The sequence below is a fragment of the Lissotriton helveticus genome, chromosome 2_2, assembly GCF_964261635.1.
Source record: "Lissotriton helveticus chromosome 2_2, aLisHel1.1, whole genome shotgun sequence".
Taxonomy (NCBI): Eukaryota; Metazoa; Chordata; class Amphibia; order Caudata; family Salamandridae; genus Lissotriton; species Lissotriton helveticus.
Genome location: NC_136060.1, coordinates 207179402 through 207251490, shown reverse-complemented (window position 1 = coordinate 207251490; position 72089 = coordinate 207179402).

Here is a 72089-nt window from a genome sequence, read left to right as displayed (position 1 = left end):
AAGGCTGAAACTTCTTTAATGATTGCGCCCAGTCAGACTGGAGGCAGGTACCTCAAGTAATAAACACAAGGAAAGTAATGAGGCAGTGTATATGTGCTCAGGAGGAGCGCAGGAGGAGCACAGAACATCAGATATTTCAAACATGCATTGGAATACCTATTGCCACTTCACGTTCATCATGTGTGTTTTAAAGTCTCTCTATTTATTATGAAGGCTATACAAAAAAAGGAAAAACATTGTGTATCAGGAACACAATGGTACGCAAGTGTATACATTTTTGTATTGTTATAAATGACTGGAAGATAATGATGGCTTGTTTTAAATGCTTTTTATTACATATATTTTATGTCTTTCAATGTACTTTTATGACTGTTTTGTTTAACCGCCGAATAAAGTTTTGAAACAAAGCAATAAAGGGCATGCACAAGTATATGTTTGTACCTTTTATTCAACTTTTAAATTTGATTGTGGTTGTGGCGGGTGACCTGGAGTTGCAGTAGGGGCCTTTTTTTGCATTGCATTCAATTTTTTAGGTTTTATATGCAAAGAGGTTGCACAGTTCAGTATTTCTTCTCCATGTTTGTAAAATTTGCACTATTCATTTATGTGGCCATTTTTCAAATTTTTGCCATGTGCCATCTAGCCAGTACTAGGCATTAGGTGTATCAAACAGCTGTTTCTGTGGTACATGGTATGTTAAGTATTTATCCAGAGGATCACGCACTCCACGTTTCTCAATATTAATCAGATGGTGTATTCAACTTGTAGCGTGCAGTATGGTTTCACTCTCTGATTCAAGAGTGTGTCATATGAGCAATTAAAAAGCGTTTCCTGCTGGGGGTTGTCCCCTCTTTCCACTGCTTGAAATCCTAACCAGTAGGACTGTTTGTAAAGTTTATGAATCTTAATCACAATTGAAGACTCAAATTTTCGGAATGCATTTTTTATTCATGGAATTACCAATAAAGTTGTTGTAGGTGGTTGTCATTCAAATCCATATTGAGTATTAAATACAAATTTTGAAACTCCAAGAGCTCGTTTATTAGCAAAAATAAAACCTTCCTATCCCAATGCATTTCAGGCCGGATTAGCCCTTCATCAGGGGTTCATAAATATGCAAAACTGTAAACAATAGCAAGCATCCTGGCTGTACCAACATAAATCATGTATGTACAATGCATGTATGTTTTGAATATGACAGTCACACCTCCTCTTCAAAAATATAAGTCCAACAAACTGTGTCCTAGTGCCCGGGGGATCCGGATAGTAAACTCCACAGATTGAAATCAATAATGCAGAAATTTCAGCCAACCATGTTCATATAGAGCACCAGTCAATCATGCTCCATTGTGTATGTTCTGTAAGTGACGGTCCAACATGTGTGACATGGTGAAGAAAGTTACACTTTCTCGTGTGACAGTGGGTCCTCAAACATACCTAGTGAACCTGATCCGCTTCACAGCATAGTAAACTCATGTGCAGCGATGTGAATATAACGGAACTCTTCAATCTTAAAAGATGCATCTTGTAGTGGTGATTACATTCAACAAGTATGTGACCCGCAGTGTACTCGCGAAACAGAATTTGTCCCAGTGCTAATAAAGAATAAGATTAAGTGGTCTGAATAAACTTACAAAGCTCTTTGGTCGGTGGGAGCGTGTGAAAACTTTCTCTCATCGGCGGTAGTCCGAGATGTTTCCCTGAAGCCTTAAACTACCCGGGTAAATTAGGTCAGTTAGTGAAAAGTGTGCTGATCGTAGCAGCCATATTAGAACGTCCATTATGTAATTTGAAACGTATAACTCGCAATCACCAAAGTCGATGAAACTGAAAAAAGTGTGATAATGTTTTAAACAGAAAAAAAACAATTTTCGGGGCCTTATTGGAATGTTCAATCTTGCAATTATATTTGTTGGTGCATGTACACATTATGTTGAATTGAATGGAGGCCATTTTTATTTTTTTATGGATTTCAAAAGTATATTTAGGTGTATAATTTTGATGCCTTGGAAAGATGTGTGTTAAAATGTTTTTATAGCTGACTTAATTTTATTTTTCGGCATTGCTGAATTAATGGTTGCCATTTTTTCTTTGTTTACCATGCAACCTTTGTTTGCTAGCCGAGTGGCCATTTTTGTGTCTGGCCAGTGTGTGTGTGTCTGTATCTATTTGCCATAGGCCACCATTTTGTCTTTGTTCTCCATGCTATGTGGCTGGCAGCCATGTTTGTGTAGTTAGTGTCTATAGGCTTGAATGTGTTCTTTGTTGTCCATGCCTCCTTGTTGCTTGAACATGTGGCCAGCACCCATCCTGCTTAGAATTCAGTGTGATTTTGTCGTAGGCCTGCATGTGTTCTTCATTGTTCATGCATTCTTGCTTCTTGTTGTTTGAACATATGGCTAAACAGCTATTTTGTGCAGCCAACCAATATACTTTTACCATAGACCTCCATGCGTTCTTTGTTGTCCATGCATTCTTGCTTCTTGCTGTGTGAACATGTGGCCTGAGGACATTATGTGTGGCCAGTCAGTGTGCTTTCCCATATGCCTGCTTGTGTTCTTTGTTGTCCATGCCTTCTTGCTTGTTGTTGACATTAGGCAGGCAGCCATTTTGTGTACCCCTTGCCAGCCGTGGGTCTCTTAAGCCATAGACGTGTACCAGCATTAATTTTTTAGGGATTAATTAATTTTCCCCAGAAGCATCTGCCTGCCATAGGCCCACAACAGCATTCATTTTCTTTTAAGACTGATTCTGTTATCCACTCCACCTTAAGCCTGCAATAGGCACATCCCAGCAGAATTTTTTTAAAAGTATTATTACATTTTCCCCTGCACTCCACTGCATGCCACATGAGTCTCCTAGGCCTTAGTGGCAGTTAAATACACTTTTAAATCTGTATGTTGTTATTGAAATATATGGTTTGGATTGGAACGAATACAATATTGTTAATTATTTGGGATAACCTCACTAAATCACATTATCTGTATGAATATTCTAACTGTAAAAATGCCATGTTTCACTGAATGTGTTTCTTGTTTGTTTGCCTTTAGGTGCACGAGAGACATCACCCAAAGTATTGGCAGACAGAAGGTCAGCACAAAGTGACACCATCGAAGTCCTCCTCTGCTTCTGCTTTTGCAGCTACGTGCCAACTGACAGACCTTAAAGATGGCCCCAAATAAAGGTATTTCTGTGAAGCAAGTAGCCGGTGGGGAGGAGAAAAAGAAGGAGATTGCAAGCACTGGTTTGTTGACCTCCACCTTTTTCAGAAAGTGTGTTGTGCCTAATGCACCCTCCTCCAGGCAGCAAAACGTTGGAAGCAGCACTTACGCATAAACGGCCCAACCTAACCTAAGTCCAAGCCCATGTCTCTCAGTGAGGAAGCCACTGGATTCATAATAATGAACAGAGAGTCTGAATTGCATTTGTCTAAGTTGCAAAATACCCAGTCATCAAATTGTGCAAAGCAGATAACAGGCTCCACATCCAGCAACAGTTCTCCCTGAAGCAGGAGCAGAATAGGAGGTTGAGCTTCTTTATGAGCAAGATGTAGCTCTTGAACCATTGATTCCATCATGTCCAGCTAGAAAAAGAAAGATTACTCCACCATCTTCTCCAAGCCCTCCTTATGACTTAGCTGAGTCCAAACCTGCCATGAGAGTCTAGGGAAAAGGAAAGTTCCTGAAAGCCCTAGAATTATGGAAAGTGACAGGTATGAAAATGAGCTAGTATTTGTCATATGGAAGGTAGCACAGAGGACACCAAGATGACCCCTCCTATTCAACCATCTCGGAGGTTAAAATAAAGTAAGTTAAAATAATAGTGGTAAATATAAAAACATAAACCAAATAAAAAGGCTGAAACTTCTTTAATGATTGCGCCCAGTCAGACTGGAGGCAGGTACCTCAAGTAATAAACACAAGGAAAGTAATGAGGCAGTGTATATGTGCTCAGGAGGAGCACAGAACATCAGATATTTCAAACATGCATTGGGATACCTATTGCCACTTCACGTTCATCATGTGTGTTTTAAAGTCTCTCTATTTATTATGAAGGCTATACAAAAAAAGGAAAAACATTGTGTATCAGGAACACAATGGTACGCAAGTGTATACATTTTTGTATTGTTATAAATGACTGGAAGATAATGATGGCTTGTTTTAAATGCTTTTTATTACATATATTTTATGTCTTTCAATGTACTTTTATGACTGTTTTGTTTAACCGCCGAATAAAGTTTTGAAACAAAGCAATAAAGGGCATGCACAAGTATATGTTTGTACCTTTTATTCAACTTTTAAATTTGATTGTGGTTGTGGCGGGTGACCTGGAGTTGCAGTAGGGGCCTTTTTTTGCATTGCATTATATTTTTTAGGTTTTATATGCAAAAAGGTTGCACAGTTCAGTATTTCTTCTCCATGTTTGTAAAATTTGCACTATTCATTTATGTGGCCATTTTGCTAATTTTTGCCATGTGCCATCTAGCCAGTACTAGGCATTAGGTGTATCAAACAGCTGTTTCTGTGGTACATGGTATGTTAAGTATTTATCCAGAGGATCACGCACTCCACGTTTCTCAATATTAATCAGATAGTGTATTCAACTTGTAGCGTGCAGTAGGGTTTCACTCTCTGATTCAAGAGTGTGGCATATCAGCAATTGAAAAGCGTTTCCTGCTGGGGGTTGTCCCCTCTTTCCACTGCTTGAAATCGTAACCAGTAGGATTGTTTGTAAAGTTTATGACTCTTAATCACAATTGAAGACTCAAATTTTCGGAATGCATTTTTTATTCATGGAATTACCAATAAAGTTGTTGTAGGTGGTTGTCATTCAAATCCATATTGAGTATTAAATACAAATTTTGAAACTCCAAGAGCTCGTTTATAAGCAAAAATAAAACCTTCCTATCCCAATGCATTTCAGGCCGGATTAGCCCTTCATCAGGGGTTCATAAATATGCAAAACCGTAAACAATAGCTAGCCTCCTGGCTGTACCAACATAAATCATGTATGTACAATACATGTATGTTTTTAATATGACAGTCGCACCTCCTCTTCAAAAATATAAGTCCAACAAACTGTGTCCTAGTGCCCGGGGGATCCGGATAGTAAACTCCACAGATTGAAATCAATAATGCAGAAATTTCAGCCAACCATGTTCATATAGAGCACCAGTCAATCATGCTCCATTGTGTATGTTCTGTAAGTGACGGTCCAGCATGTGTGACATGGTGAAGAAAGTTACACTTACTCGTGTGACAGTGGCTCCTCAAACATACCTAGTGAACCTGATCCGCTTCACAGCATAGTAAACTCATATGCAGCGATGTGAATATAACGGAACTCTTCAATCTTAAAAGATGCATCTTGTAGTGGTGATTACATTCAACAAGTATGTGACCCGCAGTGTACAGAATTTGTCCCAGTGCTAATAAAGAATAAGATTAAGTGGTCTGAATAAACTTACAAAGCTCTTTGGTCGGTGGGAGTGTGTGAAAACTTTCTCTCATCGGCGGTAGTCCGAGATGTTTTCCTGAAGCCTTAAACTACTCGGGTAAATTAGGTCAGTTAGTGAAAAGTGTGCTGATCGTAGTGGCCATATTAGAACGTCCATTATGTAATGTGAAATGTATAACTCGCAATCACCAAAGTCGATCAAACTGAAAAAATTGTGATAATGTTTTAAACAGAAAAAACCCAATTTTCGGGGCCATATTGGAATGTTCAATCTTGCAATTATATTTGTTGGTGCATGTACACATTATGTTGAATTGAATGGAGGCCATTTTTTATTTTTTTATGGATTTCAAAAGTATATTTAGGTGTATTATTTTGATGCCTTGGGAAGATGTGTGTTAAAATGTTTTTATAGCTGACTTAACTTTATTTTTCGGCATTGCTGAATTAATGGTTGCCTTTTTTTCTTTGTTTACCATGCAACCATTGTTTGCTAGCCGAGTGGCCATTTTTGTGTCTGGCCAGTGTGTGTGTGTCTGTATCTATTTGCCATAGGCCACCATTTTGTCTTTGTTCTCCATGCTATGTGGCTGGCAGCCATGTTTGTGTAGTTAGTGTCTATAGGCTTGAATGTGTTCTTTGTTGTCCATGCCTCCTTGTTGCTTGAACATGTGGCCAGCGCCCATTCTGCGTAGAATTCAGTGTGATTTTGTCTTAGGCCTGCATGTGTTCTTCATTGTTCATGCGTTCTTGCTTCTTGTTGTTTGAACATCTGGCTAAACAGCTATTTTGTGCAGCAAACCAATGTAGCTCTTGAACCATTGATTCCATCATGTCCAGCTAGAAAAAGAAAGATTACTCCACCATCTTCTCCAAGCCCTCCTTATGACTTAGCTGAGTCCAAACCTGCCATGAGAGTCTAGGGAAAAGGAAAGTTCCTGAAAGCCCTAGAATTATGGAAAGTGACAGGTATGAAAATGAGCTAGTAATTGTCATATGGAAGGCAGGACAGAGGACACCAAGATGACCCCTCCTATTCAACCATCTCGGAGGGATGTGGCACTGGTTCAACCAACACCAGCTTCCATAATTGCAAGGCCCCTTCTCAGGCCTGCATCTATTTCTACCTCAGTTAAAGTATGCACTGCAGTTTTTCAGGCATTGGCACTAAAAAACGTCTCCCTAGTTTGGGATTTTTTTTGATTAGCAAGCAGAAGCATTACATTACAAAATGTTTTATTTGCCATGTGCGTGTTTGTTGAGGTAAGCCAGGTTCACAATATGGTGCTGGAGGCCAAACGACCCATATAAAAAACAACACACAATGCAGTGGGAGGAGCTCCTGAAAAAGGTAGCTGCGGTTCGTGATAGAGATGAGAGACGGGAACCAGCTCCTTTAACAGTGATAGAAGGAGGTGATGAGGAAGAAGAAGATGAGAGCTTCACACAAAGCAGCTCTATCCACTGCAGTGTACCAGCATCACCTGCATCAGCAACTGCAAAATAAGCCAATAGTTAGATGCAGAGTCCAAAGTATACAGTGATTCTCCAAAGATGCACATTGTGACTACCACTGCCTGGTTCTCTCTGGAAGTCGTCTGTGTCAGTAGCACCACAAAAGAAGAAAATCTAAGCCACTATTACGGGCATGTTTAGGCAGGAGGGACCTACATTCTCAACCACCCAATGGCACATTTGTACAATGGGGTGCTTGCTAAATGTTAACGCTGGACCTCCTACCTTTTTCTTTTATGGAAGGAGTGGCATTTATTTAATTTTTGACAGCCATCTGCCAGAAATGGAAGGTTCCCAGTCAGACCTATTTTTCCAGAGTTGCTGTTCCAGTGTGCCGTCATGATGTGCTGCAATTGGTTGGCCAATCTATGCAGCTGTTCACACTGTCCTCCTGGTGACAGACAAGTTGACCAGTTGTCAAGCAATGGATTACATGTGTATCACTATATACTGGATCCCTTTTGTGGGGATTAGACAGCTGTTATCTACAGTTTCAGTGCTGAAGAAAGTTTTAAGGGCATTTGTTGGCATGCAACAGTACCCATAGAGAAATCCTATACAGCTGCAAACATCTTGGAAGACTTTAACGGCAAGGTGTTTGAATGGTTTCAAATCAGAGGTCCCAGATTCAGATTTTTCGTCACAGACAGTGGCAGGAATATAGTTAAGGCCATGATAGATGGTGGATAGTTCAGGGAACTATGTTTGACGTATCGCATCAACCTGGTTGTACCGGACTTTCTAAAAAAGAAGATATATTCAGCAACATACTGGCCACCTGCAGAAGATTCTGCACTCATTTCAGTTATTCTTGTAAAGCCCAGATGCTGCTAAGGATCATTTAATTGTTCTAATAGGGTACAGGGTAAAGCCCTCATACAGGAAGTGCCAACACATTGAAACTTGACCTACTATATGTTGAAACGTCTTATGTGGACTTCTTTGTTAAACCCATACTGCAAAAACAAAGATCATATTTAAAGGACACATCCCATGCCATAGCCACATTTGAGGGGCAGAGCTTCAACACGGTGACCCAGTTCTTCGTCACCCTGGATATAGAAGCTTTGTATATCAATATACCCCAAAATAGTACCATTGATGTAATTTCCACCATTTTAGATACTGAAGATTTAGCAGGTGGTAACAAAGACTTCATCTTGTCGTGCATCCAATTGATTTTGAAAATAAACTTTTTTCTTTTCAAAGATTAACTGTACCTGCAAACGAAGGGGACCAGCATGGGGGCCACATGTGCCCGCAGCCTGGCATGCCTATATGTTGGAAATTTTGAACAACAACATATCTTCAATGAGTTGGCTCCATTCTTTGAAAACATCACTAGCTGGCACCGCTATATTGATGATATTATATTCATTTGGAGCGGTGCCAGCAGTGAACTAGATGTTTTTCTTGAATGGTTGAATTTAGGGGATCCTAACCTAAGGTTCACTGGCCACTATAGTAATGAGAAAGTGGAATTTCATGATATCAATATTTAAAACGACGATGAGGTTTTGAAAGTAGAGCTTTATACTAAGCCTACCGATAAGAACTCATTGCCTTTATAAACTAGCAATCAACCCAAAGCACAAAAAAATAATATTCCATTCGGTGAATCCTCGAGGCTGCGAAGAAATTGCACTAACCTTAAAGACTTTTACCACCATGCGGAGAACACTAAGAATAAGCTCAAACCAAGAGGCTACCCTAATAAATTAATTAAACACACATGTAAAAGAGCACGAATTTTATGATAGAGATAGCCTTTTAGATCAAAGTAAAGAAAAGAGTAAGAACGCATTGGATAGAGTAGTGTTCGTTACCCAATACTCACATAAGCAACCAATTAAAGAACATTGTAAATAGGAATTGGAAGATTTTAAACTGTAACTCAGAAACCCACCTCAATAAACCCCTTTTTTCCTTTAGAAGGAACAAAACCATTAGAAACATTTTAGTCAATACGTACAAAAACCCTAGGGAAGCACAAACCACTGTAGCACGTACTGTAGCGAGAGGAAATCAAAGATGTGGGACTTGTTCCATTTGTCCCCACTGTATTGAAAGCAAAGACTTGACATTCTCTGGTAAACACCTTACGACCAAGACCCTCAATAATTGTCGTAGTAAAAATGTGGTCTACCTCCTTATATGTCTGTGTGATCTGGGATACGTGGGGGAGACAATTAGAGAACTGCGCTCACGAGTCCTAGAACACAAGTGGTTTATTTTGGAAAAATAAGGGTTAATAGACGAGGAGGTGACATTGATAATCTCAGAAAAATTAGAGAACAATGGTTCATGTGTTATTTAAATACAGTGAATAAGGGACTTAATTCTAAAGAAGACTGGCCTAAATGTATTTGAAGCTTAAACATGGTGAAACAGAGGCGTTAGTTTCAGAATCTTTTTTGAATATGGAGCCATGCTTAGTTAGTGATTTACAGCCAGATTCATGAAGCAAAAATCGGCTCGCAAAGGGCCAGATTCACAGAATCTGGCCCTTTGCGAGCGTTTTTTTTGCATTTGGGATTCATCATCCCAAATGCAAAAATCGCAAATTTTGAAATCGCTAAATTGCGAAGAATTGCATTTATGGAATCTCTATTTCAGATTCCTTAAATGCAATTCATGAACCATTTAAGAATTCGCAATTTTTGGCCGCTATTTACCGCGAAGTCTGACCTTGTGGTAAATAGCGAAAACTTAGAAAAATGCACTTTAGTGCATTCTTCTAAGTTGGATGTTACACACACATATGTCCTTTGGACATGTGTGTGCGCAACACCAGTGTAAATCACCATTTCAGGGGTGCTACAGGCTGTCCTTTGGACAACCTGGCACCCTTGAAATCGCTTCCTTATTTGCGATTCGCTAATTGCTAATCACAAATAAGGATTGACTCCCAAATCATTCCTATGGGACATGAATGGGGAGTCATTCCTTATTTGCGATTAGCAATTAGCGAATCGCAAATAAGGAAGCTGTAGAAATCGCTATAACTTTTGCGATTTCTACATGCATCCCGTTTTGCGAGTCTTTATTAGCGATTCCCTAATAATCGCTATTAAGGACTCGCAAAAGAGGAGCATGATGAATCTGGGGGTTAGTGTATTATTTAGGGGGTTTATATATCTTCTATCCTCCATCTGTTCTGATGGGGAATAAGGTCAATATCTCCACTGCTTACCCCAATTTTATGAATTCAGACTTTTAGTCTAGGGACTTTTAAACCTTTTCCCAAATGGGGGTAGAACAATTAGTAGGTAAACTACCGGTGATTGCGCGACCCGACATGCCACGCCACTAACTCATTTGAATACCGTAAGAAATCATCACGTGCGTTGCGTTACGTTTGTGTCACCATTGCGGCGCAGATAGTTTATTGGTGTATCCAGCTTTTCACCTCTGTTCCACCTTAGAATAACAACGAATCAGATAGCGCGCCAACAAGACGCTGTTCTATCTACTTTTTGGACTGTATGTGATTATGCCGTCTACAGCATCATGCGGACTAGATTGGAAACTGTTGTCAATCTCTTCCGCTTTAAGGTACACATTCAACCAATCAGGATTGGTATTCATTACATGACTGTTATTAGCATCCAGCCTTTCTGCCTCGTTTAGGGATTAGCTCGTTTACTTTGGAGCCAACCAATGCGAGTGGACTAGACACGAGTTATAAACTTCCAGGGAGGTTTCGACCTTTGCGATTCAATGTGGAACCCCAGAAGCGACATTACGCCAGGCACTATAAGGTAAATCCTAGAGAACCGCTGCACAGACGTGTGATATCTTTTTATTTAATAACGGGGATAATCGTTACTTAACAGTGCGTCTTTGCATGTCTCCCTGTTGTCTGCAGTAGCCTTCTCGGATTAGCGAGAATTATCGCGATCAACCGACTGCAGCCCATTTCCACAGGAACTCTGGCGGGATTAGGACTTTACCATTTATAGGTAAATTGGGAAATCCCCGCTTTATGTAATACGACAATATTAGAGTTTCTAAATAAATCTAACTCAGTGATGTCGTTCTATCCCTCCTCCACTGATCCATAAAAATACGAGTCCAGATTACGATGTCCTCAAATATAGGAAAGCGTTCTATTACTATAGATCACTAAAATTACTGTGAAGCAACTACATTTTTCCTATAAAGGTATGCTTTTATATCTAGTTTATTGGTTACTAAGAGTTTATACCGTGTCCATCATGGATTGAGTAGGAGTTTGTAATACGTAACTTTACAACTTTTTCAGCACACAAGGCTTTATCGCTTATTTGCCTGATAACCATCGCCTCACATATGCTACAACATATAGAACGTACTAGGAATTGCCCGTTTTGTACCACAGTCAAATCGATAGCAAGGGTAAGATTTCCAGATTTGTACATGGCTGAGGGTGAGCCCTAGCAGATAATAACTGCAAACTTGTGGCCAGCTTCGTTTGCATCGATAGCCATAACACCTAATCCCTATGAGGGACTGAATGGGACTAAAATTAACCATATAGCATAGTATTTGGGTCAAGAATGTAATTCGGTAACTGCATGAGACACCCCTATTATTAATGTAATTGGTAGGTGCTTGTGCCTTTCATTGTAAAAAGGAATAAGTAACTTATAAGCCTATGGACACCTACGCAAATTCAACAGTAGGCCCACATGGTATAGACTTTGGAAATGTATTAGATGTCCCTTCATTGAGAATCTTGCATTGTTTGGTTTATCATCATTGTAATGTACTAATGACGTATATGTTTATTGTAAGGTGAAAAAATCCTTTTGACCCCGCTTACATGACAGAAAAAGATGAAGTCTTGAAAAAGATGGTGTAATTTACTGTATCCATCGAAACATGTCGACGCACTTTTCATGTACAATTCAGGATTCCAGCATTTTTGTTAAAATACAGATTTTATCCTTGTATAAAACAAAATGAGATCATAGGAATTTGAACATACTAATTGTATTGAACAAATCCCATGTCTTACATGTTTCTGTCTGTTTTTGTGATTATGCGGGTCATAATCGATTATGTATTAGCCTACCTTTATTGCATTTTTGTGTAATGTTTTAATTGGTTTTTACTTTGTGTGGTATATTATACTGTATTTTTAATATTATACGTATAAACAGTTTCTTAATACTTGGTCTTTCATTAATTTCTTATAATTGTGTTGAATTGTGAAGTTAGATCAAGGGGATCGATCTTTCTTAGGTGTTTGAGAAGTACAGACTGATCACCGACTATGCCCTACAAAGAGGAGGATATGCAATTGAGAAAAGCATGACCATGGGGAAAGAACAAATGGGGACTAGTCAAGTACCTGACACTAATGCTACTTCCTTTTGAGGTGCTCACATGGGACGTCAGCAAGGAGGACAGTAAAATGAGCCAAGTAATTCCTTTGTTGTATCTGTGTCAGGACCAGTTAACAAGTATTTGCAATGTAATAGGTCTTGCATTCACTCTAATTTGAGCTTTTGGTCTTGTAAATGACAATGCCTTTTTTTTATGTTTTGGGTTTTAAAACATAAATAAAAGGCATCCTCATTAACAATACTTATAGCTTAAACTCTCGCAAATGGGAGACCTATTGGATTGCAATGAAGGGCCTTCTAGACCGCTTGTTAGATTGTACATATCAGAGGAACAGACTGGTTTGCGACGTCTTAAAAATAGTGATAAATGGGGGGCGTGGCTAGCAGCCAAACATGGCGGCCGCATAGAGTGAGAGCTCCCGAGGGCACTGCAGCCTTCCAGCATATCCGTCACATTTATCCGCTACCAAGCACGCCTGAAGCGGCGGCGTTCGAGTCCGGGACCCAAGCGGTGTCACCGGTTCAATTTTCAAAGAAATCGAAGCACCGGAGCCTGAGTTACATCGTGTGGCGAGTTGGGGCCCTACACTCGGTGAAGAGGCACCGGCTTTGCGTGCCATCCGGACCCCGGCGGAAGTGCAGCGGAGCCGGCCAAGGGAAGTGAACGCACCCCGGTACCTGCCGGAAAACTCCGAACAAGCCTGAAACTCCTGGCGGCGTCCTCCGGTGGCAAACGGGCTGCTACGACCGCCAAGCGGGAACTGAGCAGCGCAGAGGTCAGTGTAACCCCAGCCTGGGCCGCGCGGAACGGGGACAACATCCTACAACCCCCCCCCCCCCACGAGAGCTTAACTGGCGGCACAACACTGCGGGGGGCAATATCAGACACCGCGCGGGAGTGGGGGAGCAACAGGCCCGAATACCACATCAGAACTAAAGCCAGTAAGTCGGTGCCCCAGGGGGACGACGCCCTACCGGACGTAAACGCGGGAACCCCCCAGGCCCGCACCCTACTGGACGCCGCCAGCAGCGCAGACACAGCGGCAGTGACCTAACACGCGGCGGCCTGTCCAGTACACGAGAGAGGGCAGCAGCCCGGACCCGACACCTATACTGGCCGCTGTGATAGAGAGAGACGGAGCAGTACGGACAAACGAGGGGGGGATCACAGAGACCGCTCCATCGCTGTGGAAGAATACCGGGGGCAACGGCACGAAAAGCACCGGCAGCTCATCGACTCCCACGCTAACGACCAGTGAAACCTACACGGACAGCGGGGGGACACTCTGGCCACCTCCCCCCCGACCTACTACTATCTGGCTGATACCTACTACCAGAGTCTTCAGTCGACTCGCAGGTCACGTTCGCCTGGGACATATCACTGGCCCTCACAGACCCAAACACCATGGCGGGCAAAGGCCTCAGGAGCGGATCCACGCAAGCCAAACTGGATAAATTCGCCTATGGACACCAGGGACATCAGCAAACTACGGGGCGACCCTCCACAGGACATGCCCAGGAAGCAGAAAAGACGACGAAAATAACGCTAGAAGACATCATGAGAACACTCTCAGAAGTGAAAACTACAGTGGGCGCCATCTCCTCAGAAGTATCCCTGCTGCGAGCGGACTTTCACAAAATGGCGGAGAGGGTGTCGCAGGTGGAAGTGGTCACAAAATCACTCGTGGAAGACACCTCGGAGCTCCAGTTGGCCATGGAAAGGATGCAAAAAGTCACCAAGCTCCTGCACGACAAGTTGGACGACCAGGAAGGGCGTTCGCGCCGCAACAACGTACGTATCCTTGGGCTTCCAGAGACGGAAGGGAGAAGGGGGCCATGGACCTCTATATAGAAGACCTCATCAAGAACAAACTCCAGCCCAAAGGCCTATCTCACTTCTTTTCGGTGGAGAGAGCGCACAAGACGGGGGCGGCTCCGAGACCGGTGCTAGCCCGGCTCTTTAACTTCAGAGACAGGGATGCAATTTTACAGGCGGCAAGGAATTCACCACCAGTACGGATTCAAAATGCAACCTTAGCGTTTTTCCCAGACTACACGGCAGAAGTGGCCAGGCGACGCAAGTCCTTCACGGAGGTTAAGAAAGCATTACGCGACAGGGAACTGCCGTACTCCATGATGTTCCCTGCTAAACTGCGGGTAGAGGCCGAGGGGAAGACCTGGTTTTTTGACACGCCGGAGGTGGCTCAAGAATGGCTGGAGGGCTGGAGACCAGCGGGGCAGCGGCACCGCTCACAGCGAGACCGACCGCGACACCGTACTGAACAGACACCACCCAGTCAGTCCTCCCAACTACCACGCCAGGGAGGCGAGAAAGAAATAGAATCGGACCTTGAGACAGATCCGCTAGACTCTGGACAATTGGCTCCGGTGTAACACTTAACTGTATTGTTTTTGAGATTGTGTGGGCCGCGGGACCGTGGCTCGGACGTGGCTGAGTAGGGTGGGCGCAGGCGGTGCCCAGAGGGGACTCACCAACCCTACAAGCAAGTAAGATGAATAGGGGAGGGCTAAAGCACTCTGCACAGTTGGGGATGCGGGCGGGTGTTTGTCCGTGGAGCAGGGTAGCAGGGAGGGGGGAGGGGATTGAAGTTTATATGTTGGAATGCTTAATCTTGTTTGTAGTCATCGTTCACCACATACATTGTACTATCACCCTGACATCTGCATGTCTCCTACACAGCACGACACAAGTCGACGCATGGGTTAAGCCACAGCACACGTTGTGTGCAAGACTCCCTCATCAGCCTAATGGCCGGGCCACTTAATCACACGCCCGCCGAGGGCTCCTCCGTGGCCGGGAGGATTCCCCCACTACGCATACTGACATGGAATGTCCGGGGCCTGGGTGACAAAATCAAGAGAGGCTTGGTACTCCAGGCCATAAAGCGACAGAACCCAGATGTGGTCCTCCTACAGGAAACCCACCTCACGGGATCCACCTGCAAAGCCCTAGACAGACGTGGATATACAATGGCGGTCCACGCTGACTTCACTACTGGCTCCAGGGGAACAGGCATACTGGTGAGAAGATCTTCCCCCTTTATGGTATCCCGCCATGTGGCGGATGACCAGGGTCGCTTTGCCGCGATCCATGGGCAGTGGGAGGGCCGGACCCTAAACGTGATTTCAGTATATATTCCCCCAGCCCTACACTCGGTGGCCCTACCAGCACTGGGCAAATTCCTTCTTGATCTCCCCGATGGCGACACGATTGTTGGGGGGGACTTCAACGCAGTCATGGATCCACTTAGGGACACCTATCCCTCCAGAACCCGACCGCGAGGCACTGCACCACTGTCGGACTTTGCGGAAGCCCTAGGCCTTGTAGACCTCGGACGACACTTGCACGCTGAGACCACCCAATACACTTACTACTCGGCGGTACATAATAGCTTATCTCGCATAGACTACTTTATGACACTGGGGTTGGGACTAGATATGGTAGAAAAGGTGGACACACTGCCCAGGGGGGTCTCAGATCACTCTCCGATTGTCCTATCGCTGACCACCGGAGGGAAACGGAATGCTCGACTCTACCCAATCTACCCCAATTTCTTAAAAATCCCCAAGATTCGAAAGAAACTCAAACTGGCGACGTCACTGTATTTTGCTGAAAACACAGACACAGTAGAGTCGCCCTCCACCTTATGGGAGGCGTACAAAACTGTCCTCAGGGGGGCGGCCATTGCAGCGATTACGGGACACAAACGGGACTCACGGAAGGAACTCACAGACCTGGAACTTGCACTTGACACGGCCAATAACGCCCATATGACAGACCCCTCCCCGTCCGCGACACACACCCTCATGCTCCGACAGCAACAATACCTAGCCCACCTCACAACGACAGAGAAAGGGTACATCGCAAACACTAGACATAGAATTTACGATGTGGGCGACAAAGCGGGTCGTATGCTAGCATGGCTAGATAGGAGAGGGAAGGGAGCGAGAGGTATTCATAGGCTCATCACAGAGGATGGGCGGACACTGGTACACCCGGAAGAAATAGTTGGCGAATTAGCACGACACTATCAGGCAATCTACACACCGGAACGGAGGGTCACACGACAAATGGCGATGGCAACACTCGCGGACATCACCATCCCCAGCATTGCACAAGAAGATAGTGACACCCTAGAACTAGACCCGACGGGGGAGGAAATCCAGCTGGCGATCCAGGCGTTACAGTCAGGTAAAGCACTAGGCCCTAATGGGATACCGGTAGAATGGTACAAGACCATGGCTACAGACCTCAGTGCCCCATTACTGGCCATGTATTTAGAGAGTAGGGACAGACTAGAGCTGCCGCTGGATCAACGCACGGCCACGGTTGTAGCTATACCCAAGCCGGGAAACCCCCCGACGGCGTGCACCTCATACCGCCCGATATCGTTGTTGAACATTGAGGCCAAAATACTGGCTAAACTTCTAGCTACCCGCTTGCTGCCCCATCTCAATACCCTAATCCACCCTGATCAGTCGGGCTTTATGCCCCACCGGAGCACTGCGATGAATCTCAGAAGAGTTCACGGAGTGTTGGCCCGCACACACCTCCTCACGGAACAGGCGGTGATCCTCTCTCTCGACGCCAAAATGGCGTTCGACCTAGTAGAGTGGGAATACCTCTTTGTGGTACTGGAACGCATGGGTTTTGGGCCGAAATACATATCGTGGATACGGCTGCTTTGTACGAAACCCGTTGCACAAGTGGTGGCCAATGGCCACACGTCGCCGAGATTCCCACTGGGCAGGGGGACCAGACAGGGCTGCCCCCTGTCCCCCCTGCTCTTCGCGCTGGTGCTTGAACCCCTGGCCATCCAGATCAGATCAACACCCCTGTTCGCCGGCATCAAATGGGAGGAGGGGTGGGAGGACAAAGTCTCGCTATACGCGGACGATATGCTCATCTACATGACCGCACCCGAGACCGGCATCCCAGCCCTACTAGACCTATGTGACACGCATGGGCGCACATCGGGCTACACTCTCAACTGGTCGAAATCCACCATATACACATTAAAAGGCCCGGCGCCGAGACTGCAGGGGAACTGTCCTATGCTTACGACGTCGGCCTCTTTCAAATACTTAGGTATTATCATCGCGAGCGGGGAAGCAGACTTTTTTGTGAACAACCTAAAGCCACCCATAGATCGCCTGCGAGCAGATGTTAAGCACTGGGCGGCCCTCCCCCTGACCCTGCTGGGCAGGGCGGCATTGTACAAGATGATGACCCTCCCAAGACTCCTCTACGTCCTGGAGAATACTCCACACCTGGTACCTCAGCGTTACTTCCAACAGATTGTTGCGCTGGTCACGGTCCTGCTTTGGAACACAGGCCCGGCGCGCATAGCGTATGACAAGCTGGTAAAGAGCTGGTACGAGGGGGGCATAGCGCTCCCCAACATTCAGCTATATTACTGGGCGGCCCAACTCAAGATTATAAACTATTGGATCCACGCCCCGAAAGACGACCCGGCCTATCGGGCGGATTGGGAACAACTGGGGACGGACTGTATGCTGTCCGTGCTCTACAACAAATCACAACTGAAGGCCCTTATTGGTCCGACCAAACACACGGTGGCGCTGTGGCACGTGGCACAGGCCCGGCTGGGGTGGGCAGGCCGAATCACTAAAATGACGCCCTTGTGGGACACGAAAGCACTGGGGAACCTGAGAGGCTGCAAGGGGTTTGAGCGGTGGGACTCAATAGGCATCTCTACAGTAGGAGACCTCTGGGACATTGACTCAGTAATACCATTTCCACAACTGCAACAGCAATACAACCTCGGACCCACAGAAACGTTTCGGTATGTCCAGATTAGGCATGCATTACTGCAGACTATCCCTACCGGCACCTCACTACCGGACTCTTCCCCTTTGGAAGATAGACTGCTAACAGATTTCATGCTCCAAAGCGCCACCTCCCTTACATACAAAAAGCTGATCAACAATCTCAAAGACCCGACGCTAAAGCTTAAAGGAAAGTGGGAAGAGGAACTAGGTGAGACAGACGAATTTGAATGGAATGAGGCCCTGGCCTCCCCGAAGGAGGTGGGAATCTCTAGTAAGCTCAGATTGGTCCAACTTAAAATCCTACACCGCATCTATTACACCAGGACACTGCTGCACAGAATACAGAGAGCGATACACCCCTTCTGTTTGCGAGGCTGCGGGGAGGAAGGGACACTGTTCCACACACTATGGGAATGCCCACAAATACGCGAATTCTGGAGACAGGTGCTCCGATCCATCTCCCAGGCCCTTAAACTTTCCATTTTACCTGAACCACGTAAGTGCCTTCTAAACATCTGGGACCCCAACGATCTGGGTAGGTATGAGCTGATTTGGGCATCACTGGCAATGACAGTGGCTAAGCGGGATATAGCACAGAAATGGGGGGCGCCAGAAGTACCCACCGCCAGTAGATGGGCTAAAAACATGGACATCCTAATGGTGACAGAGAGAGCGGTTTACGTGCTTCGAGCAGCGCCCCGGAAATGGAACAAAGTCTGGGCGGCGTGGAACATGTACAGAGGGGACATTTGTGAGCCATTACCAGAAGGAGAGGAATCAGACTCAGAGGGGGAGGAAGAGTAACTGAACGGTTGCGGGGCGATGGCCTCGGGAACATGACAATGTTACATGGGCGGCAATAACCTGGCCTTATACTGCAGTACGAATAGGGGCACAGGCTACTACGAGCTGTGGGAGACACAAAAGGGTTACGATGACACATGTTTGGGGGGGTAAGTTGGGAAGTTTGCTACTAATGTTCTAAATGAAAAGAGATGTAGCCATCACTGATGTTGGAGGGAGGGGGTACCAAGGGACTGCACTTTACGTAAAGTATCCTACAGTTGATGCGTATTCAAGACCCGTGAAGCAGCAGACCACTTTGTCCTAAGTTACGAAAATGTAGTTCGTTAATTACTGCAATGATAACTTGTACGAAATGTAACGATTACCGAATGGATGTATGCAACTGATTAACCACTATTCCTTCCTAACAATAAAGTTTTAAAAAAAAAAAAAAAAAAAAAAATAGTGATAAATAGTGTTGTGAAGAAGATGTTGAAGTGTTGTAAATTACGCAGACACAAAGTGTGAAGTGAGAGTTACATATGATCCGAGCTATAAACAATAACAAAGCACAGCATCACCTTTCACTGTATGAATACACTGTTGTGGCTCAGGAGAAAAAGCAAGGGGCAATTTCCTGCCCTCTCTGTGATTTGAGTGTGCAGTGTGGCATTGCGTTTTGTCATTGCTATCTTTGGCCTAATAAAAACACTCCAGCTGCAGTGGGGCCCTGGCTTCATCTCCTACTGCAGGGTGGACTGTGCTTTATGGCATGCATGAAGAGAGGGAGGGATGGCCTCATCTGCATCTCCTGCCTCGTACAGTACCCCTGCTATTACTAGTGAGCGAGAAGCGCTGAGTTGGTGGTATTGGTATTGGTGGTGTGGTAATGCTATTGTTAGTGGCATTGGTGGTATTGGTGGTGGTGGCTTTGGTGGTGGTGGTGGTGTCATTAGTGGTGGTGGCATTGGTGGTATTGGTGGTGGGTGTATTGGTGGTGGTAGTATTGGTATAGGTGGTGGTGGTGGTGGTATTGGTGGTGGTGTGGTGGTAGTATTGGCATTAGTGGTATTGGTGGTGGTGGTATTGGCTTTGGTGGAGGCATTGGTATTGGTATGGTGGTAAGGTGTTGGTAGTGGTATTGTTATTGGTGGTATTTGTGGTGGTGGTATGGTGGTATTGGTGGTGGTGGCATTGGTGGTGAGGTAGTGGTGGAATTGGTTGTATTTGTGGTGGTGGTATTGGTGGTGGGTTTGGTGGTGGTATTGCTGTTGGTGGTTGTATTGGTGGTTGTGGTGGTATTGGTATTGCCAGTGGTATTGGTATTGGTGGTGGTATTGGTATTGGTGGTGGTGGTGGTATTGGTATTTGTGGTGTTGGTATTGGTGGTATTAGTGGTGTTGGTATTGGTGGTGATGGTGGTATTGGTGGTGGTGGAATTGGTAGTGGTATTGGTGGTGGTATTTGTGGTGGTATTGGTATTGGCAGTGGTATTGGTGGTGGTGGTATTGGGATTGGTGGTGGTGGTGTTGGTATTGGTGGAATTGACGGTGGTATTTGTGGTGTATTGGTGGTGGTATTGGTATTGGCAGTGGTATTGGTGGTATTGCTGGTGATATTGGTGGCAGTGGTATTGGTATTGGTGGTATTGCTGGTGGTTTTATTGGTGGTGGTGGTATTGGTGGTGGTGGTATTTGTGGTGATGGAGGAGGCATTGGTCATGGTATGGGTGGTACTGGTGCTGGTATTGGTGGTGGTAGTGATAGTATTGGTGGTGGTATTGATGGTGGTATTGGTGGCAGTGGTGGTATTGGTGGTGGTATTGGCGGTGGTGGTATTGATGGTTTTAGTAATAATATTGGTGGCATTGGTGGTATATGTGGTGATAGTATTGGTGATGGTGGTACTGGTAGTGGTTCTATTGGTATTGGTGGAAGTGGGATTGTTCTTGGCAGTGTTGGTATTGTTGGTGGTGGTATTGGTGTTGATGGTGGTATTAGTGGTAGTAGTATTGGTGGTATTAGTATTAGTGGTACTTGTATTTGTGGTGGTTGTTTTGGTGGTGGTGGTATTGGTAGTGGTGCTATAGGTGGTGGTATTGGGGTGACATTGGTATTGGTGTTGGTGGTATTGGTGGTGGTATTGGTGGTAGTGGTGGTGGTTTTGGTATTGGTGGTGCTACTTGTGGTATTCATATTTGTGATAGTAATATTGGTGGTATTGGTGGTGGTGTTGGTATTGGTGGTGGGGTGCTATTGGTGGTGTTGGCATTGGTGGTGGTATGAGGGATGGTGGTAGTATTGGTGGTGGTATTGGTGGTGGTAGTATTGGCGGTGGTGATGGTATTGGTGGTGTTGGTATTGGTGGTGGTATAGGTGATGGTGGTAGTCTTGGTGGTGGTATTGGTGGTGGTAGTATTGGCGGTGGTGGTGGTATTAATATTGGTGGTGGTGGTATTATTGGTATGGGTGGTGATGATATTGGTATTGGTGGTGGTGGAATTGTTTTTTGTGGTAGTGGTATTGGTGTTGATGGTATTGGTGGTATTGGTAGTGGTATTGGTGGTGTTTTCGTGGGTCTGGTGGTGGTATTAGTGGTGGTGGTATTGGTGGTGGTAGTATTAGTGGTAGTCATGTTGGTATTGGTGGCTGAGGTATTGTGGTATTGGTGGTGGTGGTGCTATTGGTGGGATTGATGGTGGTGGTGGGATTGTTGGTGGTGGTATTAGTGGTGGTATTGGTGGTGGTGGTATTGGTGTTGGTGGTGGTGGTGGTATTGGTGGTAGTATTGTTGGTGGTTGTTTTGGTGGTGGTAGTATTGGCAATGTTATTGGTATTGGCCGTGATTATGGTATTGGTGTTGTTGGTATCGGTGGTGGTGGTGTATTAGTGGCCTTATTGGTGGTGGTGGTATTGGTGGTGGTGATGGTATTGGTGGTGATGCTGGTATTGGTGGTGGTGGTATTGGGGGTGGTGGTATTGGTATTGTGGTGGTGGTATTGGTGGTATTATTATTGGTGGTGTTGGTTTTGTTGGTGGTGGTGATATCGGTGGTTTTGATGGTAGTTGTATTGGCGTCGGTGATGGTGGTATTAATGGTGTTGGAATTAGAGGTGGTGGTATTGTTATTGGTGGTGGTGGTATTGGTATTTGTGGTGGTGATATTGGTGGTGGTATTGGTGGAATTGGTGGTGGTGGTATTGGTGGTGGTATTAGTAGTGGTGGTGGTATTGGTGGCGGTGGTGGTATTGGTATTGGTGGTAGTGATATTGGTATTGGTAGTATTGGTATTGGTGGTCGTAGTATTGGTGGTATTGGTTGTGGTGGTATTGGCAATTGGAATTGGTGGTGGTGGTATAGTGAAATTGCCAGCGTTATTGGTGGTGGTGTTGGTGGTGGTGATGGCATTGGTGGTGGCGGTATTGGTGGTGGTATTGGTGGTAATATTGGTTGTATCGGTGGTGGTGGTGGTTTTGGTGGTATTGGTGGTGGTATTGATGGTTATGGTGGTATTGGTGGTGGCGGTATTGGTATTGGTGGTGTTGGTATTGGTATTGATGGTGTTGGCATTGGTGGTGGTGGTATTGGGATTGGTATTGGTGGTGGTATTGGTATTGGTGGTCATATTGGTGGTGGTGTATTGGTGGTGGTATTGGTGGTGGTGGTGTTATTGGTGATCGTATTGGTGGTGGTAATGGTATTGGTGGTGTCACTGGTTGTGGTTTTGGTATTGATGGCGGTTTTGGTGGCAGTATTGGTGGTGTTGGTCGTAGTATTGGTGGTAGTGGTATTGATGGTGGGTTGATATTGGTGGTGGTGGTATTGGTGGTGGTGGTGGTATTGGTGGTATTGGGATTGATGGCGGTGGTATTGGTGAGGAGGTGGTATTGGTGGTGGTGTTGGAATTGTTGTTGGTGGTATTGGTGGTGGGGGATATTGGTGGTGGTATTGGTGTTGGTGGTATTGGCATTGGTGTTGTAGGTATTGGCGGTGGTGGTATTGGTGGTGGTATTTTTGTTGGTATTGTTAGTGTGGTGGTGGTATTGGTGGTATTGGTGTTGGTTGTATTGGTGTTGGTGGTGGTGGTGGTATTGGTGGTTATGGTGGTATAGGTGGTGGCAGTATTGATATTGGTGGTGTTGGTATTGGTATTGATGGTGGTGGCATTGGTGGTGGTGGTATTGGGATTAGTATTGGTGGTGGTATTGGTGGTCATATTGGTGGTGGTGTATTGGTGGTGTTATTGGTGGTGGTGGTGTTACTGGTGGTGTTATTGGCGGTGGTGGTGGTGGTAATGGTGGTGTCACTGGTGGTGGTGGTGGTATTGATAGCGGTATTGGTGGCAGTATTGGTGGTGTTTGTGGTGGTGTTGGAATTGTTGTTGGTTGTGGTGGTATCAGTGGTGGTATTGGTGGTGGGGGGATATTGGTGGTGGTACTGGTGGTGGTGGTATTGGTACTGGTGGTTTAGGTATTGGTGGTGGTGGTGCTATTTTTGTTGGCATTGTTGGTGTGGTGGTGGTATTGGTGTTGGTCGTATTGGTGTTGGTGGTCGTGGTATTGGTGGTATTAGTATTAGTGGTGTTTTTATTTGTAGTGGTGGTATTGGTGGTGGTGGAATTGGTAATGGTAGTGGTGGTATTCATGGTGGTGTTTTGGCATTGGTGGCAGTGGCATTGGTGGTATTGTTGGTGATGGTATTGGCGGTGATGGTGGTATTGGTGGCAGTGGTATTGGTCGTGATGGTATAGTGGTGGATTTGCCGGTGGTTTTGTTGGTGGTGGTATTGGTGGTGATATTGGTGGTGGTGATGGTATTGGTGGTGGTGGTATTGGTGGTATTATTGGTTTTAATGGTGGTGGTGGTACTGGTATTGGTATTGACGGTGGTATTGGTGGTGGTGGTATTGGTTGTGGTATTGGTTGTGGTTTTGGTAATGGTGGTATTTGTGGTGGTAGTATTGGTGATGGTGTTATTGGTATTGGTGGTATTGGTGGTTATGGTGGTATTGGTATTAGTGGTGTTGGTATAGGTATTGATGGTGGTTTTATTGGTGATGGTGGTATTGGTGGTGGTGTTGGTATTGGCGGTGGTATTGGCGGTGGTATTGATGGCGGTGGTATTGGTGGTGGTGGTGTTATTGGTGTTGGTTGTGGTATTTGTGGTGGTGGTATTTATAGTGGTGATGATGGTATTGGTGGTGGTATTGGTGATGGAAGTGGTGGTATTGTTGGTGATATTGGTGGGGGTATTGGTCATGGTGGTGGTGGTGGTGGTGGTCGTGGTACTGGTGGTGGTGGTGTTGTTTTTGTTAATCAAACAGGCTTTTGAAAACTACCCATCAGGTGGCTTAGTGCAGATGACATCTAACACAGATATGCTATTGTCAGCTTCAGCCCATTAGCACACAATTATGTGCTACCTGAAATACACATTACTTAATTTGCTAATCATTTCTAAATACATTTTACTTTGGGGGTTGAAACAGACACGAGATCATGCCGGGTTAAAGTGATTGAAAGTGGGGGTGCTTGTGTTATGGGGGCATCCATGCTGCTTAAAAAATCCACAAGGGGTTTCAGCTGAAGCAGCATATCCAGCCTGCAGTAAGAGAAACTCAATAAAGTAAATAGTGCTTATAGACTAAATAACAGGTCCTGTGTAACAACTGAAGTAAAGGGGCCAGTAACAATGAGAGGTTACACATGAAGACGAGGCCGTACTAAGGAAGGACTAACAGGCCTATTAACAAATCCGAAGGCAGCATTTACGACAGACAATGACACAAGCAATGAAAAATATGGGTGGAGAGTGGGCACAGCTTTTATCCCATACTCGACTACAGCAGTCTCGCAGAGCCAGCAGCCATGTGCGCTGACGCTTGGCTCGACCTAAAAAAGGTGTCACAGAGGTTCGCCAGTGTGGAAAAAAAAGCATATGATTTGGTTCCCAGCCTAATCCTTTGCTTGGCTGTTAATACAAGGCTGTAAAGAGAAATTGTGTCCTGCAAAGCGTACACATGTGCTCCAATACTTGATCCACGGTACAAAAAATACTGCATACTTTTATTTCTTTTTCAGAATGATTGGATTGTTGATCAAGTGAAAGACCTGGAAAAACATAGACTGGAAGCTAGAAGCCAGGGCAGAAGCTCTTGCATGCAGCCTCCAACCTCCAGAGAGGGCAGTGCTTATGTCTCACAGGAGCCAACACCAGCACCAAAGCCTGCAACTACAGCCCTACAATAAGGTTTAGGAAGATTGAGAGAGGTAGCTGCCATTTCTTCATAGATACGGGTAAGAGAATTAAGAAGTGATCTAGTTAGGAATTTATACTGAAATTATTTTTTTCAGGAATAGATAAATAAGGTTTTTGTGTATATAGTAGTGTAGGAAGCTGGCTCTGAATATACTATATGAGGTATATTGTGCACAGAGTCCAGTAAAACCCCAAAGGTAGGCAGAGGTAAAAGTTGTTACCACCTTACTCTCTATCTTTGGTAGTTTGGGTGATCAGGAAGGCTTTATCAGAGGGTATTGTTAAGCATTTGTTGTACCCACTCAATCAGCAAATTATGTCACACACTTAAAGACTGAACTCAGACCAATTTTGTTTGTATAAAAATATTATTAAGTTGGTTTATTGCTAGAACCAAGCCAAGCCTGGCACAGGTAAGTGAGTGAAATAAATGCTTTGCAAAATCGGAAGCTGTGTTTTACAATTGAATGCAGGTTCAAATGCAGTTGATTGAAATACAGGTAAGTTAAAATGGCAAAATGACTTTCCAGTTACTTTTCAGAATACTTTTTAAGTTACTTTTTCTACTCAATGTAATATGCCTAGCTATCACACTGGGAAATTTCCTAGAGAAAAGGTAAGTAAAATCAGTTTTGCACAGTTGTAGTTTTTCAGGTTTTCATACAAATCATCTTCTCACTTAGAACATTTTTGAAGGGAAAACAGTCAATGTATTCCTATGGAGAGAAATTAAGTTATCGGTTAACAGGTAAGTACTCGGTCTTTGATGTTGAGTTTCCGGGGTTAGAACAAGGGTTCCCCCAGGGACAAGGATGCACTCTCATAGCACCCTCTACAGGCACTAGAGTGGCCGGGTGCAGAGTGCTAAGGCTCAATGTTATCCAAAGGGGCTGGGGGGGTTCCGGTTGGTGGTTGCTCATGAGCAGGCCACAGGGTTGTGGGAGCAAAGCTCCTGGAGTTAGGCTCAGGGCAAAGGGGGATCTGAGTTAGCACCCAAAGTACACCCGCAGTGGCGGCTGGGTGCAGGGTGCTGTTATGGCATCGGGCGCCCTGTTGGTTTCAATGGGGATTCTCTGGTATTGACAAATACTGCAGGCTCAGGGACGAAGATCTTCTGGAGGTGACCACCAGTTGTAGAGGTGAGTTGCATTGTATGGGGAGGCTGGGACACTGTTGGTTGGGCCACCCAAGGCCGTGGTACTTCGTTGTAGGGGTGTCTTTAGGTGTCGGGTTTTCTTATCAGCTTTGGTCATGGGGATCCTCCAGAAAGAGACTGCAGGCATCGGGGGAGAGGGTCGAGGCAGGTCAGAGATCACCAGAGCTCAGGTCAGGATCGCTGGGTTGACCTCCTTGCTGTGTTGGGCCACTCAAACTCGAGCCGTCGGTATCGGGTATATAATGGTACAGACTTGAGAATTCCTCCCAAGCCAGAGTCTGTGGGTGAGCAAATCCGGTGCTCACGGGAGACACAGTCTTTTTGTGGAAGGCAGGGCAGGTCCTTGGGGTTCTTGAGGTTGCTAGCTGCAAGGGGCAAGTCAGTGGGCATCCTCCTCTTCTTAGCTTCAGCACAGCTCTTCAGTTCTTCTTCTTTTCTTCTTCGTCGGTTCTTTTCTGATGCTAGATTTAGGGGCATTGCAGGTAAGTAAGGTTTGGGACCAACCCTTTATTAAGCCACCCTCCAGTCTTAGGGGGACATATACCTCACTCTGTTTGGCTCGGTCACCCCATATGCCAGATGGTGGGGAATGAAAGTTGTGCTTCACCTCACCTCCCCCACCTAAGGGGTGGGGTTGGCAAAGGTGGGCACACCTCCCATCCTCTCTTGGTTTTCCTGTTAATTTTCCCACCCAAAGTGGGGATCAGAATGGGAGGGAGCTGGTTGCTGGAAGCAACAAAAGGCATGGGGAAGCTCACAAAAGCGGCAAGCCTTTGTAGCTTCCCCTTCGTGGGCCCTGCCTATCCTGGGAAAAGATGCTTGGCACCTCGTCCCAGGATGTGCATTGTTTCAGACCCCCGAGAGCAGCAGGCTCATGGGTCCAGAAACATTGTCTGGTGGTGGCAGCTGGTAAGCAGCCACTCAGCCTGGACACTAGTTTTAGGTCATTTTTCAGGAGGCACCTCTAAGATGCCCTCTGTGTGCATTTTTCATTAAACCCCACACTGGCATCAGTGTGGGTTTAATGTGCTGAGAGCTTTGATTCCAAACTTGGAAGTTTTCAGTAAAGCCACTATGGTATTCTGGAGTTCGTAATGACAAACTCCCAGCCCCATATATTCCTAATGACATACCTGCACTTACAATGTCTAATAATTGTAGGGGCAGGGGTACAGGGCTCATGAACCTGTGCCCTCACCACTAGTATAGTGCACCCAGCCATAGGGGTGGCTGATATATGCCAGGGGAGTGGGGTTTAGGCATGGCACACAGCAATGAGCGTCATATCGACTCTTCACTTTGTTCTGCGCCAAAACACTCTGCCTGCAAAGGCAGTGTATGTGTGTGTAAAGGTACAGGGCCTCTTAGGGTGGCACAATAAGTGCTGCGACCCTTAGAGGCCTTCCCTGGCCACAGTGGCCTTGGTACCCCATTTACAAGGAGCTGACCTGTGGCCAGAGAGGGCCAATTGGGTTTTGCTTTCAATGCAGTTTTTGGGAAAGAACATAGGCCCCGGATACTTGTTTGGCAGGAGCCCGGGGCACACTTAGTCAAAGAACATCAGCAGTTTATCAAAAAGTGGTGGCAACCATGCAGAAGGTTGGCACTTTCGTTACATGTAGATCATAGGCATACCCCTAGTGGTCAACCGTAACAGAGGGTAGTAGGTAAAGATAATATTAACTAACTAGTATACCCTTTGATAAGTGACGTGGTACTGTACAAGAGGCAAACCTTCATCAAGCACTCTGGTATCTCTGTACACCTGACTGCAGGAAGATGACATAAATATACATAGAAAAGAAATATATGGCAAGGGACTTTATGTAGGAAAAGTCTGGGGGGAAATTCAATGTATAGCATGTGACTATTTCAGAGGACAGTTTTTTGCAAATCAAAAAATACAAAGTGCTATGCTAAAAAGTAGTACAGAGAATGAAGACAGATGGTGAGTGATATTCGTTAGAAAGAAAAAAAAGTTTTTTCATAAAGGAAATCCATACTCTCCAACCACAACAGGCTTACCCCTCTTTCCAAGCAAATACCCTCAAATGTCTTGCCATGTTACATACTTTTCCCAGCTTATGTTCCTGATTCCCACCGTCTCCACCTACATCAACACAGTTTCACCCATAAAAGAAAGTCCATTTAAATAGAGGATCAGAGGGGATCCATACGGGCATAAAGGCAGGCCACTTCCTGGACCAGTTTCTGCTGCCACTCCAAAGCTGCACCAGCTCATGTAGGATGTCGCAAAGGAGGTGGTCTGTCATCTATGTTGATGATGAGGAGGGGAGAGTGTTGTTTTGATGGGCAGCAGTGGTCCCTAGCTGCTGGATGCGCTGGCATTGGTGTGGCCAAGACAGAGGTGGATCAAGCTGGTGGGAGGAACTGAAGGCACGTGCATCCTCAGAATTCAAGGCCACCAGCCAGCAGTATTTGGCGACGATGTGCTACATCCTCTGGTTTCACATGTGGGTGGCTATCTACTGCCAAGATGGGTGATCTCAAGTTACAACAGTAGCTATATCAAGAAAGAAAAAAAATGAAAAGCACAAATTGTAACGCTCAGAGCAAACACTTGTTTAGAGCGGCACAGTAGTATAAGATTACTGATTCTTTACGCCCATTGGAATTTTTTATGTTATTAGTCACAGGGCCAGGTTTTCCCTACACATGTATGATTTATCAATATCATTGACAGAAATGAATCAAGCATCAATATTACCACAATCAAAAAGTGAATTTAATTTAAAGGATTTCATAGTGAAACTAACAGACACTTTGAGTGTAGTAACCTCTCATTAATGAGTAAGGCGTGTATGCTGCACAATTAATATTATATGTTAGAAATTGTGATCTGGCTGGTAGATGTACGCACCCTCTCCAAGCAAGATCCACAATCCAAGTCAGGATAATCCAGAACACACCATACATTAACCCATGCTCACCCTCTGGTAGCTTGGCGCAGAGCAGTATGGCTTAACCTATGAGACAATGTGTAAAGTATTTGTGCAATACTTCAAACAGAAACACAGTAAAAACACCACAAAAAGAATCCACAGCAAGTTCATGAAATAGATTGTATTGGTATGACCAAAACTAGACCAAAATGATAAAAATTATACCAGGAGTTATGAATTTTTAAAGAATATATGAAAGTGTAGTGTTTAAAAGCTTGAAGCATGATTTACAAAAACAATGGAACCCAATTTGCGGTCAGGGATCTTGAGTGCAGAGTATTTTACAGGAACACCAATCCCTAGAAAGCAAATAATTTTTAGACTATTAGTGCCTGAGAGAGATGCCTGTTAAAGTCGAGTACCTGTATAGAGGTCAAGGCCATGGCTCAACATCGATGGAAGAGAATTCCTTTATGCGGTCTGGTGCAAAGCGGTTGTGGTCATAGAAGGGATCTGCATTGCTGGTACGAACAGTGCTCACACGAAAAATTAAAATTGATAGCGCCTTAGGGTGAAATGGGTTGTTACAATCAAGGAGTTGAAGAATGTTCTGAGGTCCGGATGAGGGAGCCCGGAGCTCTGGCCAATGGAGCTACCTCTTGGTTGATGTGAGTGGCCTTTTGGGAGGGTTGTGGTGTTCAACCGCTGTGAATTGCCTTAATACAGGCCCCGACTTTAACAGGCCTCTTTCTCGGGTACTAATTGTCTCATCCTGAAGATGATCCCAGTACTATGTTAAAGGGATTGAAACATCATCGGTTTCTCTCACTCTGATACCTCCCTATACTTCTCATTATTATGTACTAGGGTGCTGTGATCTATATTTTTGCTAGTTTAACTGATGTATTGTTTTTTGTCCATGCTTTTTGTAAAGTGTGAATTCTCCCCCTTTAAAATGTTGTACATGTTCCCACTTGCATGTTGTTCTTTAAACTCCTTACATTACATGATTATGTCCAGTTGGACAGCTAAATATAGACATAATTGTATTTCTATATAGACATTTTTATACAAATTATTTCCTTGTTAGGGGCCGCTGTTCCTGTAAAATAAAAGTTTAAAGTGCCATTCGGGGCTATGTGTGTGCTAGAACGGGGGTAAATCCAAAAGTTCAGTCAAACCGTGATAGAGCACAGGTTGGATATGAATGTATGATATCACAACGCATAAATTTAAAACGCATGCCGTTACAACTCGGTGTTTACACCATAACATCCCTTATAACGCATTCATTTACATTGCATGCCATTACAACAAACATTTCAAAACTACATTTACAACGCATTCCATCACATTATACCTTTACAATGCATACCATTACAACGCATACCATTTCCTTGCAATTACGGTAAGTGTTGGATAGTGTAAGGGTAAAAATTACTATTCTAACTCCAGGGAATACAACAGTAAGGTAAGTGTTGGATAGTGTAGGGGTAAAAACTACTAATCTAACTCCAGGGGGTGCAACAGTAGGGTAAGTGTTGGATAGTGTAGGGGTAAAAATTACTATTCTAACTCCATGTGTTGCAACAGTAGGGTAAGTGTTGGATAATGTAGGGGTACTATGCGTTGTAATAGTATGCATTGTAATGATATGCGATATAATGCCTGCGTTGCAGTGTCATGCGTTTTAGTGTCATGCGTTGTAGTGACAGGCAATGTAATGTTTGTTGCGATGTAATGACTGCATTGTAAATGTAGTGCGATGTGATGCCTGCATTGTAAAGGTTGTTTCCCATTGGATACAGGGAACAGCCTTGGCCTGCTGCAAAGTACCTTTGTGCTTCATCCTCGAAGCGCTGGGCTGAAGGCAATGCATCCGCGCTGAGCCTTGCAAAGTAAGAGATGAGTTGGAAACTAGAGATGATGTGCCACTCATTGGGCCATATGATGTCTGCGGCCCACGTAGCAGCCGCAGCAATGCGTCAGCATCGAGGGTAATGAGCAAAGTTCCAATTAGCACAATGCTGCCGATGCTTGGATTCTGTCAGTTGCAGAACTTCATACCTACTTCCATGGGCCCAGGACTGGATTGGCGCCACTTGGCAGGGAAAGACTTGAAGCAAGCAAAGTCCAGGTTTTATTTCAAGTTAATCAGAGAATTTGATGTCTCTGAGATTTAGAACCGGGAGCAAGCCAACATGGCCTTTGAGTCCAGTTCTTTTTAGCAGGGCAGCAGGGCAGCACAGCAGCAGGGCAGCACAGCAGAAACACAGTTCTTCAATAGCAGCAGTCCAGTAGAGTGGCAGTTCTTGTAGCAGCACAGCAGTCGATCCTCCTGGCAAAGTTATTGACAGGTCCAGTAGTGTACTGAGGTGGTAGGGTCGGAAGTCTAGTTCTTATACCGAGTGGTGCCTTTGAAGTGCGGGTGACTTTAAAGTAGGGCTTTGAAGTGAACAGAGATCTCCCTCACAGCCTCAGCTTCCGACGCACGCTAGGGGTTGTACAGCCCTTTGTGTGGAGAGTGGACACAGCCTATTTGTTTGTACAGGTAGCTCCTCCCTCCCATCAGGATAACCCATCAGCATGTGGAAAGCCATTCAGTCACACATAAGCTCCTTCTGTGTGTGGCTGTCTAGATGGGAATGCACAAAGTGCAGCTGTCACCCACCCTCAGACATGTAATAGAGACAGACTGCAGGCACACATGGCTAAGAGCCGAAATATGCCATATTTCTATAAGTGCCATTTTTAAAAGGGTAAAGATAAATTTGACTTTACCAGTAAGGAGAATTTATCATTACCGTTCCAGTGATATGAAACATGGCAGGCCTACTACTCCTCAATAAGGATTTACTGATCATAAAGTTTAACAAGGATTTCCAGATTTTAACCTATAAGAGGGGTAGGCCTCACAGTAGTGAAAAATGAATTAAGGTGTTTTTCACTACCAGGACAATCAAAATCTAAAAGTAACTGTCATACATTTTTATGAAACAGTCCTTTGGACTACCTATGGCCTACCTTAGAGGTGACATACAAGTAAGCCTGCAAAAAAACTCTGCCGCGCTACAAGGAGTTCTACAAGCAGCGGAGTGCATTAAATAAATGCAGTTCACAGTGATTTTCACCACCCGGTGTATGTCCGCACTGTGCAATCATCACAAACAGCACCGTGCACAGCACAAGCAAGCGCTGCTTTCTTTCTGCTGCCCAAGCAGCAGCTTTTTCAATGCGAACACTGGGTTTCTCAATGCGAGCGGTTGCAAGCATATATGCGACCACTCACAATGAGGAATCTGTTCACCCGCGTTGAGAAATTTCTCTGGGACGTTGATTTTCCACGCGCGCTGCTGCCAACTTGACTTTGTCAATCGCGGACAAAGGAAAATCTCACAGAGAGGTGGATTTTCCTCGCTTGTGCTCGCCAACTTGAAGTTGACAAACTTGAGCAAGGAAAAAAACTCGGTGAGATCCACGGAGTGCAGAAAACTCTGCAAACCCTGTAAGCAGGGCGGAGTTCTCTGCCCAGGCTTGCATACATGTATTAAAAGGGGAGTTTGGGCTTTTCTATGGGTTTTAAATACCAGGTCGATATGGTGGTATAATCTGTACATACAGACTTTGCAGTAGCAGGTCTGAAACATTCTTAAAGTGATGGACGGGATGCTGAGCAATGCAAAGTCACAAAGATCCATCGTTCTTTTGCTCACCACGCCATCCAAGTTTGGACCCACCCATATCAAAATCAGTCTTGACTCTGTGCCTCATGGGAACAATCCAACCCGAACTTGCATGCCATTTCTTTTCCTTGACCGGTAACAAGCATCCTGGGACCGGTTTTGGGGCATCACCCCCTCATCAGCCAGGCTAGCTTGAATCTAGTGGTGCCATGAGCATGGGAACCACGGGTCAAGACTGATTTCCCTATGGCTGTGTTCAAACAGGAATGGCATTGGGAACAAAGAAACAATATATTTAGGCCCAGATCTCTGTACTGGGGTGAATGTATGACATTGTTCTGCATATGGTCCATCATTTGTTTTTTTTGCAAACCCACCAGTAGCATTTTATTTAGAGGCCTGGGCACATATTGTAGTGTAGTTCCTATATTCCCATTAGGCTCTGTGCATTGGAATAATATAAACTATGGATTTGACATAGGACTGAGATCAGTATGTCTCTAACAAGTATATTAAACTTAATTGTGTGTGCCAACTTACTCAGAGGTCACTAGAAACTTTCTTGAAGAAGGGATTCGTTTCTGACAACCGCATAACCATGACAACTTTGTTTCCCTAGGACTGGAAAAAATATCTTCAGAGTCGTGGAAACAATAGATAACTATTTTACTCAGTCAATCGTGCATGCTTCGTTTCTACAGAGTTGCACAGAAATAGAGAGACGGGCGTTTCAGTAAAAGGGAATTATTGAACAGTCTTCTTTCTCATGCAAGAGAGGTGAACTGCTACAATCGTTAGAATGCAAAGTATAATGCGTACAGCGAGAACAGTAATATAAAATAATACTGTAATACTGCTTTGTCTGTTGCTATGACATGTTAAAATATATACATAAATAACACAGGCTAAAATACTCAACTGGTGCTTCTAAAATACGCCTACCCCAATGTACCTAACCTAGGTCTAGTACCAGGGAAGAAATAGGTGCTGCTTAGCATAAGCTTTAGTTCTGCCAAGAATTGCCGAAGGTTTCTCTAGGTTGTAGTGTAGTTCCTATATTCCCAATAGGCTCTGCGCATTGGAATAATATATCCTGTAGATTAGACGTAGGACTGAGGTCGACTAGATCTCTACCGAATATACTAAACTTAATTGTGTGTGCCAGCTAGCTCAGAGGTCACTAGAAACTTTCTCGAATTCACAAGAAGGGATTAGTCTCTGACAACCGCATAAACATGACAACTTTGTTTCCCCAAGATAAAACGTCTCTTCAGAGTAAAGGAAACAATAGATAGATATTTCACTCAGTCAATCGTGCATGCTTTGTTTCAGAGAAATAGATAGACGGGCGTTTTCAATAAAAAGATTTATTGAACAGTCTTCTTTCTCAAGCATAAGAAATGAACTGCTACAATCGTAACACAGTTTGTAAAATATAATGCGTACAGTATAAATAGTAGAATAAAATAATACTGTAAGAGCATTGTATGGTTCCTAAACCATATAAAAATACATACATAAATTACAGAAGCTAAAAGCACTCAACCTGTGCTTCTAAAATACTCCTACCCCGGTCTATCTAACCTAAGCTTATTACAAGGGAAGAAGTAAGTGAGGTGTAGCATATATGTAGTATTATTTTTGCCAAGAATCGGTCCAAGATTTCTCTAAGGGTCTAATCAGCTCCGTACCTTAGTTTAGAATGAAGAAGGCTGGTCTCGGGACTCGATTTACCAGCAACCCGCAAGGGTAGCTTGGAAACACTGGAGCTGGATTTCTCGGCAGGAGAAAAGACAGCGTCTCTCTCAGTGTGCCTGCTGGAGGGTCGGCTTCCTTCGGAACTTGCTGTAGCAGGCTGTGTCGGGCAAGTAGATGGTCGAACTGATCCAAACCACCGTGTCTATCCTTGGGCAAGTGTGGGCATATTTATACCCTGACGGTGCCTGGTTTGACGTATGGTTGGACATAATAACGTCATCAAAGAGTCTCAGTTCTTTGAAAACTCCATGAGTTCTTGGATAAATCAGTGCTCAGGCAAGGGGAAGTCCCTGACTGCTGAAGGCAGGTTTTTCCAAGAAATCGTTGTGAAATTTCGGAACTAGTGGAAGTAGCCCTGCCGTGTTTGACATGAGCTATGCCTAAATATGATTATGATTTCTATGCCTATATTAGGATATAGTGATTTATACCTATATGAGGGCATGAATCGGGAAAGTTACAATAGAGTCCTAAAATAATACATAACACCCACTCCACGCTATTATGTTTATCTAAGAGTAAATACTAAAACATATAATCTAGAGCATGTGTTTACAACCCCCAAAAATATCATATAAAATGCATCTGAAACGGTTGCACACGAGAAAATGAGCATTTTGTATAGTACACATTTAAAGCAAATTACTTCATTGTAAGCATATGAAACGATATCAGCAATGCTAACTGAATGAATCACAAAAATTACATTTATGAAATGGCTCTTAGTTACAGAAGAAAAAAGGTCAAGACCTACCCATGGCAGAAAATACATATTTTATGCTAATATTGTTTCTTTAGGAAGTGTTCAAGGAATTTTTGTTCTCTAAGAATAGTTCTACTTTACGCAGATTGCTTAGTGCCAAAGTTCAGTCTGTTTTGGAAACAAACCAAATCAAATTGTAGTGAAGTAGAGTTCCAAGCATGGAAGATCTTATCTTGAAAAAGTGAAGGTCGAATTTCAGAGTTCGAAAGAACGGTGTGGGCTTAATTTCAAAAGTTATTCTCGGTGTCAGGAGAAAACATTAAGTCATCAAGGCTGGCAAAGAAACCATCTACCACAGTAGATGAAGGTTCGACTACTTCATTAAAAAGGTCAATTGTGCAAAGATAGGAAGCATCGCCGTCAGCGTCAGTCGCGTTAGCAATGTTCATATCAGATGGTACCTGTGTGCCTGTTGATCCGCGTATCTCACCTCCAGCTGGATTTGCTGGTGAGATCTCAATGAATGCCGTCATCAGGATTGGTAGCTGTTGGGGGCAGCACAACATGTTAGCCGTTACCGGACCCAGTAATGCGTCAGCATCCGTTGGCGCAACTGATGGTAGTGTTAGACAGACATTTAACATGCATTCCTCTCCACAAAGCAGGCGTCGTCAAACAGGTAAGATGCAATCTTTCCAGATTGGTCTGAATGATAGGAACCATGTGGTATTCAGATCTCTCAAACGAGCCAAGCCAAGGATCTGTGTTATTCTGTCACAGTACCTTATTGCCTGTAGCGCATGTTCCATGCCGGCTTAGGTATCGTTGGTGGCCGGATTTGCCATAATGGAGCAGTAGGAATAAAAATAAGATCCCTGCTACGAGTCCCAAAATGAGAGGCAGGCCGCCGAACACAGAGTGGACGAAGTTAGGAAAAATGCCCAGGACTGCTTCAAAGGGTGCTAACAGTCCCGAAAAAACTCTTAAATACATGTGCAATACCGCTGGTGTCAGACATGTTAAAGATACGACCGAATATTTATGCGAAATGGACTGGGCAGTTTGTTGATAATGATGCATGTTTCTCTGCAGAGGACCTTGCAACTTGCAGATCATACGTTTCTCTGGACGAGGTCAGTGGCACAGTTTTTTGCAAAAGAATGGCTTTCATTCTGCTTAAAGTCTCAATTCGTATAGAAGAGATGTTCAGTGAAGGCCATAGCGGCGTCTCCCCGTCTGTATTACTTTTTGGAAACAATACTTGCATATACCAAGTGACCCTGGCTGACACAGTAATGAGATAGCTTATTCCTGGCACCATGCCACAACAGCTGTGATCATTGAGCATAACATAGCTGCCATTGGAAAGCTGCCTGAAAATTGGATCTATCACCGCAGTGGGCAAACCCTGCAGGTGGCAAGAAAGGTTATTGGAAGAACCTTCGCAGACTCCGTGTAAATTAATACCCTGACACAATAGTGTACCGCTTAGTGAGTTTACACAATTTTTACCACTAAGAAATACTTCCTTTCCCCCACTCCAACATTTGTGTGTGTATGGTAAATCCCAGGTTGACTTAATGTATTCTTTACCCAACCTTTCATACAGGCCTGCTGGTATATGTTTTAAGCAATACTGAAACTGAAAAGTCGTCACTGGTATCGTGATGGAGCCATGTATTATCCATTCGACTGATGGTTTCTCAGAAACGGTCAATGGTAATCTCTCCAGTTCTTCTATGCTCAGCACCGTATAGTCTTCTCCCCTTTGTTCTAACGAGATTTGTTTATCTGTTAAATACAGTAAACAGTGACATAGTGTTGATTAAACGCCAGGGCACAGAGCCAGAACAAAGGTTTTGCAACGTCCAGCCTAATAGTATTATAGAGCGTAATTGAGACTGGCCATGTTGTATCATTAGCAAGTTCTGTTCCATTATGTCTATGGCAGAAGATACAATGCTGTCCAAAGAATAAATTCTGGACGACAGATTTGTTAACCCATTGTCAACTATAGAGAGTGATTTCTCTAGATTAATACGCTCAATTTCTCGTATTCTTTCAGCTGTTTCCATTTGCGTGACTTTCCAAGCTTCATTGCAGGAAGCGTATATACCGACAAATATGAAACGTTTATGACGTGGATTACGAGGATCTAGTAAGAATTCTCGTAAATCAGCGCCTTCTTTAAGCGAAGATAAGTGTTGTTTTATGTCTGGAAGTGTGGATTTCTGTAGCCACTCAAGGCATATTTTTCCTACACTATAAGTTGGTATTATACCTGGATGTTGTCTTTGGATATATCTTAGATCTGTCCGAGTTACTGTGAACCCTTGTGTCTTGTTCAGGAATGTATCTTGACAGTTATTTGTGTATGTGGGCCAGATTAACCATTTTTTCCATTCAAGATTTGTTCTGTTCTGTTGTAAAATATAATTTACGTCTACCTCCTCACTTGAAGTCAAATTACAATCAGGTGTGGGTTTAGGTATGAACGGTTTGTTTAAATCTTTTATCTTAGCCAGGCCAAGACAAGATGTCTGTTGAACAGTGTCATTTAAGAACACCATTTGTTCTGGGATGATGCAGGCTCTGAACAATGCTTCTAAACCTAGTACCTGCCAGTCTTTTGCGCCCCAAACAGTTCTTGTCTCAATGTTGTCTTTCCAAAAGTCAAAGCCTAAGGTGGACAATTGAGCATAAAAGGTAGCAGAATAAATGTGTTTAGTATTTGTCAACATACTGTTCATGCCTGTCTTATTCACATTTTTAAAGTAAAAACTTTCTGGGTTTGTAACATTAAAACCTGTGATATATGGAAATGTTCTAAGAAACGTTTTAGAAGTACCTTTTGGAGGTGTCGGACAATGTTCCCATTGAATATAAGTTAAAACAATTCTAGGGTTTGCAGATTTATGCAAGTAATGATGGCCAAAATGATTAAAACAATACATTTCTTCAAAATTTGATGAACCTTCTAAGTATTCATGTTTTGTAAACTTTGCTTACATTTCTAAGTCTGCCATCATGTTATTAACAGTCTCAAAGTCCCAATCATCAGAAAATGTGCTAGGTGAGACGAAATCACTCAAGGAAACCTTAAATTGATGAGGAATCTTTAGCGGCTCAACTGGGCCATAAATGTCGTAATCAGTTGTATCCCATGCTATTCCACCAAGTAGTGGGACCGCTGTGATGTTCACTGATGACAGGTCTCGTTGTTCACGATGAGATGATTTGTGTGGCTTCAGGAGCAAGTTGATGTTCTTACTTGCTGTGTCCATTTTAATGTGCTTTCCATCTATCAGCTTTCCCAAACGTAACACAAGAATGAGCCATAGCAGGAGATAAAGTAGACCTAACACAATCCAAAGTTCAACCCATGGTGAAACCAGATATGTATTTGTAAGCTCTTGACTAAGTACCTTTACTTTTTCCTTGAACGAATTGTTTGCTGGTGTAGTTTCAGGTTCACTGGGATCTTCAGAAAAGTTATCGTAGTTGATAAAATAGCCAGAGGCAGTTCTGTCAATTGTTTGTATCGCACTTAGATTTTTCTAAATCGCTGGAGTTGCTTGTTCCCTTGACTTGTTTGTATAGTCAGATGCTACATCATTGTAGACGGGAGTTTCTTGATGAACTGTTATTTGATTTCAAGATGTACAAGTTCCATGGCTTTGTTGCATAGTCCTTCTTTTCTCACTGCAGGTTTATCAAAGGTGATAAGTCTTTCAGTTTGAACCTCTTGAATAGTAGCAAGATTTGGTCATCTGCTACATCTTGGGAGTCCACTGGGCCTACTACTTATTATCGGCCACATAGTGTGGTTTTACCAGGTCAATTGACTCAGACCGGTTCTTCTTTTTCCAGCAAGGGGCGGCAGTAGTACTGTTTTTGATCCGTGGCTTGCTAGTACAGGTACTGGTTTTCTGTAAGAAGGCCCAATTTCCTTCTTGTCCGCTATTTAATGTTTGGAATCCAGACAGGTCTTGCTGGGATAGCTGGTTTTTCTTCAGTGGTCGTTTGTTTTTCACTAGTATTGCTTAGACTTCTTTTTTCATTTAAGTCCTGTAAAACAGCCAAACGATCTTTGATATCAAAGGGTTTTTGTTCCACCACTGAAGTGTGACGATCAAGATCTTCGACCAACATTCTGGTACCAAAAAGGATTCCATATGGAGTGATTCCACCCAGAGAATTTCTTGGCAGGTTATTAAGAAGTTGGACATTTATTAGATGTTTGACCCACCCATCACCCAAACCTAATACCCTTGCTGTTATAGATTGCTTTATGTCACGTTTTTTTCTCTCCACAACCGATTTTCCCTCAGGATGGAATTGACTCGAAAATCTCAATGCAACGCCCAAGCTGGCCATGGCTTCCTTGTAAGTCCTAGAGCTAAACGCTGGACCCTGGCCAGAATGTAGCGTGTCGATTGCGTATATGCCGATAAAGACTCGCAAATCTTTTATAACAGTTCGAGTGTCAGCTGAGTGCTGGGGCCACATCCAAATGAATCTCGAGCATGAATCCACTGCGACCATGATATATTTATAGTTACCATCCCTTTGTAAGGGACCACAGTGGTCCAGGTAAACACACGCTAGTGGTTTATCTGAAATCAGAAGGAGGGTCTGCGTCGGGCGTTTCACTGTTAAAACGTTCATTTTCTGGCAGATTTCACATTCCAAAACATAGTTTCTGGATTGTTTCCTCATGCACGGCCACCAGTATTGTTGTTTTAATAATGAAACTGTGGCATAAACACCTGCGTGTACAGAGGCAAGCCCTTCGTGTGCTACTAAGATTAGTCCTAACCTGTGTTCCATGTTCGGGATTACTCTATCCCCCACTCCAGGGATTCGAGCGGTCGAAACATGTTGACTCTGGCAGTGGTAGGAGGGAAGCCTTGAGGTTCCTAATTATCTCCTGAAGGCATTTCCCATCCTCTGTTCTCTTATTTTTTAATCCTGGTAGAGGTGCCAAGTAAAGTCTAATAAAGTTTGTTTTCTGGTTGGCACCTTTAATCAGTTTTAAATCACTCCTCATACTGCACAATTACTTTGTCGCACTTTTCGGTTTGGAAACACTTGGTGTTTGCACTATTCTCACTTCATTGGATGTGTTGAGTGTTGTGTCTGTTCAGTTTTGTTTGACTATATGTTGTGTTAAGAGAAATTTATTATTTTTCCCCCTCCCTTATGCTCCGTCCCGTGTGGGGTACACCAGGGCGTATTGAAAGCAGGCCCAATGATGAAGCATGTCACATACCTCGGTGTGTGAGTGAGGGCAGTTTTTTCAAATAGAGTGATTTGCCCTATTGGGGCAGGCTCTACCTTTCACCGTATTAGTATATATGGTGTTATTATTTATTTACTCTTCCCACCCCTCTTGTGTGTACACTATAGGTTTCTGGGGGTTTGGGGTGGCGGAGTATAAACTGTTCTTAACCCTCGCCCCTCCTTTGTGATTGTAGTTTGTAAGAGCGGCAGCCTAGCCGCAGGGGTATCAGTTTTGTTCCCTTCTTTTCTTGTCCTACTGGACAGACATCCCAGCACCTACTTATCTTAGAACCACTTTTCACAGTACACTAACCTACCCTACTGGCATTCAGAGTAGACTAGTACACCCTACGTATATCCGGGGCGATCCAGAGTAAAGAAAAGTAAAGTCCACATTTGTAAAGCGCACAATCACCCGTAAGGGTCTCTAGGCGCTGGGGGCCGTCGGGAAGATTAAGCGAGCTATTGCCCAGAGTCACATGGTGCTGGGCTACCCTGCCGCCGGAGCCGGGGATCGAACCGTGGTCCCCAGATTCCAGCGTCAGTCGCCCTGGCCGCGGCGCCACACCTCTCCCCTATGATTTTGCTTGTCTGAAAATCCGGTAGTACCAGTATACTTAAGTGGGGGCACCATTTGGCCCCAATGAAAAAGGTTTTGTAATGGCACTGATCCCCGGCCTCTCTTTTGGGGACGATATAGTCACCGATATTCTAGCAGGACCCTCTCTACTGGGCAATAGCACAGTCACTGCAGTGCTAGCTCAAGGTGAGGGATGGGACACCTTATTGGAACTAAAGAAAAATCAGGTTAAAACTATTCTACACGGTGCGATACTCACTGAATACTTGCGGGTAAATGCTACCCCTAGGGGCTTACTTGTGACCAATGAGCCTCTAATTTTCCTGGATGACGAGGAATTCAGACGGGACTGGGCTCTGGTGTCATGGAAATGCACCAGAGACTGGCTCGTATTAATCATCCGGACTGCCAAGAGATTGGCGGATGCTTTGCTAATTAAAATTCAGACGACTGAAAGGGGTTTACAAACTGATATTGTCATGGCAACATTCGACCACAAATTAGATCAGATCAATACTTAACTTGCGGAGTATAGGGATCATTTGATACATTCAAAGATCTCTAAATTACAAAAAGACTTGAAGAATTTCTCAAGGGAGAAGGCTTACCCTTACACATCAGATGAGTATGCGAAACAAAAAATGGCGGAAGGGAATAAGACCAACCAACAAGGCCGACCTCGCCAGTATACCACCAGCAGTTCCAGTGAAGGGAGTGAAAATGAGTCCTACCCCAAGAGAAGAGGACGAGGACGTGGAAACTGGAGGGGTCCAAGACCACAATTCTTCCAACAACCTTTTCAACAATTTCCCACCTAAGCATTTAATTGGCCTATGATGGGCTTTCCCCCAACAGGACAATATCCAAATCAGGGATTTGGTAATCCACGGTTCCAGAACCCTGATTTTCAGAATGCGCAGTTCCAAAACTTCCAGGGACCTTTTTTAGGGGGAGGCCGCGGAAGGGGTCGAGGCAAGCAGAAGACACCCGCGAGAGTCAACTGGTCAGACCAGGATCCGGAGATTACCCAACGCATCACCAGGAGTATGGCACAGGGAACCACACCGAGTACCAGCAGCGACAATCACTAGTGGTCAATTTGTCTTCCCATCTGTTGACAGATCTCCAAGAACAGATCCTGAATAAGGGTCTGGGCTTTGTTCCTACGAACTATCCTGATCTATTTAAATTGCGACAGGATTTGGCTATCTTCTTCCGAAATGTGAGATTGAAAGTGTTCTTTGAACATCAAGACCTCTCGAGAGACATAGGGGCGATACACCCTTTCGTCCTAAATCATCCTTCACACCACAATTGGCAGTTCTCCCGCCACAGATTGCGGCTTTTGAGGCAGCTGTGATCCACGACTTGGAAGCAGCGAATTTGGCAAACTCTGGACATTTCTCCAACCTTTCAAATCAGGAAAAGGAATCTCTGAAGACTCTGGCATCTAACACAAATATTATTCTGAAGCCTGCAGACAACGGCGGGGCCACCGTAATTATGGATACCGAGGACTATCGCGTAGAATGCTTGCGCCTGCTGGCAGACCCACGAACATACCATAAATTAAGACAGGACCCCACAGAGGAGATCACCACGGAGATTGGTATCATGGTGGAGGAGGCTAAGGTATATGACTGGATCACCCAACAAGAAGCGGAGTTCCTTGTACAAAAATCACCAAGGACTCCGTACTTCTACATTTTGCCCAAAATCCATAAAGCAGTGCGACCCCCCTCGCAGGAGACCTATTGTCTCCGGGATGGGGTCCCTGCTAGAACCCCTTTCGAAGTTCTGTGATTTCTACCTGAAACCTATGGTTCAAAAGCTACCCACTTATTTGAGGGATACCCTAGATGTACTTAACTTATTGAAGGAAATACCGTTCAACCCTGAGGAGGAATTCCTAATAGGGCTTGACATCGAAGCCCTATATACGAACATTCCACAGCGGGAAACCCTCAGGGTATTGGAAACATTACTTTTTGAACGTGAGTGGCCTTATGAAACACCTCAGACCTTCATCCTACATTTGGTCGAAATTGCCTTAACCAGGAACTTCTTCGAATTTGAGGGGTCCATTTACCTTCAAACCCATGGTACCTCAATGGGGAGCGTTTTCGCCCCCAGCCTGGCAGGGCTATATGTAGGCGCTTTTGAACAAATGACCATCTTGGATACCAACGGACCGTGGTTTAACAACCTGCGACTATGGCGTCGTTACATCGATGATGTTTTAATAATCTGGAGGGGAGATAAACCATCAGTAGATCGCTTCTTGGAATGGCTCAATGCCCAAAATGCTTTCTTACATTTTACCTCCACCATCACCAAAACACAATTACCTTTCCTGGATTTGGTGATTGTACCCTCCAATGGGACCTTAAAGACAAAGGTGTTTCACAAATCTACGGACAAGAATTCCTTACTGGAATTTGGGAGCTTCCACCCCCGCTCCCTGCGGGAGAATTTACCCGTGGGACAATTCTTCCGGATCCGGAGAAATTGTTCAGAAACAGAAGATTTCCAAGCTGAATCAGAGGTACTGACAAATAAACTCCAACAAAGAGGGTACCCACTCAGAATAATCAAAAAGGCCAAGAAAAGGGCCCTCAATACGAACCGAGAGGTATTACTTGTGAAAACTGTGAAACCAGAAATGAATAGACCAGTTTTCGTGTCAACCTTCAATACGGCCTCACACCATATTAAACGCTTGGTGATGCACAACTGGAAAATCCTGAACACCGGTGGAATGAACCTTCCATCACCTCTTTTTTCATTCAGACGGAGCCAAAATCTAAAAGATTTACTGGTACACACCAGACCCAGGGATCTGGGGAGAGTGAGGGAGACCAACACACTACCAGGTCTACCGAAATTGATTGGCCACACGAGGTGTGGTTCATGTAGCGTTTGCCATCTCACACATAATTCCAAAACCATTGATCTAGGCCTTCGCACCCCCTGGGAACAGCGAACTCATACCAACTGTAATTCCCAGGGGGTAATATACTTGATCACATGCCCTTGTCATTTAATGTACGTGGGGATGACAAGTAGGAAGGTACGTGTGAGAATCACTGAACATCGCAGTACCATCAGATGCGGGAAGACCAATACCCGACTCACAGCCCACTTCCAGGAAAAAGGACATGGCATAGATGATCTGGAGTGGACTGTTATAGAAAAAATTCAATTAGGGAGATATCAAGCAGACGATCAGAATCAATTGCTCCGGAGGGAGCAAAGATGGGTATACCGACTGAAGAGCCACCTGGTAGGACTGAATGATGACATCCCCTGGCAGGCGCTGAGTAGGCAATAGCTCCGTATTCAGAGATGAAGCTATTGATGCCCCAACACACTAATTAGCCAGTTCCAGCATCAGGGTTTGGCCTTAGAACTATATGGGCCTAGATACTATACAAAATCCACATAGGTCTCTTAGAATACACTTAAGCACTCATTATAACTGATTCCAGCATCTACTTTGAGACCGATGTTGAGCCATGAATGAAGGAGAGGGCTGTCTTATCCTACCTATATGGTGGGAGATTGGCTTTTTTACTGTGTGTATTTTCCCTTGTTGGTACTCCAATATAGGCTTACCCGTGCGTGGAAGATCTGAGGCATGGGACTTAACTGAGGGGGGATTCTTGATTTATCATGACACGTTTCCCCACTTTACTCTTTTGTCTCAGAGAGGAATATGGGACTAAAGGTGCGCCTAACTATCCGTGCACACATCAATTATTAACGAAGGTAAACTGCCAGAGGGGATTTCAACCTCTAACATTAGTTATTCTCCCGATCACATTTTTTGACCCCTTCTAATTTTCCAACAGCGTTTTTGTAGTTTTCTAAACATCTCTTCCCCTTTATTGAATTTACTTGATTGGGGAATATCAGTGAATAACATCGAAATATTCTAAATAATCACGCCACATCATTAAAGAACGTTATATGTTTCATAGTAGTCTCGAACCCTGCTAATGGTGTGATATGGGTACTTCAAACTACACTTCCCAGAGTCCTGGGGATACACGCGGGAGACGCGATGACGTCCTCAGATAGGGTCACGTGGGACGCGAGTGCCTCTCACAACATCAAGAAACAGGGTGCACCATGGCGTACTCCATCTACGCGGTGCCACGGGTCGTGCTAGAATCAGCCAGGACAAGCCTTCGGAACGGTATTGTGGGGGCCTTGCTGTTACGAAGGGGTGAACGCTTCTGGCATAAGCGGTTTTTTCACTTGTTGACGGGGGCAATCTGAGCGCATGATTGTGAGGGGGGATCGCTTCTGGCATAGGCGGTTTTCTCCACTCAATAACGAGGACTATCAGAGTGGAATAGAACACTAGAGTGTTCGGATATACACGAGGGGTTATACCTTTCACCTTACTTTTCCCTCAATATTTACTTTCAGATTGTGTTCTCTGACATCCTATACACCGGACACCAGTACGAGTATATTTAATACATAAACTCGGTAAGTGAGACGTCTGTTTGTTACACCTACAGTGGGGGAATTGTAACAGTTTTAGATACTGTTGATTTAGAATGGCTTTTAAACTGTTCACAGTGTTACTAGGTACTCGGTACTGTTGTCTGCACAAGGGCAGAGAAATGGTCTAGTAGAAGGTATGCATGCCTTATACATTTTAGACTACATAGAGACCATTAATGTTTTTGTGTAAGTAGCCTATGCATGACAATGCATTTGGGGCTTTCTAAACAACACCAGACACACCGCTTAGTGGCCCATAACAAAGTACATTATTGAAAGTTTGAATGGATGGGTATACACAAGGGTCCTTATCCGCCCTTTCTGTTCTTCTTTCTTTGCCACAGTGATTGTTTTCCCGCACTTAAGGGGACACTCTCCATATATCACACAGGATGGGTATGGATTAATTGGACCTACCTTCCTGTTGGGGTAATAACTTTCCTCCGGATTACGGGGGAACCCTGAGAGAAACCGAATGCGACGGTCCTGACGAAGACCGGAGTGACCATACAGGCGCATCAAGAGCGGTCAAAACATGTTGACTCTGGCAGTGGTAGGAGGGAAGCCTTGAGGTTCCTAATTATCTCCTGAAGGCATTTCCCATCCTCTGTTCTCTTATTTTTTAATCCTGGTAGAGGTGCCAAGTAAAGTCTAATAAAGTTTGTTTTCTAGTTGGCACCTTTAATCAGTTTTAAATCACTCCTCATACTGCACAATTTCTTTGTCGCACTTTTCGGTTTGGAAACACTTGGTGTTTGCACTATTCTCACTTCATTGGATGTGTTGAGTGTTGTGTCTGTTCAGTTTTGTTTGACTATATGTTGTGTTAAGAGAAATTTATTATTTTTTCCCCCTCCCTTATGCTCCGTCCTGTGTGGGGTACACCAGGGCGTATTGTAAGCACGCCCAATGATGTAGCATGTCACATACCTCGGTGTGTGAGTGAGGGCAGTTTTTTCAAATAGAGTGATTTGCCCTATTGGGGCTGGCTCTACCTTTCACCGTATTAGTATATATGGTGTTATTATTTATTTACTCTTCCCACCCCTCTTGTGTGTACACTATAGGTTTCTGGGGGTTTGGGGTGGCGGAGTATAAACTGTTCTTAACCCTCGCCCCTCCTTTGTGATTGTAATTCGAGCAAAAGGAACATTATTCGCATCAGTTATATATTAGTACTTGAGTGGAAAGCCCTTCGGTAATGTTTTACCACTGTCTTTTATTGAAGCAGTGACTGCTTGCATTATTTCGCTGTCTACTTTTGTTTTCAAACGAGTAATAGCAGCAACGGAAGCCGTTTGCGCAGCTGCCTTCGCGGCTTCATCAGCCAATGAATTCTCTTCAACGTGAACGCCATCACGCTGATGACTCAGTGTATGGATCACGTGAGTCTTTCGTAGTTCTTTCTGTAAAATAACAACTTGTTCCCAAATCATTTTATGCTTGATTGTGCCACCCTTACCGTCTTTAAAACCATTTTGAACCCAGGTTTGCAGATATTCATTGTAAGACATGACACAGTAATATGAATCGCACACTATGAGTGTGGGGAATTCGCGATCAGTATTTTCCAGCGCCATCTTGAATGCCTGTAGTTCAGCTCGCTGAGCTGTACAGTCCCCGAGAGATTGAGTTTTTGTGACCATAGGTCTGAATTTACCATCGTGCCATCGACCTTAAACAATCGCACATGCAGCACTGTAAGCTTGTTTGCTCCCAATCGTGGGTTGTGCTGATCCGTCCGTATATATTATACAGCAGTAATGTTCTTGAGGTAGAATTTCAGAAGGCAGAGGACATTCTTTTTCGTATTGGAGAAATTCATGTGTCTTCAAGTAAGGGTCAAACACGTATACAACGTCTGTTTCAGCAAGAGAATTAACCCATTGTATCCATCTCGGATGTAGAGCTTGTTCATTTGGAATGGTTGATTTTGTCACTGCCTCTAAGGCAGGTACAGGTGTAGCGATTTTAATGCGTTTTACCCTGTGCATGGGCTCTCTCCTTTGCTACAGCAGGTTGAACCGCTGTCAGAATTTTTTCTGTTGAAGTGAATTTCATTTCAGCTTGTGTGTACAAGTGTGACTTGTAAGCTATGGGTACCTTCTCACCATCTTTAAAGGTTAGGTATGTGAATCCGCATCTCCCTGGGATGTTATGGATCACAAGGTCGCGCATTTTGTTGCGAGTTTGTAAGTGTTTTGTTGCTAACATGTCTGTTTGCACTGAACGCTAAATTTCTGTGTGTTTTTGAGTCCAATTAGTAGGTTTGAAATCAGGTTTGATAAGTTCCTAGAGAGGTTTAACCCTCTCTGCGTAATTCAGAATGTAAGTTATTCCAAAGTTTAGGAATCCTAAAATTGACTGTAGGTTTTTCAGCAATTTTGGAGTTTGGAGAAGTGCACATTTTTATAAAAGGTTTGCTGCCAGGTTTTTGCCTTCACTCGAAAGTTTGTTTCCTAAGAATAGGACATTGAGGTGGGCAATTTGTGATTTCTTAAAATTGAATTCATACCCTTCTGAGGCGAACCCAAGTATTATGGTATTCACCCTGTTCAAGTGCCTGTCCAAATCATCATCTGTAAGATAGATGTCATCGACATAAGATAATGCCTTGTCGTCATACATTTGTAGTAACTCTGTTACTCTGGCTGAAAATAATCCTGGACTATTCTTGAATCCCTGGGGGAGACGGCAAAATTGTCCCTGTGTCCCCATGATTGAGCAAGCGGTCAAGTACCTGCTTTCTGGTGCAATGTTTTGACAGAAGAACACGTTTGAAATGTCTAATGTCGTTTTGTAGTTTTTTGCGCACAATGTTATTCATCAGTGCTGCACTGTGTGCATTTTGTACTGGAAAGGTTTTGCTACAAGAGTTTAAATGTCTGTAGTCCAAAACTAGACGATATGTATTGTCTGGTTTGGAGACAGGAAACAAAGGATTGTTCATTGACGAGGTGCATGTTTCGATCTCCCCTTGATATTCAAGTTGATCTAAGATCTACCTGACTTGTTTTTTAGATTCCTGCTTTACTGGATACTGCCTCTGAGCAGTAGGTTGATTTTTAACTGGGTGTTATGGTGAGGAGAATCCTCATCCCATCCCATATGATTTTTATATAATGCTGGAGCCTGGGCTACAGCCCAATTTCTGGCATGGGTGTATTTTTTATGAATAGGAATATGATTAGAGAAGGCTGGCATAATGATTTCTTTGCCATGTGGGCACTCCTTGACAAATTCAGGTGGCCAGTCTTTTTCAGCTAGAAGGATGTCATAACTATTAGATAGTTTTTCCCAAAAGATTGCTTTTATTTTCCTAGTTATATCCCCATCTATCTGGAGCGTTGCTTCATATAGCTTATGGGGTATACTAACCCTAGTGTCGGCAGTTTCAACCTGAATGTATTCATTCAGATCCACTGTCTCCAGATGATCCTTCAGGATCCTGCGAGATATGGTGACTTCTGCTGCGCTGTCCAGCATTGTCTGGGTCCACTCCCCGTTTTTGAGTTGTGTCCTCAAGATCCTCGGCATGTTGGATTTTTAGACTTGCTACCTTCTTTTTGGTGAATTGGGTTTTCTTATTCTTTGGAACGTGTTGATCATCTTCGGACTTCACGCGTTCTTCTTTTTGTTCTGATCGTACTCTTCTTTCGGATTTCTGCGAGGAAGTCTGAAAGGTACGAGAGGATCGTGTATCAGTATCTATCAGGTTTTCTTATATTATCAATATTTCAAAGGTTATACCTTTTCTCAGATTGCTCCTTTTGAAGAGATCTACCTCCGGACGAAGAACGCTTCTTTTTAGGAAGTGTCTGTTTAGTGTTCTCCCATTTCTTTTTAGGAGTAAGTAGATTGTGTTTGATAAATACTTTTTCAGGATTTTCTGTTAGTTCGGGTTTTACTGGTTTCCCTCCCAAACTATCTCTTCCTAGTTCTTTATGGGATTTTTCAATAATTCTGGCAAACTCATACGGTTGCTCAGTAATATCTGTTTCTTTTAGCTTCTGGCAGATTGCCACAGATGCTGCTTCACCTTTAATATTGGCTAATAGTATAGCCAAGACCTGCTTGAAATCTTTTAGTAATTTCATACCAAGATTTCAGGCCGGTTCTGAACCGTATTCATTTTGAATCTGTCTTAGAACGTCTGGTATTACCGCCATAGACGGGACTCCATGTGTTTTTGTGTAGATTGGAGCAAAGACTGTACCCCAAGTGTCACAGTCCTCTACGTGTGGTGCAATCCCCATTGGTAGACAGATTGTTAGAATCCTGTGTTTCTCATGAGGTGTACTATCGGGAAATACTGCCTCTATTTGAGTAATTTTCTGGGCTAACCAGAATCGAATGTGTTCCCTTTTTGTGGGAAACTTACCGATTACTGACTGTATAGTCTGTGGTGTGATTTTGTTTGTGTTCCCCTGATGAGGGGTGTGCTGTGGAATTCTTCCAGTTGGTTGGACTGTTAAAGTCTGCATGACATATTGTACCAATTTTCTATGTATTTTAATTAATTGTTTTAGATGAGCTAACAGTTCTACATCTGTCATTCTTTCGATGTTAGGATGTGGTGTATAGCTGGCTAGTACTGGCCATGTAGCTCCTCGTCTACCTAGTGGACCGAGCCTGGTAATGTGATTTTGATGTTGTAGTGAAAGAACAACAGGAGTTGGACCCATAAACCACGTTGGGATGGGTGTAGAGTATGTATAAGAAACAATTCCCAACAGGTATCAATTAAAGGCCGTTCAATGATGTATGCAGTAAGCATTACATGAAAGGAAACAAGGAGGCTCATATGGTTTAAGAGCTTGTTATTCACCAATTCAAAAAAGGCGTTTCACATGGAGATACAGTTAGGCAGCACTGTACAGAGAAAATCATGTGACAACCCGGAGGCACTTGGTGAGTGGTGATATATACATTTAGTGAAAGGTGATCATGCAAGTGCTGAACGTGAACAGCATGAACGGCGCAAGGTGACAAAGAAATATACAGTGGTGGCTCTGTGGGACTTAGTTTTAGTCACTTAAATCATGATGTCATATATTTTACAAGAGCCAAAAACGATAGATGTGCCATAAAGTTGTGCTGTGGTATCGACGGCGTTTCGATCCCCGTGAGTCGGGATCGTCTTCAGGACAGGGTTGTCGGGTTCAAGCAGTGTTGTGCGCAATCCGCTGGTCGCGTGGTTCCTGAGTCCGAGGGCGGAAGCAACAGATGAAAGGTCTGCAAATTATTCATCGAAGACGGGGGCGGGTTAGGAAGGGCAGCACCTGAAAAAATCAAGGCGGCCGGGAGCACCGAAGGCTCGGATAACTCTGGAGGCTCGCTGTGTGAAGGAGCAGCTGTAGATTAGACGTAGGACTGAGGTCGACTAGGTCTCTACCGAATATACTAAACTTAATTGTGTGTGCCAGCTAGCTCAGAGGTCACTAGAAACTTTCTCAAATTCACAAGAAGGGATTAGTCTCTTTTCTCAAGCATAAGAAATAAACAGCTACAATCGTAACACAGTTTGTAAAATATAATGCATACAGTGTAAATAGTAGAATAAAATAATACTGTAAGAGCATTGTATGGTTCCTAAACCATATAAACATACATACATAAATTACAGAGGCTAAAAGTACTTAACTGGTCCTTCTAAAATACTCCTTCCCCGGTGTACCTAACCTAAGCCTAGTACAAGGGAAGAAGCACATTAGGTGTAACATAAATGTAGTATTTATTTTGCCAAGAATCTGTCCAAGATTTCTCTACGGGTCTAGTCAGCTCTGTACCTTAGTTTAGAATGAAGAAGACTGATCTCGGGACTCGATTTCCCAGCAACCCGCAAGGGTAGCTTGGAAACACTGGAGCTGGATTTCATGGCAGGAGAAAAGACAGCATCTCTCTCAGTGCATCTGCTGGAGGGTCGGCTTCCTTCGGCACTTGCTGTAGCAGGCTGTGTCGGGCAAGTAGATAGTCGAACTGCTCCAGACCACTGTGTCTTTGCTTGGGCAAGTGTGGGCATATTTATACCTTGAAGGTGCCTGGTTTGATGTATGGTTGGACATAATAACGTCATCAAAGAGTCTCAGTTCTTTGAAAACTCCATGAGCTCTTGGATAAATCAGTGCTCAGGCAAGGGGAAGTCCCAGACTGCTGAAGACGGGTTTTTCCAAGAAATCGTTGTGGATTTTCGGAACTAGTGGAAGTAGCCCTGCCGTATTTGGACTGCTTGAGCTAAGCCTAAATATGGTTATGATTTCTATGCCTATATAAGGATATAGTTATTTATACCTCTATATAAGCATGAATCAGGAAACTTACAATAGGGTCCTAAAATAATACATAACAAGGTTCTAATCAGCTCCATACCTTAGAATGAAAGAGTTTGGTATCTCTGTCTCGGAACTCGATTTCCCAACACCCTGCAAGGGGAGTCAGAAACACTGGAGCTGGATTCTCGGCAGGAGGATGTCAGCTTCTTCGTCAGTGTATCAGCTGGAGAGTCAGCTTCCTTCGGCACTTGCTGTAGTGACCTGCCTCGGGCAAGTAGGTAGTCAACTGCACCGAACCACTTTGTGCTTTGCTATAGCAAGTGAAGGCATATGTATACCTTTATAGTGTTTAGGAATGCCAATATTGATGTAAAAGTTAGGCATATGAACAACATGGATGAACCCCTAAGGAATAGTTGTTCATGCATAATAATGAATTTCTTCGAGAAATCAATATCCAGGCTAGGGGAAGTCCCTTCTGCTTAAGAGACTGGTTTTCAAAGAAATCGTTGTGATGTAGATGAACGGATGGAAGTAGCCATGCCTGTATTTGGGTAGCATGGGCTATGGCTAAATAAGGACTGAATTTCTATGCCCATGTGAGGGCCACACGAATTGTACCTATATAAGGGCATGAATCGGTAAATTCATTCGGAATCTAAATCGACATACAACAATATATTGCACTCTACTGAGGACTCATAGGTACATTAAATATGCTAATTGTGGATAAGTATATGAAACCATGGTTAGGGGAAGGAGCAGGTACTCTTTAGCACCGATTGGCAGTGCTAAAGTGATCAGAGTACTAAGTCCAACAAAAAGAGTTCAGCAAAATTAGATGCAAGCATGCAAACAATTTAGGGGAATACCACCCTAAGGCTGACAAGTCTAACATTGTACTTGTGTATGTTTGTGTAACTTTAATGGAGGCAGGCTAGCAGGTCTGCTACTCTGCAGCATGTTTTTGCGGCAGTTGTAATGGATAATTTATTAACTTATTATGATTAGCTCAAATGACCCTGCACTTCTTCAACTACCTCTTCAATTCTACCTTGATTCAAAACTTAGATAAAGAATATTAAATACTTGTTACACATGTGACATATAATGGATATCCTATCCTCTGTAAGTAGCTAGCCAGCCAGTGCACAATTTATAAATGATGCACTGCAGTACATGGAATCTCATGCACAAAAATCTAAATCAGGCATTTAGTACCACATCACAGTGTGGCATCCACCATATATTACTTTCAACAAATACCTTCACTGAGTTGTAGAGAAAGTCACTTGAATGACAGAAAAGGTAAAGGGTGTAACCTAGGTAGAGTTTTAGCTATACAACAGTGGTTTGTCATTGATCATGTGTTACGCTCTTGTTAAGTCACTTTGGTTGACCAAATAAAACAATTGCAACATGCATACATTCATCATAGAAGCCATCACACATAAGTCACTTAGACAGAAACATTTGGAAAATGCTGAGAAGGAATTTAGAATTTTGTGATAGGTTGCGACAGGAGGAAAAAATGATGAAGCGAAGTACTACTAGTAGGTGATTGAGTGGCACTAGGAAACACACCTTTTTCAGTTTATAATACCTTGAAAATGTCATAATGCCACTGTTAACTGAAGCAGAAGCACATTTAACAGTCTACTCTGCAACACCAAATTCAACAGTGCTGCAGCTAGGTGGCAAAATGCTTTGAGCATATCAGTGATGGTTGGGATATCTCCCTTGTGTAACAAATACAGTATTGTCATTATGCAAGTAAGCTGACTGACGATTTGTCCCTGCCATCCCTGGTACTGCTCCCCTTCGATCGCCTGGGAATAGTGGTCTACCCATTTTAGATACTAGATTTGTCACCTAAATAATAATTTTGTTCAAAGTAGAGCAACAGCACAGCATCATTATATTTCAGTTACCAGTACCACTTTGGGAGGTGTTAAAAACATTCCAATCCAGTCAACCAAAACCCTTTTTCTCCTAATAGAGGCACAGGCACAATGAAAGGGTGGATGTGGATGAGGAACAAAGGACATTTGGTATTGGTTGGTACTGGAATCTCATTCCTTTCCTGCCATGCTGAGCCGTCATGGAAACTGTATGTATACAATATAATCAAGACAACATGGGGTCCATGACTATGGCACTCTTCTCTTTTTGACAGTTTAAATAAGAGAGCCTTCTCAACCAACATATTTGGTAAATAATAAATTGGGCCTGAAATCTTGTTACTGGTACTAAAATCTGTTCTCTTAGTCTTACAGTACCACAAGACATAACAGGAAGGCGAAGGAATTTTTACTAAAACAGAGAACATAAGACTGGAGAAAGTCAGCTGCAGAAACAGAAAGTATAGAACAATAGGATAATGCAGGGATAACAAAATTAGATATAGGAGTTCAACAAAAAAGGCCAAATATTGTATTAGTCGGTAAAAGTAAGAAATAATAATGAACAGGACTTACTGGGGCCAGCAGAACTACCTGTCACAGGGCTGGTGGTGACAGTAACTCTACCCAGTGCTACAAAGGGTGGTGGTAGCCCCTTTGCCCTCTGGTGATGTCCTCTTGCCCTTGGGTGCTGATATAAGAAATGAAGAAGATGAAAAATATCAGTGGCACTCTGACACCATGCACCACTACTCCCAAACCAGGGTCCATATTTATCAGGGATTTGTTGTGTGTTCTGGTCTTAGTTATAAGGATTATTTTTGTACAGGAAGGTAGCCCCTTCCTAATTAAACAATCCAGGCTGCTGTGTAACATGTGGGGAACCCTTACACCATGGCACGAGGGTCAGGTACCCACCTTGGTACAGTAGAGAGCACTTGCTTGAACCAGTACCATGCGAGAGCAGGAATGCAAAGTATCTTGATAAACTAATACATAAAAATATGTTGCATGCCTGCCCTCTCCCTTTGATGTAGTGCATCACGTTTGCTGCCCTTCGTGAAATAAGTGTGAATAACTCTTTGCCCTGTAACACTCAGTAAGGGAAACAGCCATTACAATGCAACTAAAACAACGCACTACCATTACAACAAAACTTTTACAACGCAGGATCCATTACAACGCATGCCATTACAACGCAGGCCATTACAACACAGCTGCTATTACAATGCATGCCATTACAACGGTATACAACGGTAACCACGCATTTTTTACAACGTGGTACCGTTACCACGCTACTTTTACCACGCAAGTCGTTACAACGACTTGCGCTGGGGGGCGCTCCAGGATAGTAAATAGTTTAATTTACTATCCAACTCCTTTCCCTAGAGTCCACGGGGACTGGAGTTGGAATAGTAAATTAAAAAATTTACTATCCAGCGCCCCTCCACGCAAGTGCTAAAAGTATCGTTGTAACGGTACGCGTTGTAAAAGTACGCGTGGTACCGTCATACATCCCATTACAACGTAAGTATGGGTAAGTATTAAATTAAATTTTAACCACTACACCATCCAACACTTACTCTACTATTACATCCCCCTGGACTTAGAATAGTAATTTTAACCCCTACACTATCCAACACTTACCCTACTTGAGTTAGAATAGTAATTTTAATCTCTACACTATCCAACACTTACACTACTATTACATTCACATTTATAAAAAAAAAATACTTACGTTGTAATGGCATGCGTTGTAATGGCATGCGTTGTAATGGATCCTGCGTTGTAAATTTTTTATTGTAATGGTATGCGTTGTGAATGTATGCGTTGTAACACCATACATCCCTCAGTAAAGTGTATAGAGGCTAAACCCTGGTGTATTACTACATCGCATGCTCACTTCTTTCAGAAGAAAGACAGTGTGCACAACTGCTAGTACTCGCTGATGTGCATGCATTTAGGTAAGGGGCACACACTAACATTAACTTGCTCAGAATGGTGGTATCATGCTCATAAGTAAAATGATATTTTTGTACCTGAAGGTATATATGCTCACAACAATGCGTGCATTAGTAGTGCCTGAGTGACTCATTAATGCACGTTTGTGCCACAGTATTTAGACGGCTACATAGGTTCTGCACAAATGTTATAATTATTGCATAGTTACAGCCTTGTAAATTTAGTGTTTCATTTTAAAAAGTGTAAAGGGAGAGATGCAGTAAAACAGAAAGACCATTCTGCAAAGACCAATGCTACCAAAAAAAAAATTGAAATTTACAAAAAAATCAGGCTACAGGGACGTTATAGTTAGACTGACATTTCACTCATACAAAAACCAAAGAAATTCAGCAGTTACACTTAGCAGAGCTAACTATAACTCATGCCACCCGCAATACACTGGTTATGACCTCACATAGTACATAACTCATGGTACAGTCAATGACATCACTGATGACATCTTAAATGACATGACGGATGACATCAGAATCAGAATCTCTGACACAGCCACTCGGTCTCCCATGTAACCATTCATACACCCACTTCCACTCAAAACTATTGACACACCCATAGCTGTACTTCCATATCCGCTCACTAATTCATAGGTCTACACACACATTGACTCACTCCCCCATACAGCCACTCATACACCCACTCACTCACTAATACAGCCACTGACATATTCACTCATATACACATATAGCTACTCATAAACTGTCAGACGGTCATAGAGCTACTCACACACCTACTTACTCACCCTCAGAGTCAATCACACTGTCATTTACTCATCTATATAGTTCTACACACACCAACTCACTTATTCATACAGATACTAATACATATTTACCTATGCAGTCACTACCACAAGCACACATTAACTGATACAGCCAAACTTGCAAACACTCGCTCACACACACAGTCACTTATATACTCCAACAGTCACCTATACTCCCTTTCACATATGCAGTTACTCCCCCACATACAGATGAGCTATCCATTCCCTCACCGGCACAGCCATATGCACACTCACCCATACAGCCCCTCACAGGTGCACTCATGAACCAATACAGCCACATATTCACCCACTCATTCATCCATACTGGGAGTCACACATACCCACACCTCACACAGACACTTATTCACCCATTCAGCTACTCAGACAACCAATCAATAACCCATAGAGCCACTCATGTACCTCCTCACCAACCCATGCAGCCACTTACACACCAACTAGACTGATACAGCCATTCACTGAGACAAGTATAATCACTCACTTATACAATCAGTCACACAACCACCAAATCCTCCATACTGGCACTCATACACTCGCCATACACCAAATCATCCATAAATGCAGTTATTCACCCACTGATTCATTAATACAGTATACTTTTGCACTTTTTTGCACATTTCTTCATACCTCTTGCCTCATTCTATACAGCTCCTCCATATTTCTCCACCTCTCTGGCTTCTTTCTGCACTTCACTTGCTTCTTTTGCACTGCTCTTGCTTCTTCCTGCATCTCTCTTGCAAATGTATGTATCCCTCTTGCCTCTTTCTGCACTCCTGTTCCCTTTTTCTGCACGGTTCTTGCCTGTTTCTGCAACTCTCTTGCCTCTTTTGACACCTGTTACTTCTTTCTGCACTTCTCTTACCTCTTTTTGCACCGCTCTCGCCTCTTTCAGCACCTCTGTTGCTTCTTTTTGTGCTTCTCTTGCTTCTTTATATACCCCTATTCCCTTTTTCCGTATCACTTTTGCCTCTTGGTGCACCTCTCCTGCCTCTTTCTGCACCTCTCTTGCCTTTTTCTGCAGTTCTATTGCCTATTGTGGCACCCCTTTAGCTTCTTTCTGCCCTTTTCTTGCCTCTTTCTATACCCCTGTTGCCTCTTTCCGCACCCCTCTTGCCTCTTTCTGCACCTCTCTTGTTTCTTTCTGTACAGCTCTTGATTCTTTCTGCACATCTGTTGCAAAGTTCTGCACCCTTTTTGCCTCTTTCTGTACCCCTCTTCCCTCTTTCTGCACCTCTCTTGCCTGTGTCTGCACACCTGTTCCCTCTTTCTGTATCCCTTAAGCTTGTTTTTGTAACTCTCTTGCTACTTTCTGCAGTTCTCTTGCCTCCTTCTATACCTCACTTGCCTCTTTCTGTACTTCTCTTGCTTCTTTCTGAAACTTTCTTCCCCTTTTCTGCACATATATTGCCTCTTTCGGTGCCTCTCTTGGCTGTTTCCACACATCTCTGTGCTCTTTCAGCACTGCCCTTGCCTCTTTCTCCACCTCTCATGCCTATTTCTGCACCTCTTTGCTTCTTTGCACACTTCTCTCTCCTCTTTCTGCACCCCTCCTGCCTCTTCCTACACCTCTGTTGCCTCTTTCTGCATCCATCCTTCCTCTTTCTCAATCAGGTGTTTGTTTAAGTGCAACTACTCACCTTGAGGGTCTCAAGGTGCTGGGGGAGGAGTGTAAATTCTGGTACATCAAGGGGGGGTCTGTTGAAGAGCCAGGTTGTGAGGTTTCTTGCGAAGATGAGGAGTGATGTCTGTCTGCGATGGAGCGGAAGGGCACTCCAGGCTCTGGCTGCGAGGAAGGAGAAGAAGCAGCTTCCTGATCTGGTCTTTCAGGTGCGGGGTACCACAGTGTAGGAAAGCTGGGCTGATTGTAGGGTCCTTTGGGGTGTGTGGAATTTGAGTCTGCTGTTCTGGTATGCTGGTCTGGTGTCATGGAGGGCCTTGTGTGCATGGGTGAGCAACTTGAAGGAGACTCTGCCCTTGATGGGGAGCCAGTGGAGTGTGCACAGGTGCTGGGAGATGTGGCAATGTTTTGGTAGGTTGAGGACCAGTCTAGCGGTGTTCTGGATGTTTTGTAGCATGCAGGTGAGGTTTTTGTTTGTTCCACCATAGAGTGTGTTGCTGTAGTTGAGTCTGCTGGTGACTAGGGCATGAGTGATGGTCTTTCTGTGTTTGAGGGGGATCAATTTGAAATTCTTAGGTTGGAAGTGAAGGGTGTGGAAGCAGGCGGATGAGACAGAGTTGATCTGGCTGTACATTTTGAGCTCTGAGTCCAGGTTGCGTGTGAGGCGTGTGGGGGGATTCCAAGGGTGGGGGGCTACCAGGTATCATTCTCTTGCCTCTGTCTGCACCCCTGCTCCTTCTTTCTGTGCCTCTTTTGTCTTTTTCTGCAACTCTCTTGCCTCTTTGTGCAGTTCTCTTGCCTCCTTCTGTATCTTGCCTTCTTCTGTTGCCTCTTTCTGAACCTCTCCTACCTCTTTCTGCATCCCTTTTACCTCTTTTTGCATCTATGTTGGTTCTTTCTGCACTACTCCTGCTTCTTTCTGCACGTCTGTTGCAAATTTCTGCATCCCTCTTGCCTCTTTTTTTACCCATCTTCCTTCTTTCTGCACCTCTTGTGCCTCTGTCTGCATACCTGTTCCCTCTTTCCAGACCCCGTTTGCCTGTTTTTGCAACTCTCTTGCCTCTTTCTACAGTTCTCTTGCCTCCTTCTATACCTCACTTGCTTCTGTTGGCACTTCTCTTGCTTCGTTCTGTACCATTCATCTCTTTTTCTGCACATCTTGTGCCTCTTTCTGCCCCTCTCTTGCCTCTTTTTGCACATCTGTTTTCTTTTTGCACTGCTCTTGCCTCTTTCTGCACCCCTCTTGCCTCTTTCTGCACCTATCTTGCTTCTTTCTGCACTTATCTCTCCTCTTTCTGCACCCCTCTTGCCTCTTTCCACAATTCTCTTGCCTCTGTCTGCACCCCTGTTCCCTCTTTCCGCACCTCTTTTGTCTGTTTCTACTTACCTCTTTGTGAAGTTCTCTTGCCTCCTTATGCACCTCTATTGCCTCTTTCTACATATCTCCTATCTCTTTCTGCAACCCCTTTGACTCTTTTTGCAGATTTCTTGGTTCTTTCTGCAGTGCTCTTGTTTCTTTCTGCACCTCTTTTGCAAATATCTGCATCCCTCATGCCTCTTTCTACACCCCTCTTGCCTATTTCTCCACCTCTCCTATTTCTTTCTACACTTCTTTTGCTTCATTATGCACCACCCTTGCTTCTTTCTGTACCTCTTTTGTAAATTTCTATATCTATCTTACCTCTTTCTGTACCCCTGTCCCCTCTTTCTGCACATTCTTTGCCTGTTTCTGCACCTCTCCTGCCTCTTTCAGCACCTCTGCTGCTTCTTGCTGCACTTCTCTTGCCTCTTTCTGCACTTCTCTTGCCTATTTCTTTACCTCTGTTGCTTCTTTCTGAGATTCTCTTGCTTCTTTCTGCACCCTCTTGCCTCTTTTGGTATCCATTCTGCTTCTTTGTGCATGTCTCCTGCCTCTTTCTGCACCTCTAGAGCCTCTTTCGTCACCTCTTTTGCCTCTTTATGTACCCTTCTTGCCTCTTTCTGCACCTCTGTTGGTTCTTTCTGCACTGATCTTGCCTCTTTTTGTACCCCTCTTCCCTCTTTCTGCACCTCTCTTGCCTCTCTCTGCACCCCTGTTCCCTCTTTCTGCACCCCTTTTGCCTGTTTCTGCCACTCTCTTGCCTCTTTCTGAGGTTCGCGTGCCTCTTTCTGACTGCACTTCTATTGCTTCTTACTGCACCCTTATTCCCCTTTTCTCCCTATCACTTGCCTCTTTCTTCACCCTTCTTCCCTTTTCCTGCACGTCTCATGGTTCTTTCTGCACTCCTCTTGCCTCTTTCTGCATCCCTCTTGCCTCTTTCCGAACATCTCTTGCTTCTTTCTGTTCCTTTCTTGCTCCTTTATGTTCTTCTCTTGCTTCTTTTTTCACCTCTCTTGCTTCTTTATGTACCTCTCTTGCCTCTTTCTGCACACACAGGGCTACTTTTAAACTGACCTCAGGCTCAGAAGGGCACACATGCAAGTGCAGAAAAGGGCTACTGGCCTCTAAACTGCAATGCCCCATTATATGCTAGGGACTTAGAGGTAGTTGTAATCCTCCTGCCCTATTATGTACTAGGGCCTTACAAGGTAACATTCATGGATAACATTCATGGATATCTACCAAACGAATCTATAGTGCCCGTCGGAACGATATTGCTATATGCATATCATTTTGTCTCACCACTACTATAGATCTAACATGGTTGCTATGAAACCTTTGATTGTTTTTTACCCTAATCGTAATACGAACAATTACTATTCTTGCAACATGTACAATAATTTGCAAACTACTTTTTCAATGGTTAGCATTGCTATTATGATTCCCTATTATACATCTTTTTTACATTTACAGTCTATTGAAGAGTATTGTGGTGTCTGCAACCAAAAAGCTTCAACAACCTATACAGAAAACTTTATGCTAAGAATCTTTTCTGAGTTGTGTGCACTATATTGGAAAGCTGACTATGCACCGTCAGGGATGTGTAATTCCTATAGCCCAACACACAGCACATATTGTTTGAGGTCAAGTGCAACAATTTTCATGTGTATTGTGTCCTTGGCACACGTAGGCCCAACTCCCAGCAGCACAAACCCTATGGCTGCCAGTTAGCAGTACCACATAATGGGTCAGAGAAGGGCACTGTCTGCAGTTAACGTAATATGTTTGCCCATATGTTAATGCTGTTCAAACCTGTATTTATGGTTCATTAATTGAATGGTTTCATTACTCGGGCGCGCACTCTAACTAAATGTTGTAACCTCTGAGTGCACAACTGTCAGTGGCTCCAGTATACAAAAGCGTGCAGCTCTGAAACACGCCTGACCCACGTATGCTTATCAAAAGTGTCTGCTGCCGAGTTAATATTTGTGTCCATATGTTAAAGACCTTCAAACTTGTACAACATTGATGCAGTCATTATTATTAGTTAGAGCCACTGTTCCAAATAAATGTTGTAAACTCAGACTGCACTACTGACAGTTTCTGTAGTAAAAAAAGTGTACACACACTTCCAAAGTTTAGCACTATGATACTATGTATACTATTACCATTTTTTTGCAGCATGATTTAATAACGTGTTAATCCATGCTAGTATTTACCAAAAATATTCATTATGGAAAATCTCTGTAACTACTTTCAATAAGATTATGGGAAAAAAAATTCAACAAGCATTGGCAAACACCGTAGGTCTGAAATTGATGGTCACCTTTTTACTTTTGTCATTGTGTGACTCGTTTTGGCATCGTGTTTGTAAAACATTATTGGCATGTAAGCTGCTGCACCCTCACTATTATAAAAAACTTTGGCAAAAAGCAAACAATATTTTTGGTTTTAAAAAGCACACCCTTTCACTGCTTTCTTCCAAACCTTCAAAAAAGATTTCATGAATTTACATGCATAGTCTTTCAGGTCTGTATATCTCTAATGTAAACTGACATATGTAAACTCATCAGTCACTCCTATGGTAAGCCTTTACAATCCTGAATGCTGAGTGCTGAGCTTTGTGTGAGAGGACGCCCATACATAACCAAGCTAACTTTTCTTTAGCTACATAGAAACATGTAGTGTAACCTGTCAAACACTTTGAAATACTACCCTCCCACTAGTCCTAGAGGTGGATGTAGAATTCAACCGTTCTTCATAAAATAGAATTGTATGTCACTAAGTACAAAGTATTTCTGTATTATGGAATCCCTAATGCGTCCCTTAAAGATTCAAGCGAAGTCCAAACACATACTAACTGAAACACACCAACCATTAGTAACCTGTAAAATTTGCCAAACAACTCTTTCAAGGTGTGATCAATCCAAAAAATACTCCTTCGGCACACCAAATATAGTACAAAACACATAAACTACTTGCACCCCAACAACTTTGCTTGAGCTGCAACACAGAGATTGCAGGACAACCACTTGCTGCTGCACCAAGCACACCAACAGCTGCAACACCATCTTTAGCAAACAGTCCATACTTGCATATTGATCTTGAGTTTCGTAAACTTACATTTCTATGCATGTATTGTGATGAACTTTTGTGTTATGCAAAAACTATATCAACCTCATCAAAAACAAGAAACAGGAGCAGCGCTGTCCTCAACATTAGTTATTAGACATTTATCTAGCTTTTTTGATGTAAAAACGACCCGGTCCGAAGGCAGTTGAAAATGTGCACACTTGCTGCTTTTCTTGGCTGGGGTTATCAATTACTCTTGAGTTTCATATTCTGATCAAACTCCTGGCCCTTTATTGAGCCTTTTTGTTGTACCTACTACCCTGGCCAAAGGCAGTGGTAAATTTGGACACTAACTGCCTTTCTTGGCTGGGGTTATCAATTATTCTTGAATTTGATGTTCTGATTCAAACTCGTGACCCTTTATCAAGCCTTTTTGTTGTACCTACTACCCTGGCCGGAAGCAGTGTGAAATTTGCACACTTGCTGCCTTTCTTGGCTGGGGTTGTCAATTGTCCTTCTTGTAATATAAATTCAAAGTGCAGGCCCTTTATTGAGCCTTCTTGGTAACTATTACTCGTGAATGGCAGTGGGTAATTTGCGCACTTCCTGCCGTTCATGTATAAACAAAAGCTTAAAAGTCTAAGAATATTAAAAAAGAGCCAGTATATTCTATGGTTATCAAATCCTCTGTCTGTTATTGAAATTCAAAGTACAGGCCCTTTATTGAGCCTACTTGGTAACTACTACCCGTGAATGGCAGTGGGTAATTTGAGCACTTCCTACCGTTCATGTATAAACAAAAGCTTAAAAGTCTAACAATATTAAAAAAAGAGCCAGTATAGTCTATGGTTATCAAATCTTCTGTTTGTTATTGTAATTCAAGTACAGGCCCTTTATTGAGCCTTCTAGCTAACTACTACCCGTGAATGGCAGTGGGTAAGTTGGACACTTTCAGCCTTTCATACTTTTTACATTATTCATCTACCACTCAATCAAAACATTATCTACATGTACACCCACCTACTTGCTGCCTTTCTTGACTGCGGTTATCAATTATCCTTCTTCTAATATAAATTCAAAGTGCAGGCCCTTTATTCAGCCTTCTTGGTAACTATTACTCGAGAATGGCAGTGGGTAAGTTGCACACTTGCGTCCTTTGTTGCGTCCTTTCTACCGCACAGTGTGTGTACTTTGTGCACTTGCTTAACTCCTTAGTTGAGATACCCGTTTCTCAGGCTCCCACTGCGGAATCCGACTCACAGTCTGTAATGGACTGGAAAACCAAAAACCCATTTCCTTTACAAGGCAGTGGGGTGTCCGTATCTCGGTGACCCAGTTCCAAGAAGTGTGAGACAAGCGGAGCTGTAAGCACTTTACAATTAATCCTGCTTTTGTGCTGGATAATCCGTTGTTTAATCATTTGTGTTGTCTGCCCTATGTAGATGAGGTCACCGAGATACGGACATCAGTTGGCAAGTCATTGAAAAACCCTCGCTTCCTACCCAGGGAGGAGATATCAAGATCCTTCTAAACAAAGCAGAATGCAAGTGGATGACCCTCTGTAATTCCGTTACCTCTCGTTTGAACACTCTCGATGAGTGGAACAAAACTATCACCATCTAGCTATTACAAACTACCTGAATACTAGCTCCCCCTTCCTGCCCTGGGCAATCCTCCTTAGCGTTCTGCCTCTGTACCATTAGGGACTCTTGATGTATATACCTCCCCTTCAGAGAGACTTATGTTCCTCAGGTTGTTCTATGGGCACCCCATTGCTTCGTATAAAATTGGCTTGTCATTACCTTCCCCTGATCAACACTGAACCCTCTGCTATGGTCACTCAACTGCATTCATGAATTGTATGATCTACTGTGTATTACCACCTATTTGTGTTTTTGTTACATACCTGCCGACATTCCTGTTCCTTATTGAACTGTCAAGCTGCAACTATCATTTTTTGCGTTCTTGTAATTAGGTATGTGCCGCTTTAAAATTGCCTTCCCGGCCCCCTTCATCGTTTCTCACTTCCTGTTAACGCCCACCCAGTCTCGAGCCCACCCACTTTTGTCACCAGGCCACGCCCCCTGTGTATTTCCTTCGCATTAGGTGAAGGCTCCTTGAACGATCAACACGCAAGCCGCTGGCAACCTGACCCTTGGCTGGTGTGCCTACTACGATTTACTTCGATTGCAGTTCCTGTAATTTTCCAGGTAACCGCCTCCCCACCCTGCCTTGTACGCCTCGCTAGCCCAATTCATAGCACTGGTCTTGACTAGACCTCTTTCTTCCAGGTCCCCTAGTGCCGGATCTCAAATTATTGCCGCGATCTGAGCTTGACGCCCCCTCCGGCCCTCCGGACTATTCAGGTAATTTTCCTCTCCCGCGCCGCCTTCACAAGCTGACCGATCGCAGCCGGTCTACACCCCTCCTTACTCCCTCCCCTTCTCATTCCAGTCCCCTGGCGGTCAAGACGAACCTCGCCGGATCCATTAGACCGGGTTGAGACTTCGCCACCCAACAGGTATGTCCATTGTTGGTTCTCCTTTGCTAGTCTCATAGCACGTTCCCGTGCCTATGAACACCTCTGTTGCTATACTCCCGCCCCAGTGCACTTGTACGAGGATCCTACCCCCTCCCACTTAGGATCCTTCTGATTCGGTTTTAGACCATGCCCCAAAGCGCGACCACCCCCTCCTACTAGCTCTCATAGCGACCCACTAGTCGCTGTGCCTCCACCTTTCGGACACCTGATTAATCCAGGTCCCATCCGTCCAACTGCGCCCCACTACCCCTAATCGTTCCACTGTGCCCCACCACCCACATTCACGCCACCCCGCACAGAACCCTTCAAGTTTTAAAATCACTCAGGCACTACGTATGCACTCCTCCAATCACCCAGGCCCTATCCCTACACTATTGCAATCAGGAAGACATTACCCCTGCACTCATACAATTACCAAGGTATTAACTATGCATTTCTCTAATCCACCAAATATTACACCTGCACTCATGCAATCACTTAGGCATTACACATGCACTCTTTAAATAACCCTGACATTACCCCGGCACTCATAAAAATACAGATGCATTACCCATGCACTCGTTCAATTACTCAGGCAGTACATATGTATTTATAAAATCATTCAGACACTACCTATGCACTCATGCAATCACACAGGCAATACCCATGCACTCTTCCGTGCACCCAGGCATTACCCATACACTCCTTAAATCACCTAGACATTACTCCTGCACTCATGCAATCACCCAGGCATTACCCATGCACTCCTACAATCACTCAGGCAGTGCCCATGAATGCATAAATGTGCTCAGGGACTTCTGCTACACTCATGCAATCATCCAAGCACTACCCATGCAGTCTTCCAATCATCAAGGCACAACCTATGCACAGTTCCAGTCACCCAGGCATTACCCCTGCACTCATGCAATTACCTAGGCACTACCTATGCACTAATGCAATAACCCAGACACTACCCTTGCAATCCTCCAATCACCAAGGCATTATCTATGCACTCATGCAATAGCCCAGGCACTTCCCATGCACTCCTCCAATCACACAGCCACTACCCATGCCCTCAATGAATAACCAAGGCACTACCCTTGTACTCCTCCACTCATCCAGGCACTATCCATACACTCCTCTAATCAGCCAGCCACTACCCATGCACTGATACAAACCCTGAAGAACCACCTATGCACTCATTTAATCACTCAGGTACTACCTATACACTCTTCCCTTCACGCAAACATTACCCCTGCATTCATGCAATCCCCCAGGCATTACCCATGCACTCCTACATTCACTCAGGCAGTGCCCATACAGTCATATATGCGCTCAGGCACTTCTGTTACACCCATGCATTCATCCAAGCACTCCCCATGCAGACTTCCAATAATCCAGACAATAATCCTGCACTCATGCAATCCCCTTCACTAGCCATGCAATCACACAGATATTACCCATCCATTCCTTCAATCACTCAGGCAGCACCGATGCACTCATCCAATCACCCAGACATTACCCCTGCACTCATGCAATCATGCAGGCATTACCCCTGCAGCACTCATGCAATCACCCAGGCACTACTCTTAAACTCCTCCAATCCCCCAAGCATTATCCATGCACTCCTCCAATCATCCAGGCTCTACCCTTGCATTCCTCCAATCATTCAGGCACTACCCATGCACCATTGCAATCACCAAAACATTATCCATGCACTTCTTTAATGACTCAGGCACTATCAATGCACTCCTCGAATCACGCAGGCACTACCTTGCACTTATGCAATTATGCAGCCACTACCCATGCACTCTTACAATCCCCCAGGTATTAGCCATGTACTCATGGAATCACTCAGGTAGTGCACATGCCCATCTCCAATCACCCAGGCACTACACATGCACTCTACACACATGCACTACCCATACACTTCTCCATATATTACACTTGCCACAATTCATACAACACTTACAAATTGGTCTATTTTAACCAAATAAGTGGTTCCAAAAAGAACCATTTTTTTCTTAAAACATTTGTATGTGTTTTTTCAACTCTTTTTTTGTATTTTTTGGGTGTTTAAAAAAAAAAAGAAAAATCAACAGAACCAATGGTAAAAAGTTACAAAACATTATGCAATTAGAAAGTCATCACAATTTTTTTTTTAGCAATGGTGGTTTCTAATGGCAAGCACAATGTCAACCACTGATTGTTCGCCATGACACAACATTTTACACTTCTTCTTCTTCTTCAGGTGGAAGCTGCTGTGCTGGATTGGAAGCAGCCATTTTCTGATGAAGAAAGAAAACACCAAAAAAAAAAAAAAAGAAGAAGAGCAAAACAGAAGAGCTGTGACTCCTGAGATGCTGTTGAAAAAATACAAAAATATGGTGGGGTCCTTCAAGTTCTAGAATCAAAAGCTTCTTAACCAATGATAAACTTTGGTTTGAAGTCAAATGGGATTTGCGCACCCGGTGTGCTACTTGCACGCACCCGGCATGAATCCCGAAAAATATATTTAACAATTATATATCTTTTCTACAATCACAGATACATTATATTTAGTTATATTAAGTAATTTCTTCGTACAATATATCTAATAAAGTTATATATGCATATATTTGCAATGGATTTGCGCACCCGCCGTGACTTCCGGATATATGTATGTGACATTACGTGAGGCCAGAACCGAGCACCCTTCGCATACCATACGTGCATCGTAAATGACTTAACCAATATGGCGGCAACATTTTTGAATTCGAGCAAAATCCGAGACAGGTACACACTCGGTACACTAATCCACTTTTAAAAAATATATATATTTATTATTTTTGAAAAGATAAAACATTACATTATTTTTATAACAATTAAAAAACTAAGTAAAAGTTTTTTCTGGACATTATAGTTAGAAATTAGCATTTAAAAAGCCCTTGAAATTCACTGAAAAAAACATGGGTTTCAGGCATGTTGTAGTTAGAAATTAGCATTCAAAAAATGTTTTAATTCACTGCAAAAACCATAGGTTTCAGGGAAGTTATAGTTAGAAATTAGCATTTAAAAAAACCTTTGAAATTCACTGAAAAAAACATAAGTTTCAGGGACGTTATAGTTACAAATAGGCAGTTAAAAACCTTAGAAACTCACTGAAAAAACGCAGGTTTCAGGGACGGATAGTTAGTTGAACATTTCACTCCTACAAAACCTGAAAAATCCAGCCGTTATTGTTAATTGAGGTAACTATAACTCGCCCCCCCGCAATACACTGCTAATGATGTCACATATTACATCACACATGAAGGTCAGTGACATCACTGATGACATCTCAAATTACATCACTGATGACATCACTGATGACATCATCCACGTGATAATCTGATGCACCTCCTCTCACTCTAATATAACCTTTGATACATCCACTCTAAAATACAGACTACAATTTTTTAACCAAAGACACGAGAATACCAGTTACTTCCTACCCACTCACTGATTCCTAGGTCTACACACAGATCTACTCATTCACGCATACAGTCACTTATACATGCAGTCTCTCAATAATACATCATTATCATATGCACTCATACAGCTATAGAGACACTCACATACCACCACTCACCCATAGAGTTACTCAGTCATGCAAACAATCAACCACACTCCTATTTACTCACCTACACAATTATACACACACCACCTCACTTACATACACATACTAACACATACTTACTCTCTTTTACAATCACTTATACAATCACACACTCATCCATACAGGCACTCTCACAATCACTCACTCTCACATATAGTCATTTATATAGTCCAACACTCACATATATTGCATTCATATATGTATTTACTCACACATGCACCACTGAGACATCTAAAAACTAACCAACACACCCATACACACACTCACCCACCCATACAGCCCTTCAAGATGCACTATTGAACCCATACACCCAGTGAATCACCCACTAATACATCTATGTACATACACTCACCCCCAACCCACCCACACAGACACTCAGGCACACATATAGATACTTAGACAACCAATCAATAAGCCATATAGACACTCATGAGGCTACTCACCAGCCCATGCAGCCACTTACACACCAACTGACAGACTGATATAGATATTCACACAGATTAGTCACTAACCCATGCATTCAGTAAGACACATTTATTCATTCATTATACAGTCAGTCACACACCCACTAAATCTTCCATTCAGACTGTCATACATCCACTCATTCTTCAATACATCTTAGCCTATACATATAAAATATATAAACACAGCCAGACCCGAGGATACATTTTTACCCACAAAGAACTGTGACCTCATGTGAAAAGATATGTGAGAAAGGTCAGAAAATACCTCACGTTAGTATTTCCAAGGGTGACTACTGGTAGGTACTCGCCAGTTTTCCACATTCTCATCATCAGTAACTTTCTTGACCGAAGAAAAAAACAAGTGTGTGGAATCAAAATTCCTCAGAGGTGAGAAATCAAGAAAAGAAAAATATGTGAAAGTGTATGAAAGTACACTGTCAGTGCAGATGTCACTCAGTGCCCCACTGGTCCCCATGGGAAATCAAATGCAATCCTCAAAGTTAAAATGGGGTACGACTCACTCGCAATACATACTTTTAATGGGTGCCGTGAGCGTCCACAGATTAAAATAATGGCGTTTGCTTGGCCATTTACAAATGAAAGGCCAACATGTTTCGTTTCCTAATCAGTTGCGGCAACTTCATCAGGATTGCCGAAGAAGCCAGTCGACACTTCGCTTGTTGGTCACTCCAGACCTGTGGTTACATGACAAAAGTAGAAAGACACACATGCCACATGTAAATAAAATCTGACCTAAAAAGTATCCAAGCCCTTGACAAAAGTCCACTCCTTTCAAATGCATAATTACCAAGTGGTTGCTGTAGTTATTCATACCCGCACACCACTGAAAAGCGAACACCGCGCCAAACGGGCACTTGTTCCACTTGTAACTGCAGTCGCCAGTGTCACCTAAAATCACAGTGTCATCAGTACTACAGCTCAATAAAAGGCCCCAATCTTAACTTTGGCCTCACATGCCGCCTAAGGTGCCCCTTTAAGTTCCCTTGCATCTCGTTATGGAGTTTCCAATCACGATAATACCAGACACACACTTTTATAATCACAGCCCTGCCCACAGTCTGTGTGTAGGCCATGAGCTCAATCTCATGCTGGCACAGGGTCCAAACAGCATTGTTTTTCAGGTCAAAGAAACAACACTCCGTGGCCCAAAACTTCTTTAAGCTTTATTAATTTATTGCAATGTTACTCTACGCGTTTTGCAGCGTCCGCTCCTTGCTCAGGAGTAACGTGAATGCACTACCATAGTGTTTTTAATTCATCATGTGACACATCTCCGTGTAAACAATGAAAACAGACTTTATACTGTTACATAGAAAACATTCTAATCCATTGAAACACATATTTACAAAACTTTGTGCTATAATAAAACAAAACAGATGTTGTTTCCGTTAACAAAATATTCAAGAACTAAAATCTGCAAGTGCCATGTTGAGCTAGTTTTCAAACACAAACTTTATATGGGGTAAAATGCCCAAAAATGCAAGTGCGATTCACAGGAATAATTAACCGCCCATGAGGTACTCATTGTTAACTTGTTATTGAAGAAAAACTTTAATGGGAGAAACATGCCTGTCAGATGGCTATTTTTTCACTGCGTATCTATGATACTGCCCCTTTGGGCTAGTGTTTACACCCTTAATTGTTATTTTCTGCAAACCCCAGTGGGTGTAGATATTGACCCAATTGAATAGAGTCGTGCCCCGGTGGACATGGTAAGCCATACAGTGTATCATACTGAACATCTAGATGGTTACATGTAGATGATTGGGGCCTCAATTAGAACTGCAGTTTGCCACCAATTTAGACTAGTTCCCAACATTTTACATCAAGTACACAAACTGGGTGTAGATTCACCCGTGTTAGAGGGAACCCACATTATCATTCAGACACGGTGCCACACTGCCCTAGTGGGTATGAAAAATAACAGTGCCTAAGTTGGTTTTCATAAACCCCAGTGGGTAAATGTTAATCCTGGTGGATACCCAGCCTTAGTGTATATCGTAATACTCAACTATTTATTTACCGAGCTAAAACCGATATGCAGTTTTGCAAAATAAACGGAAACCTTTCGGTCAACTTCCTCAAGGGAGTGTTCCAGAGGTATTAGACGGATAAATTGCTCATTTTGCCTTCCACTTGCTTTTTGTAACAAATCGGAAATCTGAGAGAAAACATAAAACAAAAAGTGAGATGTGGCATATATTACTCAACAGATTTACATGCAAAACAACATATTTTAAACCAAAAAAGTGAGGATTAAAAGCAATTGTTAAAAACAAGTGATTTTTTCAGCTCAGCTATATACACATGACATCAAAATTATTCAGGACAATTAATATTTAGCCCAGGTGCACCTATAACCCCTGATCGCTGTTGTGCCCTTTGTGGGTACATTTCATGGTATTTATTTATTATTATCCATTCTAGGCGTCTTAGTTCTTGTACTCTATCTCCCACTCTTTCTCTAGTTGGGATGCTGTCTAGCACACAACATTATAACAGATTGCTTTTTTGCTTATGCTGGATCTTAAAATGTCTCACAATTGGTTATTTTTTATCATTGTGTTTGATTGCACTCAGATGCTAAAGGATTTGTTTTATCGCTTAATGTATATTACTACCAATGTAGTACTTATCACATGGGCATCTGAGGGCATATACTACATATTCTGTTTTGCACAAGGAATGTT